The following is a 72,089-nucleotide window of genomic DNA, read 5'->3' on the forward strand; positions in this document are numbered from 1 at the left end:
TTTCCTGCCTGTCTCTCCCTCACACACACACACACACACACACACACACACACACACACACACACACACACACACACACACACACACACACACACACACACACACACACACACACACACACACACACACACACACACACACACACACACACACACACACACACACACACACATATGCACATGATGCAAGCCATAACACACACATGCATGTACCTGCCAACCCGTGTGTGCATTATGTATACACACACATGCACACTCACTCACTCACACACACACACACACACACACACACACACACACACACACACACACACACACACACACACACACACACACACACACACACACACACACACACACACACACACACACACACACACACACACACACACACACACACACACACGGAGGGGATCGACAGAGAGAGCGATGGAGAGAAGCCAATACACACCACATGGGGGCGACAGAGAGGGGCAGGAGATCCATGACGCTGTAGTGTGACTAACAGATGTGTGTGTGCCACTGCCAGAGGCTCCAACACTGATGCATTCCTGTCATGGATCTACTGGTTGGGGCTCCAGCCCTGTCAAATAGCTCTCTGGTAATCCTTATGTTATGGACAGTTATTTAATTGAAGACCTTGTTTGATCATACAGCAAGTCATTAAAATCATAAATCTCTCTAGAAATGATGGACAGAGCAATTTGTGTTCTGGTAGAATAGGCTTATTTGTCACCAACCTTTTCTTCTGTTAGAGAAGAGCATTCTGTAGAGCATTTAGTATTACTGTGTATTTCACACTAAATTACACACTAAATAATAGGCCCCATTGTGACAAGTATATAGCACCAAAATACTGTACCATTCCCTCATCTGATATTATCCAGGTGAGGTGAATTGGGTTAAGGTTAGAATAAGGGTTAGGGGAAGGGTTCAACTAAAATGCAACGTTTGGGAGTAACTGATTACGTAGTCAGTTACATGCCATTTGATTACAAACAAACTGTAATCAGTTACGTTACCAGCGAAAATATTCTAATCAATAATATGATTCCAGATACTTTGAAAGTCAGAGACTATGATGACACACCAACTGCATTTGATGGATCCTTTTTGTCTTCTTCTAATGCTTCTTAAGGGGAAAGTCATCCAAAAGAAACTGAAAGTAGTCAGATTATTTGACTGAGTTTGGGTAATCCAAAAGTTACATTACTATTCACAATTTTGGACTGGTAACTAGTAACTAACGGATTACATTTAGAAAGTAACATACCCAATACTGCTAAAATGCTACAGTTGTCCCCGACGTCACTTGAACATTCAACCTTTTGCTAGACAGTCGCGGTTTAAATCCACCTTTCCTCCCCGACCAACCTCCATACTTTCTGTCTGAAATAACTAGACCATTAGTATATATAATATGTCTTAGAGGTGCTCAGAAATAGATGTGTTGGCTGATAATGTCACAAAAATGATGCACGCACATTGATGTGGTCGGAAGTCGTGCTTTGTTATGATTCTGAACGATCAGAAAGCTAGCAAAAATGACAAGCTGCCATGTGGGGAATCATAGGTGGCTCGTTTCACGAGGTTTAATCTTGTTCTTGATTCCACGTCTTGTTTTGAGGTGTTTTGACTGATTTCATGTCAATGCCAATATGGTTGAAATTCACTAGCTAGCTAACCAACAACTCTAACAACGTATTTAAGAGACAACAAGTGCTCATTGTGCAAATGTACTTGTTTTCAAAAAACATTTGGAGACTAAATATAGTTGACATGTTGTCAACAATCTAATTTTGCCCCAAAGTTGCGCATGCGCTGCTTTTGTTGCTAAACAACCAACTCGCCTATATGTATAGTATGTTTCCTGTGGCTCTGAGGCTGAGCGCACGTGATTTTAATCCAGGTTTGAAAATACGTTGACCAGTTGGGAGAACTCACAGAGAGGTTTGGGAAACACTGCTGTATAAATATCTCCCTGTCAATATGCAATATGTGTATTGTCTGGGATCTCAGTGTGTGTAAGTGACCCAAATCTGCAAGGAATCATGGAGGCTTTACAGACCTATCTTACACCATGAATGATATCATTACTATCACAGTAAATATACTATACTTTCCTACGTTTTTTTTGTTAAAGAGTCAAGGGTGCAAACTTGTTTTAAAGTGTCTATCTTTGTTGTTAACACAACCTTCCAATAGTTCATAGGTCCAGGGTATGCTGCCTGTTGCGAGGTCCAGGGCATGCTGCATGTTGCGAGGTCCAGGGCATGCTGCATGTTGTGAGGTCCAGGGCATGCTGCATGTTGTGAGGTCCAGGGCATGCTGCATGTTGTGAGGTCCAGGGAATGCTGCATGTTGCGAGGTCCAAGGCATGCTGCCTGTTGCGAGGTCCAGGGCATGCTGCATGTTGTGAGGTCCAGGGAATGCTGCATGTTGCGAGGTCCAGGGCATGCTGCATGTTGCGAGGTCCAGGGCATGCTGCATGTTGCGAGGTCCAGGGCATGCTGCCTGTTGCGAGGTCCAGGGCATGCTGCCTGTTGCGAGGTCCAGGGCATGCTGCATGTTGCGAGGTCCAGGGCATGCTGCATGTTGCGAGGTCCAGGGCATGCTGCCTGTTGCGAGGTCCAGGGCATGCTGCCTGTTGCGAGGTCCAGGGCATGCTGCCTGTTGCGAGGTCCAAGGCATGCTACATGTTGCGGGGTCCAGGGCATGCTGCCTGTTGCGAGGTCCAAGGCATGCTACATGTTGCGAGGTCCAAGGCATGCTGCCTGTTGCGAGGTCCAGGGCATGCTGCCTGTTGCGAGGTCCAGGGCATGCTGCCTGTTGCGAGGTCCAAGGCATGCTGCCTGTTGCGGGGTCCAGGGCATGCTGCCTGTTGCGAGGTCCAAGGCATGCTGCCTGTTGCGGGGTCCAGGGCATGCTGCCTGTTGCGAGGTCCAAGGCATGCTGCATGTTGCGAGGTCCAAGGCATGCTGCATGTTGCGAGGTCCAAGGCATGCTGCATGTTGCGAGGTCCAAGGCATGCTGCATGTTGCGAGGTCCAAGGCATGCTGCATGTTGCGAGGTCCAAGGCATGCTGCATGCTGCGAGGTCCAGGGCATGCTGCATGTTGCGAGGTCCAAGGCATGCTGCATGTTGCGAGGTCCAAGGCATGCTGCATGTTGCGAGGTCCAGGGCATGCTGCCTGTTGCGAGGTCCAGGGCATGCTGCCTGTTGCGAGGTCCAGGGCATGCTGCCTGTTGCGAGGTCCAGGGCATGCTGCCTGTTGCGAGGTCCAGGGCATGCTGCCTGTTGCGAGGTCCAGGGCATGCTGCCTGTTGCGAGGTCCAGGGCATGCTGCCTGTTGCGGGGTCCAGGGCATGCTGCATGTTGCGGGGTCCAGGGCATGCTGCATGTTGCGGGAGTATAATAATAATAATATGATTCATGAAAAAGACTGAAGATATCCCCTATAGAGCAGTCATGTTTTTGGGGATAAATCTTTTTTTTACCACAGTTATCTGGGTGTCACTTGCCTCGTATAAAATCTGTCAGCTATTAAACAATATACAGTATTTACAATGCATCTTGATACCCAAGACTATTCAACCACGACCATAGGCAATTTACATTTTACTTGATTAGTTGTCGCATTTAAATATTTAATATAAAATCCATAAATGTAGCTCATATTCACTGAAGCGATGTGAGTTTTAACACTACAGTTGCCTTCAGCTTGTTGTTGATATAATATTATTCTGTATATCTACATTACACCACTCTTACTCTTTACCTTGGATCCTGTTTGTTTCAGATCTCCAGTCCCCTCCCTGAACTTCTCAACAGAGAGCCAGCACAACAATAGTTCTGGCAACTACAGAAAACATTGATATTTCTCATTGATATTTCACCTTATGTATATAGTTGTTGTTTTGCATAAAATCACGTATGCTTACTTGTTATGAGGGCCTTTCAACTTTTAAGGGTCTTCTAAGAGTCTCTCCAGTACTCTGTGTTTGGTGTGTGACTGTAGAATATTACAGTGTGAATACTTTCTCACCTGCTTTCTCCGGTGTCTCACCTGTTCCTCCTCATGACCTTGTTCACCTGGAAACTCTGTCCATCACTGTGAAGTCTACACTCGTTGGACTGTTCCATAGATATTACAGCTAGCGACAGGGCAAGTAGTGCCCTCCACACACCGACCATAGAGTTGGCAAGTAGCGCCCTCCACACACCGATCATAGAGTTGGCAAGTAGCGCCCTCCACACACCGACCATAGAGTTGGCAAGTAGCGCCCTCCACACACCGATCATAGAGTTGGTTAGAGGCCGCACTTTCCACAAAACCTATGCTATCACAGAAGCAATAATGTAAAAGATAGGAGGTGGGCCCTCTTTCCAACTCTATGACAATGACACACACAACCAAGGGTTATGAACTCTGATGGCGACACCCCCAGAAAAATGCTGCTTTTTAATTGGTATTTTTTATTTGGTTCAGGAAGCCTTAGGCGGAGCCCCTGCTCAGAAAAAAAGAGAGGAACATCTTTATTGTTGATATATTAAGTCTGAACTACTGTAAGTGCTTGTGCTTTTAAGCAATGAGAGTTTTTCTTATACAGCATTTATATACAGCGTCTATGCATACAAACATTCACACTAACATGGGCACTGAAGGCATGACAGTCCGCCTGCAAGCCTCCAATTCTCTGCAGACTTATAAAAAGAAGAAGAAGAAGAAAAGAAGAGAAACATAACAGGCATTAACATGGCATTCCAGAAACCACAACCTTGCTTCAAGTCAAAAGAAGAAAAGCATGCGTATAGATCTTTGGGCATGGCTTCTGTTTCGGAACGTATATATTGTTTATTCTACATCTTTAAGAGCTATTTTCATCTTGGTTGTATGAGCTGATGTTACATGACAGATGGGGGAATGGAATGTGTAGAAGAAGAAATAAATGCTTTCCGGAAAATCTGAAATCTTTAAACTGTCGGGAACATTTCGTAAAAACAACAAAACTTGACATCAACAGTGAAGCAAGCAGGAGACATGGCAATCGACTACAATGTGACAGGAAGAAAATCGGGAATCTTTCAAATAGTACGACATATTGTAAAGGTACACTTTGAACGCTAGCTACTACACAGGTAATATACTCTAGTACATTCTAGTATCCTAGCTGGTGTTAATGATATTAAGACAGGACTTAACCCTTGGCAGCCCGCTCCGCAGGTCAGCTCACCTTCTGTAATTGTCACAGACTTATGCACGTAAAGGCTTGTTGCACACAACATGTCTACACCGGTCAAATTCAGATTTTTCAGCCAATCTCAACCAGCTGACATGTGTGAGGTATTAAAGGGTTAATCGTTACATATTCTCAAAGTGGTCATAGATATTTTTTGTTGTTGTTGAAAATATTTAGTTGTCTTTCATAATGTTTCTTTCACACACAAAATAACATTTCAGTCATGCAATCTGAGGGCACACACTTCCAAACCATTGCACAGACTTCTGTTAAAGGGCAATTCCGCCACTTTTCAACCTCATATTCATTATCTCCAGCACCATATCAGTGTCTACATGTGTGAAAACGACACGTTTAGTCTATGATCCGTGGGTAAAAAGACAAGATAAGGTCCTAAAAAAATGCTCCTCTGTGACATCACAGGGTAGGAGTAAACGTTTTTTTAAAAACAGTGATTTTCAAAACCTGCAACGAGTTTCTAGCCAGAGGGATAGTATTTTCTTGATGATGTAATTGGGTATATCTTTTTAACTTGATATTTGTTTTCTACAAAACATAGAAATGGGACGTTTTCACATATGTAGACAATGGTATTGTAATGGAGATAATGAAAATGAGGTTGAAAAGTGGGTGACATCCCCTTTAAGTTGAGCTTTTTGACAGATAACTACCATGAGGTGGTGTTACAGTATTTCATGAGTTGACGGTTTATTGTGTATGGAGAACCTGTTACAGGATAATGCCAGTGATTACTGTTGAAGAATATGAATATGAAATGTACAAATGACACATGGACTGTTATAAATCAACTGTTTGCACACAGAGCTGGTTTGAGTTATTACTAAGCCATCTATGGAAGGTTTGGTACTGAGTTTTGTAAATGTTCTGTCTTTGCTCATGAAAACATGAAGTACTGTAACTGTTAAAACTGTATTGGATGTTCGTTATGGTTTTAAAATGGGGATAAAGTTGCTGATCAGTGTTGTGGATGGGGGGCTGCGGTTCACACACACACACACACACACACACACACACACACACACACACACACACACACACACACACACACACACACACACACACACACACACACACACACACACACACACACACACACACACACACACACACACACACACACACTCTCTCTCTCTGGGGTGGTCTACTTTTTCTCTACTTCTTCCTGTAGTTGCCCAGCTGGATGGCAGAGCGGTCGAACACACAGCGGAAGGTGATGGGCTGCACCTCCCAGTAAGGGACGGGGTTGGAGAACAGGCTGATGCCAGAGTACATGGCCTTCTTGGTATTGTAGCCCGGTGGGCAGAAGTCCTGGGTGCCCACCACCCCTATCTTGTTGCTGTGGAGGTAGATCACCTGGGAACATATCAACCACAATGAGTGGTTAGAGGGAGGGATGTCTGGAAATGAACATTGCATATGTAGAAAGGTCATGTATGAAGCTAACACAATTCCTTTTGTTGAATGGCAGAAAATCATTTCTGTGTTAATCAACTTATTAATATTTATTTCATCATCATCATCATGAGATTGATCTGTAATGGTTACACCCTCCTGAGAAAACCCTGTGTGAGGTGGAACATCCATGGACATGAAGCCTCTACCCATTCTCTCAGGTGTGGCGGGACACCTGTGTCCGGTGGAACATCCATGGACATGAAGCCTCTACACATTCTTCCAGGTGTGGCGGGACACCTGTGTGTCCGGTGGAACCCACCTGGATGTACTTGTGGTCAGGCAGGCCTGCAGGCACGGTGGTCAGGGCATTGTTGTCCAGGTGAAGCTCTCTGAGGTGAGGAACCATGGCCAGAGAACCGTTCTCCACCTGGCTGATCTCATTGTAGCTTAGACCCAGCCTAGGAGACAAACCAGCCAATGGGGAGAGACACAGAATGTGTCAGAGCCAATGGGAAAGAGACATGGTGTGTAAAAGAGCCAATGAGACAGAGGTACAGAAGAAGAGAGATAAAAGAGGGCACAAAGCCCTGAGCTGTCCCTACAAGTCCCAACGTACAGAATGTATAAAAACCAATGGGAGAAAGAAAACATCCAATGGGAAAGACACAAACTGGTTTTCTGCCAATGAAAACCATGGGCAGAATGTAGACTAGCAAATGAGAAAGAGGCTTTACTTTTGCCAAGGATCAACGAACGTGTTGCCGATCCAGAAAATGGAAAATAATATTTTCAGTGAATCCTGTAGCTCTTCCAAAATAAACTGCCTTGTACTGCATGAAAGGATATTTCTGTTGTTTAGTCTACCTACTTTGGCATGAGTCTTTTCCTGTCCTCCAAGCGGTGATCTTATAAACCAAGCTGTTGATTTTCAGAAACATTGCTTTCATATGCATTTTGTCAAAACTCTCAAACACATAATGATAAATCAACACCCCCAATGTCTCAATGAGAGCCAGAGAGTGAGAGACAGAGAGAGAGTGACAGAGTGAGAGAGCTTTGACAGGCACAGCCACAAGGAGTGAGAGAGAACCAGAGGTTGGGTTCTCTGAGTGAGTCTGTCTGGTTGGTTTAGATCTGGTACTGATGTATACCTCTTTCTCAAGCCCTGGCGTCTTTCCACAAATACAGCAGTGGACTCCAATTGCAGAACGCACTCAGCGTTGAGCAGAGTGGACAACTGAGTGATGACAAAGGAAGAGAGAGAGAGGGGGGGGAGCGAGAGCGATAGCAAGAGAGAGAGACAGAGAGAGAGACACAGAGAGGGACACAGGACACACATAGAGGGACACACAGAGAGGGACACACACACAGAGAGAGAGAGTGAGATAGAGAGACAGAGAGAGAGACACAGAGAGAGGGACACAGAGAGAGGGACACAGAGTGAGAGAGAGAGAGAGAGAGAGAGAGAGAGAGAGAGAGAGAGAGAGAGAGAGAGAGAGAGAGAGACAGAGGAACAGAGAGAGAGAGAGAGACAGAGACACAGAGAGAGAGAGAGTGAGAGCGAGAGAGACAGAGACACACAGTTAGACACAGAGAAAGACACAGAGACACACAGAGAGAGAGAGAGAGAGAGAGAGAGAGAGAGAGAGAGAGAGAGAGAGAGAGAGAGAGAGAGAGAGAGAGAGAGAGAGAGAGAGAGAGAGAGACAGAGACAGAGACAGAGACAGAGACAGAGACAGAGACAGAGACAGAGACAGAGAGTGAGAGCGAGAGAGACAGAGACAGAGACAGAGACAGAGAAAGACACAGAGAGACACAGAGAGACACAGAGAGAGACAGTACTAGCAGCAGAGTACAGGGCGGACAAGGATTTTTGGACATGCTGCTCCAGTCAAACCTCCCCAGTGAATGAGGCGATGTGGTACAAAAAACACTAGTGGCATTAATGCCAAGAAGCACCGCATCAATTCAAATACCCCTTATATAACTGAATTGGTGACTACCCAGGATTGTTGCTGAGGTTTGAAATACATACTAGGGTGTGTGTGTGTGTGTGTGTGTGTGTGTGTGTGTGTGTGTGTGTGTGTGTGTGTGTGTGTGTGTGTGTGTGTGTGTGTGTGTGTGTGTGTGTGTGTGTGTGTGTGTGTGTGTGTGTGTGTGTGTGTGTGTGTGGGGCACTGTTGTCTAGAGATGACCCAATATCCCACTACAAGACTACTTATGAAGTGTTGACCCACTCATCAAATACAGTGAAGAAGAATACTGTACGCATGCTTTGTCCTCGTCAAGAGCATTTATCAACCGTTTAAAAAAAAAACGTTTTTGAAACATTGAGTAGAAACATCTTTACTTAGCCAGGTTCTTGAGGCCCTTCAGGTTGTCCGCCTGCACCTTGGTGATCTTGTTGCTGTCCAGGTGGAGCTCGGAGAGGGAGGAGGGCAGACCTGGCAACCCACAGGAGAGAGACAGTGACGAGAGGACAAACAACCGGGGAAACCACAGCACTTATGGTGAGGGGAAGGTAAGTGGTTAATGTCTACATACAGTATGCCAGTAGGACTCTGAATCCATACTAAGTCTAATGCATCTGAAATGGCACCCTAATCCCTAGTGCACTACTTTTGACTAGGTAATAGTGCACGATTTGGAATAGGATGCAAACTCAGACGCAGCCTCTAACATCCAGAGGCCTATCCTTCATCCCTTCTATTCCTATTAAAGCATTAGATTAGAGGATCTCTCTCTGAGTACTATTCGATCTGAACTGGTTGCCAGATTCCCACAATAGACCAGATAACATTCATCTTACACACCTTTGAATGAATATGCTGTTTTAGTTTTCCTGTCTAGGTTCCACACTGTAACCATTGTTCAGTGGAGCCTATGAATCCACATGTGCATTCTTGCAGTGCAAGATGATTGATGATTTTGTCTGTGGTCGATTGAGTAAGAGATCCTCGCTGTTAACTTGAATTCCTTTGTTTTAGCTGGAGCTATTGAGCTGTGAAGTATTCAAACCAGTCCTGGTTGAAAATAGAGATTCAGGCCCTGCACTGTAAAAAATAATAAGATGTTGATTCAACGTACAATTGAAAGGCATTAATTTGCAACAAAAATGTTCACACACCAACTATTGTTGTGAGTTTGCTCAACAAACATTTTCACAATCCCATTGCAGCTGGTTGCCTTAGAATTATACAGTATGTTGAATACATCTTTTGTTGTTGTAGTGTGGTCAAAATCCTTACAGCCATCCTTTTTGAAATGACATGTTATTTTCCATATTCTTTAGTTGGATCCTCACAGTGAAATGATCTGACATGGCTGGATAGGTGAAAGCTATGTAATGGATCTCATACCTAGCCTTGTGTTAGATTTCCTATGATCCCTTCAAGGGACTGGAGGGAAGGATGATTTGTGATGGGGTGACCAGAGAGGCCAGTACCTTTGGGGATCTCTGTCAGGTTGGTGTCTGCAATGCGGATGTATGAGACCTTCTTCAGGGCCCCGAAAGCCCCAGCCTCAACCCCTGCACTCTTCAGGGGGTTGGAGCCGAGCTCTGGAAAGAGAAGGAGGGAGAGAGAGACAGACAGAGAGACAGAGGGAGCAGAAATAAAGAGAGGGCAAGAGATAGATAGACAGAGAGGAAGATAAATAGAGGTAGACAATCAGGGGAGGAGACAGAAAAGAAAACAGAGAAAAAAAGGTCAATTAACCACATTTCAGTCCTGGTGTGTTACGGGAATCTCAACCTGACTCATGTATAAACATGGTTTGCGGCCGGCGTGGGATATTGTCCATAAACCCTGTCTCCCTTGTCCTTTAGCCCCGTTGGATTGGCCGATTTGTCACACTGGGGATATAATCTGAGGATCAGTGTGTTTTAGGGCATACCGCTCCAGTCCTTCAGCTATGCTGTAATGAGACACTTTACACTCTGAGAGGGAATGTAACACACACCAGAATAGACACATTATAAATAAATGTATACATGTACACACACACACACACACACACACACACACACACACACACACACACACACACACACACACACACACACACACACACACACACACACACACACACACACACACACACACACACACACACACACACACACACACACACACACACACACACACACACACACACACACACACACACACACACACACACACACACACACACACACACACTCTGTCACTATCTCTGCTGCTGGTACCCTCAAATTCCACTCTCCACTCTGCAAGCAATGAACCAACCCTTCCTCTCTGTAGGCGAATGCTGGCACTCTCTAAACACTGACACGTTGTAATTCATGGTTACACAACACTTTGATCATCAGCCTCTGACTGTAATGTTTTAGTGTACTTTTTAGCTGAAAACTTGTTAACTTGCTCCTGTCATATTGCTACTATACAGTCAATTAAGGAAACATGTTCAAGTGACTGTGTGTACGGTATATGTGTGTAAAGGATTAGACTAGTTCTATCGTATGAGTACAGGGATGGGTTGAGTTCACCATGCACCCATGGTGCAAAGCAAGGGCACAAAATATCTGAAAGATTTCTAATAGTATTTGAACCCAGGTCTGGTTCATACCCATGACGATGACCTGGGCCATGCCCTCGAAGGAGGCCTTCTTGATCTTAGTGATCTCGTTCTCATGGATGCGAAGCTCCTGCAGGCTCTTGGGCATGTTGGCGGGCATTTCCTTGAGGTGGTTCTTGGAGAGGTAGAGGCGCTGCAGCTTGCCCAGGGGAAGGAAGGCCTTGGGGTGGATTGTGGTGATCTGGTTGTTCACCAGGATCAGGGTCTGGGGAGATTGGAAAGAGAACGATCCCTGTTATATTTAAGCTAACGCTAATGTGTATGTTTTGCTAATTATAATTTATATGTTTATCCTAATTATAATTAGTATGTTTGTGGTAATGCTAATTACTATGTTGATATTTATGCTAATGTACAATTGGGCAACTGCTTTTCTATTTGAGATTGCTTTTGAGATAGCTTTTTCTATTTGAGATTGCTTTTGAGATAGCTTTTTCTATTTGAGATTGCTTTTTCTATTTGAGATAGCTTTTTAGATAGCTTTTTCTATTTGAGATTGCTTTTTCTATTTGAGATAGCTTTTTCTATTTGAGATTGCTTTTTCTATTTGAGATAGCTTTTTCTATTTGAGATTGCTTTTTCTATTTGAGATTGCTTTTGAGATAGCTTTTTCTATTTGAGATAGCTTTTTCTATTTGAGATTGCTTTTGAGATAGCTTTTTCTATTTGAGATTGCTTTTGAGATAGCTTTTTCTATTTGAGATAGCTTTTTCTATTTGAGATTGCTTTTGAGATAGATTTTTCTATTTGAGATAGATTTTTCTATTTGAGATAGCTTTTTCTATTTGAGATAGCTTTTTCTATTTGAGATTGCTTTTTCTATTTGAGATAGCTTTTTCTATTTGAGATTGCTTTTTCTATTTGAGATAGCTTTTTCTATTTGAGATTGCTTTTGAGATAGCTTTTTCTATTTGAGATTGCTTTTGAGATAACTTTTTCTATTTGAGATAGCTTTTTCTATTTGAGATTGCTATTGAGATAGCTTTTTCTATTTGAGATTGCTTTTGAGATAGCTTTTTCTATTTGAGATTGCTTTTGAGATAGCTTTTTCTATTTGAGATAGCTTTTTCTATTTGAGATAGCTTTTTCTATTTGAGATTGCTTTTTCTATTTGAGATAGCTTTTTCTATTTGAGATTGCTTTTTCTATTTGAGATAGCTTTTTCTATTTGAGATTGCTTTTGAGATAGCTTTTTCTATTTGAGATAGCCTTTTCTATTTGAGATTGCTTTTGAGATAGCTTTTTCTATTTGAGATTGCTTTTGAGATAGCTTTTTCTATTTGAGATTGCTTTTGAGATAGCTTTTTCTATTTGAGATTGCCTTTTCTATTTGAGATAGCTTTTTCTATTTGAAATTGCTTTTGAGATAGCTTTTTCTATTTGAGATTGCTTTTGAGATAGATTTTTCTATTTGAGATTGCTTTTGAGATAGCTTTTTCTATTTGAGATAGCTTTTTCTATTTGAGATTGCTTTTGAGATAGATTTTTCTATTTGAGATAGATTTTTCTATTTGAGATAGCTTTTTCTATTTGAGATAGCTTTTTCTATTTGAGATTGCTTTTTCTATTTGAGATAGCTTTTTCTATTTGAGATTGCTTTTTCTATTTGAGATAGCTTTTTCTATTTGAGATTGCTTTTGAGATAGCTTTTTCTATTTGAGATTGCCTTTTCTATTTGAGATAGCTTTTTCTATTTGAAATTGCTTTTGAGATAGCTTTTTCTATTTGAGATAGCTTTTTCTATTTGATATAGCTTTTTCTATTTGAGATAGCTTTTTCTATTTGAGATAGCTTTTTCTATTTGAGATAGCTTTTTCTATTTGAGATAGCTTTTTCTATTTGAGATTGCTTTTGAGATAGCTTTTTCTATTTGAGATTGCTTTTGAGATAGCTTTTTCTATTTGAGATAGCTTTTTCTATTTGAGATTGCTTTTGAGATAGCTTTTTCTATTTGAGATAGCCTTTTCTATTTGAGATTGCTTTTGAGATAGCTTTTTCTATTTGAGATTGCTTTTGAGATAGCTTTTTCTATTTGAGATTGCCTTTTCTATTTGATATAGCTTTTTCTATTTGAGATTGCGTTTTCTATTTGAGACAGCTTTTTCTATTTGAGATAGCTTTTTCTATTTGAGATAGCTTTTTCTATTTGAGATTGCTTTTGAGATAGCTTTTTCTATTTGAGATAGCTTTTTCTATTTGAGATTGCTTTTGAGATAGCTTTTTCTATTTGAGATAGCCTTTTCTATTTGAGATTGCTTTTGAGATAGCTTTTTCTATTTGAAATTGCTTTTGAGATAGCTTTTTCTATTTGAGATAGCTTTTTCTATTTGATATAGCTTTTTCTATTTGAGATAGCGTTTTCTATTTGAGATAGCTTTTTCTATTTGAGATAGCTTTTTCTATTTGAGATAGCTTTTTCTATTTGAGATTGCTTTTGAGATAGCTTTTTCTATTTGAGATTGCTTTTGAGATAACTTTTTCTATTTGAGATAGCTTTTTCTATTTGAGATTGCTTTTGAGATAGCTTTTTCTATTTGAGATTGCTTTTTCTATTTGAGATTGCTTTTGAGATAGCTTTTTCTATTTGAGATTGCTTTTTCTATTTGAGATAGCTTTTTCTATTTGAGATAGCTTTTGCTATTTGAGATAGCTTTTTCTATTTGAGATAGCTTTTTCTATTTGAGATAGCTTTTTCTATTTGAGATTGCTTTTTCTATTTGAGATTGCTTTTTCTATTTGAGATAGCTTTTTCTATTTGAGATTGCTTTTTCTATTTGAGATAGCTTTTTCTATTTGAGATTGCTTTTGAGATAGCTTTTTCTATTTGAGATTGCTTTTTCTATTTGAGATAGCTTTTTCTATTTGAGATAGCTTTTTCTATTTGAGATTGCTTTTGAGATAGCTTTTTCTATTTGAGATAGCTTTTTCTATTTGAGATTGCTTTTGAGATAGCTTTTTCTATTTGAGATTGCTTTTGAGATAGCTTTTTCTATTTGAGATTGCTTTTGAGATAGCTTTTTCTATTTGAGATAGCTTTTTCTATTTGAGATTGCTTTTGAGATAGCTTTTTCTATTTGAGATAGCCTTTTCTATTTGAGATTGCTTTTGAGATAGCTTTTTCTATTTGAGATTGCTTTTGAGATAGCTTTTTCTATTTGAGATTGCCTTTTCTATTTGAGATAGCTTTTTCTATTTGAAATTGCTTTTGAGATAGCTTTTTCTATTTGAGATAGCTTTTTCTATTTGATATAGCTTTTTCTATTTGAGATAGCTTTTTCTATTTGAGATAGCTTTTTCTATTTGAGATAGCTTTTTCTATTTGAGATTGCTTTTGAGATAGCTTTTTCTATTTGAGATTGCTTTTGAGATAACTTTTTCTATTTGAGATAGCTTTTTCTATTTGAGATTGCTTTTGAGATAGCTTTTTCTATTTGAGATTGCTTTTGAGATAGCTTTTTCTATTTGAGATTGCTTTTGATAGATTTGAGATAGCTTTTTCTATTTGAGATTCCTTTTGAGATAGCTTTTTCTATTTTGCTTTTTTATTTGAGATTGATTTGAGATAGCTTTTGCTATTTGAGATAGCTTTTTCTATTTGAGATAGCTTTTTCTATTTGAGATAGCTTTTTCTATTTGAGATTACTTTTTCTATTTGAGATTGCTTTTTCTATTTGAGATAGCTTTTTCTATTTGAGATTGCTTTTTCTATTTGAGATAGCTTTTTCTATTTGAGATTGCTTTTTCTATTTGAGATAGCTTTTTCTATTTGAGATTGCTTTTGAGATAGCTTTTTCTATTTGAGATAGCCTTTTCTATTTGAGATTGCTTTTGAGATAGCTTTTTCGATTTGAGATTGCTTTTGAGATAGCTTTTTCTATTTGAGATAGCTTTTTCTATTTGTGATTGCTTTTGAGATAGCTTTTTCTATTTGAGATTGCCTTTTCTATTTGAGATAGCTTTTTCTATTTGAAATTGCTTTTTCTATTTGAGATAGCTTTTTCTATTTGAGATAGCTTTTTCTATTTGAGATAGCTTTTTCTATTTGAGATTGCTTTTGAGATAGCTTTTTCTATTTGAGATAGCTTTTTCTATTTGAGATTGCTTTTGAGATAGCTTTTTCTATTTGAGATAGCCTTTTCTATTTGAGATTGCTTTTGAGATAGCTTTTTCTATTTGAGATTGCTTTTGAGATAGCTTTTTCTATTTGAGATTGCCTTTTCTATTTGAGATAGCTTTTTCTATTTGAAATTGCTTTTTCTATTTGAGATAGCTTTTTCTATTTGAGATTGCTTTTGAGATAGCTTTTTTTTTGAGATAACTTTTTCTATTTGAGATAGCTTTTTCTATTTGAGATTTGAGATAGCTTTTTCTATTTGAGATTGCTTTTGAGATAGCTTTTTCTATTTGAGATTGCTTTTGAGATAGCTTTTTCTATTTGAGATAGCTTTTTCTATTTGAGATTCCTTTTGAGATAGCTTTTTCTATTTGAGATTGCTTTTTCTATTTGAGATAGCTTTTTCTATTTGAGATAGCTTTTGCTATTTGAGATAGCTTTTTCTATTTGAGATAGCTTTTTCTATTTGAGATAGCTTTTTCTATTTGAGATTACTTTTTCTATTTGAGATTGCTTTTTCTATTTGAGATAGCTTTTTCTATTTGAGATTGCTTTTTCTATTTGAGATAGCTTTTTCTATTTGAGATTGCTTTTTCTATTTGAGATAGCTTTTTCTATTTGAGATTGCTTTTGAGATAGCTTTTTCTATTTGAGATAGCCTTTTCTTTTTCTTTGAGATAGCTTTTTCGATTTGAGATTGCTTTTGAGATAGCTTTTTCTATTTGAGATAGCTTTTTCTGATTGCTTTTGAGATAGCTTTTTCTATTTGAGATTGCTTTTGAGATAGCTTTTTCTATTTGAGATTTTTCTATTTGAGATAGCTTTTTCTATTTGAGATTAGCTTTTTCTATTTGAGATAGCTTTTTCTATTTGAGATAGCTTTTTCTATTTGAGATAGCTTTTTCTATTTGATAGATTTGAGATTGCTTTTTTGAGATAGCTTTTTCTATTTGAGATTGCTTTTGAGATAGCTTTTTCTATTTGAGATAGCTTTTTCTATTTGAGATTGCTTTTGAGATAGCTTTTTCTATTTGAGATAGCCTTTTCTATTTGAGATTGCTTTTGAGATAGCTTTTTCTATTTGAGATTGCTTTTGAGATAGCTTTTTCTATTTGAGATTGCCTTTTCTATTTGAGATAGCTTTTTCTATTTGAGATTGTTTTCTATTTGAGATAGCTTTTTCTATTTGAGATAGCTTTTTCTATTTGAGATAGCTTTTTCTATTTGAGATTGCTTTTGAGATAGCTTTTTCTATTTGAGATAACTTTTTCTATTTGAGATAGCTTTTTCTATTTGAGATAGCTTTTTCTATTTGAGATAGCTTTTTCTATTTGAGATTGCTTTTGAGATAGCTTTTTCTTGCTTTTTCTTTTCTTTTGAGATAGCTTTTTCTAGCTTTTTCTATTTGAGATAGCCTTTTCTATTTTTGCTATTTGAGATAGCTTTTTCTATTTGAGATAGCTTTTTCTATTTGAGATAGCTTTTTCTTTTGAGATAGCTTTTTCTATTTGAGATTGCTTTTGAGATAGCTTTTTCTATTTGAGATAGCTTTTTCTATTTGAGATTGCTTTTGAGATAGCTTTTTCTATTTTTCTTTTGAGATAGCTTTTTCTATTTGAGATAGCTTTTTCTATTTGAGATTGCTTTTGAGATAGCTTTTTCTATTTGAGATTCTTTTTCTATTTGAGATAGCTTTTTCTATTTGAGATTGCTTTTGAGATAGCTTTTTCTATTTGAGATAGCTTTTTCTATTTGAGATAGCTTTTTCTATTTGAGATTGCTTTTTCTATTTGAGATAGCTTTTTCTATTTGAGATTGCTTTTTCTATTTGAGATAGCTTTTTCTATTTGAGATTGCTTTTTCTTTTGAGATGCTTTTTCTATTTGAGATAGCTTTTTCTATTTGAGATTGCTTTTTCTATTTGAGATAGCTTTTTCTATTTGAGATTTGAGATAGCTTTTTTTTGAGATAGCTTTTTCTATTTGAGATTGCTTTTTTTTGAGATAGCTTTTTCTATTTGAGATTGCTTTTTCTATTTGAGATAGCTTTTTTTTTGAGATCTATTTGAGATTGCTTTTGAGATAGCTTTTTCTATTTGAGATAGCTTTTTCTATTTGAGATTGCTTTTGAGATAGCTTTTTCTATTTGAGATTGCTTTTGAGATAGCTTTTTCTATTTTTCTTTTTGAGATTGCTTTTGAGATAGCTTTTTCTATTTGAGATAGCTTTTTCTATTTGAGATTGCTTTTGAGATAGCTTTTTCTATTTGAGATTGCTTTTGAGATAGCTTTTTCTATTTGAGATTGCCTTTTCTATTTGAGATAGCTTTTTCTATTTGAAATTGCTTTTGAGATAGCTTTTTCTATTTGAGATAGCTTTTTCTATTTGATATAGCTTTTTCTATTTGAGATAGCTTTTTCTATTTGAGATAGCTTTTTCTATTTGAGATAGCTTTTTCTATTTGAGATAGCTTTTTCTATTTGAGATTGCTTTTGAGATAGCTTTTTCTATTTGAGATTGCTTTTGAGATAACTTTTTCTATTTGAGATAGCTTTTTCTATTTGAGATTGCTTTTGCGATAGCTTTTTCTATTTGAGATTGCTTTTGAGATAGCTTTTTCTATTTGAGATTGCTTTTGAGATAGCTTTTTCTATTTGAGATAGCTTTTTCTATTTGAGATTCCTTTTGAGATAGCTTTTTCTATTTGAGATTGCTTTTTCTATTTGAGATAGCTTTTTCTATTTGAGATAGCTTTTGCTATTTGAGATAGCTTTTTCTATTTGAGATAGCTTTTTCTATTTGAGATAGCTTTTTCTATTTGAGATTACTTTTTCTATTTGAGATTGCTTTTTCTATTTGAGATAGCTTTTTCTATTTGAGATTGCTTTTTCTATTTGAGATTGCTTTTTCTATTTGAGATAGCTTTTTCTATTTGAGATAGCTTTTTCTATTTGAGATTGCTTTTGAGATAGCTTTTTCTATTTGAGATAGCTTTTTCTATTTGAGATTGCTTTTGAGATAGCTTTTTCTATTTGAGATAGCTCGCTACATTATAATGCAATATATCACATTAGCAATGTGTTAATCTGAAATTTGTTTCGTCACTGGCTACTTTAATGTGGCTACAACTCCCCGTCGGTGTATGTGATCATTGTTATGTGTAAAATGAAGTAATTGAAGGCAGACTTTTTGTTATATCATAGTGAGGTTGCAAAAATTGCTTCACAAACAGACTGGACTATTTTAGGCTATTTTGTACTAGTCGACGAGCATCTTAAACACTTGACATCAACAAAATACGGTGTTTTAGCCCTATTGCAGACTGGTTGATTACATTTCCCAAGTATAGACTGACTCAATTGAACGTATCCAAGGTAACTGAAATGTGAGATTGTTTTTTAACATCTGTTCAGTAATCCCAACACACCCTTGGACCTAGTCTGAAAGAGCACAGGCGCCAGGGTTGTTGTGATTGGAGGCAATTTCGGAGAAATTTCGCAAGAGAAATTGCTGTGTCTCTAGTGGACCGTTCCTTACTCAAGGCTGCAGACGGGGGTGGAAGAATGGAGAATGCAGAGAATACAGCAAATTCCCCCTGGAGAGAACAACTAATGTACAGGGGTGGAAATAGTGTGGGCCATTTCACAGAGGTAGGCTATTTATTACAGGTCAGAAAGCTATACACGTGTAGAGAGGTCACGCGATGGCCCAGAGGAGAATAGTTTCCATGGCACATTGGTACCTGGATTCCTGTGGTTAAAACAAAAGTTTACAGTGCTGTTTCCTTTGGTAGACTATTTTTAGGATCTTTGATCCGAGTTAAACATGTTAGTTAAACATGTTAGTTAAACATGTTAGTGGTTTGGAATGTGATCAGGAAATCAGCACTCCAAAAAAGAGTATACACACACACACACACACACACACACACACACACACACACACACACACACACACACACACACACACACACACACACACACACACACACACACACACACACACACACACACACACACACACACACACACACACACACACACACACACACACACACACACACACACACACACACACACATTAAATGTTTAGTGGCCATATTGAGTGTTTAGTGGACATATTGAGTATTTAGTGTACATATTGAGTGTTTAGTGGAAATATCGAGTGTTTAGTGGACATATTAAGTGTTTAGTGGACATGTTGAGTATTTAATGGATATACATTTACATTAGATTTAAGTCATTTAGCAGACGCTCTTATCCAGAGCGACTTAAGTGTTTAGTGGACATATTGAGTGTCTAGTGGACATATTAAGTGTTTAGTGGACATATTAAGTGTTTAGTGGACATATTGAATATTTTGTGGATATACAGTATTAAGTGTTTAGTGGACATATTGAGTGTTTAGTGGACATACAGTATTAAGTGTTTAGTGGACATTTTGAGTGTTTAGTGGACATATTGAGTGTTTAGTGGACACATTGAGTTTTTAGTGGACAAATTGAGTGTTTAGTGGACATATTATGTGTTTAGTGGACATGTTGAGTGTTTAGTGGATATTTTGAGTGTTTAGTGGACAAATTGAGTGTTTAGTGGACATATTGAGTTTTTAGTGGATATATTGAGTGTTTAGTGGACATGTTGAGTGTTTTGTGGACATTTTGAGTGTTTAGTGGAGATATTTGAGTGTTTATTGGACATATTTGAGTGTTTAGTGGACATATTGAGTTTTTAGTGGACATATTGAGTGTTTAGGGGACATGTAAGTCGCTCTGGATAAGAGCGTCTGCTAAATGACTTAAATGTAAATGTAAATGTAAATGTTGAGTGTTTTGTGGACATTTTGAGTGTTTAGTGGACATATTTGAGTGTTTAGTGGACATATTGAGTTTTTAGTGGACATATTGAGTGTTTAGTGGACATGTTGAGTGTTTTGTGGACATTTTGAGTGTTTAGTGTACATATTTGAGTGTTTAGTGGACATATTGAGGGTTTAGTGGGCATACAGCATTAACTGTTTAGTGGACATATTGAGTGTTTGTGGACATATTGAGTGTTTAGTGGGCATACATCATTAAGTGTTTAGTGGACATATTGAGCGTTTAGTGGGCATACAGCATTAAGTGTTTAGTGGACATATTGCGTGTTTAGTGGAGATATTGAGTGTTTAGTGGACATATTGAGTGTTTAGTGGGCATACAGTATTAAGTGTTTAGTGGACATATTGAGTGTTTAGTGGACATATTGAGTGTTTGTGGACATATTGCGTGTTTAGTGGAGATATTGAGTGTTTAGTGGGCATACAGTATTAAGTGTTTAGTGGACATATTGAGTGTTTATTGGACATATTGAGTGTTTAGTGGGCATTTCAGTATTAAGTGTTTAGTGGACATATTGAGTGTTTAGTGGGCATACAGTATCAAGTGTTTAGTGGACATATTGAGTGTTTAGTGGACATATTGAGTGTTTAGTGGAGGGGACATATTGAGTGTTTAGTGGGCATACAGTATCAAGTGTTTAGTGGACATATTGAGTGTTTAGTGGACATATTGAGTGTTTAGTGGAGGGGACATATTGAGTTTTTGGTGGAGGGGACATGTTTAGAGGACATATTGAGTGTTTAGTGGAGGGGACAGTGTTTATTGAGTGTTTTGGACATATTGTGAGTGGGGACATGTTTAGTGGAGGGGACATATTGAGTTTTTGGTGGAGGGGACATGTTTAGAGGACATATTGAGTGTTTAGTGGAGGGGACATATTGAGTGGTAAACTCTTACTTGGAGTCCCTTGAGAGTCTTGAAGTCATTCTCCTTGATCTCAGTGATCTTGTTGTTCTGCAGGTCCAGCAGGGTGCTGTCTGCAGGGATCTCATCTGGAACACTCTTCAGCCCTGCAGAAGAAGAGGAAGGAGAGTAGAGATACTCACAGACCGAGACAAAACAGGAAGGAGAGGAGAGATACTTCTAGGCCAGTCCGTTGAAGCTAGTTTCATAGCTCCATGTGATTTTACCCTGCCATAAGCATTTGTGTGCATGATGAGGCACGACAAGGAGTGTGTGTGTATGTGTGTGAGAGATAGTGTGCACACTTGGCCGTGTGTATGGTATGTTTGTCCAGGTGATAGGAGATTTCCTGAGCTATGCAGCTGTGCCTTCACGTGCCAGTCGGAACAAGGAAACTAGGACATTTCAGACTTGCTAACTGGTTGTAGTTATACACGTGCCGCGTTCAACCAGTTAGCAAGTCAGAAATGTCAAAATGTTTAGCATGTCAACAGTGAATAACCCCAAAGAACCAATGATGATGATGTGTTTCATGGTAATAGTCCAGACATGAGTGATACCAGATACCCCATGAGTTAGCATTGAAACAATCTATGGCACACAGTGTGGAAATGGGACTCAAAATGAATTTCCGTCAATTTCAAGTGTCCACATACCTGGACACTGACCTCATTGCATTCAGTTTGGGTTGGAGAGTACATTGCATTATTTGGCACTGAGACAGTAAATGTCACCTGTCTATATGACTGGTAAACCAGAACCATATGTTCTGAGGGAGAACACTGAGGGAATTATGATGATGTATACACTATGTAGATGTATTGGGGTAAATTATGTATTTTTGTGTAATATGATTCTGTTCTATTCTGTTCTATTCTAACTTTTCTATTATATTCTGTTCTGTTCTGTTATATTCTATTCTATTGTGTTCTATTCTATTCTGTTTTATTCTATTACTTTCTATTCTATTGTGTTCTATTCCATTCTATTCTATTCTGTTGTGTTCTATTCCATTCCATTCTATTCTATTATTGCATATTCTACTCTATTCTATTCTATTCTATTCTATTCTATTCTATTCTGTTCTGTTCTATTCTATTCTATTCTATTCTATTCTATTAAATTCTATTGGTATTGTTTTAAATAGAGGGCGAACACAGAGAGCTACCACAAGTCATCAACACAATGTCTAAGGGTCAAGGTTCACATTGCTGGTTTCCATTCTAGAGGACGGCGGTTGTCTCTGGAATAAACTGTTTAGTTATTCAGGGCTTAAATGCTGTGTCTTTTAAACTCCACATATGCAGACACACTTTGGCTTAAAAGCTTTGAGCACGCCCCACTTACACAAACATTCTCTTCAGCTCAAACATTCTCTTCAGCTCAGATGGCTTTTCAGGGTAGTGGGTTATCAGTTTCTCCTACCCATATATTTTTTTTTTGTTTTTTTTTTTGCCCAAGCCCCACAATTCTCTACACAGCTGTCTGTAGGCTCTCACTGTGCGGCATATCACCACTGTGCTCCCTCTCTCCATCTCCCACTTAATATCTTCTCTCACTCCTCATGTCCTTCTCTCATATCCCTTCACCCTTTCATCACGTCTCTTGCTCATCTACTTGCTCCCTTTTCCATCCATCACCTTCTCTCTCTCTCCTCTCATTACATCTCCATCTCCTCCCTCCACCTCAATCCATTGTTGTTATTCTCTCTCTCTCTCTCTCTCTCTCTAGCAGCGTGAGGTGAACCACATGGTGTTCTGTCAGTCAGAGGACCCTGGGACTATACCCCTCCCTCTGCAACTGGATCCTGGACTTCCTGACGGGCCGCCCCCAGGTGGTAAGGGTAGGTAACAACACATACGCCACGCTGATCTTCAACACAGGGACCCCTCAGGGGTGCGTGCTCAGCCCCCTCCTGTACTCCCTGTTCACTCATGACTGCATGGCCAGGCACGACTTCAACACCATCATGACATTTTCCAGTGATACAACAGTGTTGTAGGCCTTATCACTGACAACAATGAGACAGCGTATAGGGAGGAGGCTAGAGACCTGGCCGTGTGGTGCCAGGACAACAACCTCTCCTTCAACGTGATCACGACAAAGGAGATGATTGTGGACTACAGGAAAAAGAGGACCGAGCACACTCCCATTCTCATCGATGGGGCTGCAGTGAAGCAGATTGAGAGGTTCCTTGGTGTCCACATCACCAACAAACTAACATGGTCCAAACACACCATGACAGTCGTGAAGCGGGCACAACAAAGCCTATTCCCCCTCAGGAGACTGAAAAGATTTGTCATGAGTCCTCAGATCCTCAAAAGGTTCTACAGCTGCACCATCGAGAGCATCCTGACTGGTTGCATCACTGCCTGGTATGGCAACTGCTCGGCCTCCGACCGCAAGGCACTACAGAGGGTAGTGCTGAACGGCCCAGTACATCACTGGGGCCAAGCTTCCTGCCATCCAGGACCACTATACCAGGCAGTGTCAGAGGAAGGCCCTAAAAATTGTCAAAGACTCCAGCCACCCTAGTCATAGACTATTCTCTCTGCTACCACATGGCAAGCGGTACCGGAGCGCCAAGTCTAGGTCCAAGAGGCTTCTAAACAGCTTCTACCCCCAAGCCATAAGACTCCTGAACATCTAGTCAAATGGCTACCCAGACTATTCACGTTGCCTCCCCCCTACCCTACCCTCCCGTCTCCACACCACTGCCACTCTGTTGTCATCTATGCATAGTCACTTTAATTAACTCTACGTACATGTACATACTACCTCAACTAACTGGTGCTCCCGCACATTGACCGGCACTCACATTGCTTGTTACTTTTATCTGTTATTCTTATCCGTATTTCTTTAAACTGCACTGTCGGTTAGGTGCTCGATAGTAAGCATTTCACTGTAAGGTTGTATTCGGCACATGTGACTCATACAATTTGATTTGATTTGATTGGAATCTTCCCCAAAAATATATGAAGTGAATTAGTTTGTTCAAACTTGGGAGCATTTCCATAGCAATGTCACGGGTAAAATGGCTGGTCAGATCGTCTCAGTGCTCTGCAGATTATTCATTTAAGAAAGTCGGCTTGGCTGATACATACAGTAAGTCAGTGCGAGAAACCAGAGGTTGAGATAGTACGCTCTGTTCTTGTTGAGATACTGGCACGGTAACATGACCTCTTGACAAGTGGCAGATTAGAAAAATAGGAGCTGAATGCCAACATAGTCCCTTTATTGTAGCAATTTCAAAGCCAAATGAATGTGATATCAAGCATATGATTTCACTGGCCTCTCGCCCTCATGCTTTCAGCACATCCAAGAATTAATTGCAACGTTTATACAATTTCCAGCCCTGCAATCCTTTATTTGGGGGGTGTACTGTAACTTTCTCTCCTTGTGAGGGGAAGGTCTGTTCAGTCATTATGGGTCTGATTGTCCCTTAGTTGAGCGTGAGTTTTCCATTATGTTGTCCATTCACAGCAGCACAGTGTAGCTACGTCTGTCAGCAACACTAGTAATGACTCAGTTCAGTTAGAGCATTGGGAAAAAGAAGGGCTTCTGTCATCCACAGCACCTGTTGACACATAGGGATCCATTAAATCAAACTCTCCTAGATAGGATAGTTCAAGGGAACTGGGAACATTATATCCCTGTCGGATGAAGGTCTTTGACAACTGTAACATCAGCCTGTTTTTAATCTAAACCTTAATGAAACTGAGCATTTTTTTATGAAGAGCCTGGTGTTCATTAAACCTAATTTCCTAACTCAGAAAGAAAGGAAGATGTTTTCATGGTACACCACCAGGGTTGGGGAGTAGCAGATTACATGTAATCCATTATGTTACCAGCAAAAATATAGTAATTAGATTATATATACTTTTGAAAAACTAGATGATTACTTTAAGGATTACTTTTGAATTCAGAAAGGATATTTGAAAAAAAACATCTTTGACATTTCTCTGTTTTCTCAATGACATTTAAATCAGCATTGAAAAAAGGATAAAGTTTAAGTTTGTTCCACCTGAGTGAGTCAGAGACCGCTATGACGACACACCAAATGTGTTTGATGGATCGTGGGAAAAGAGCAGGAAAAGGTTTGTAGGCAACATCCCAAGATATGTCTTCCAATGGTGCGACTGCTGTCGGCATCCAAAGATTATCTAACTTGAATAAACGCCTGGAGGTAAGGATGACAGCAGTGGTTTAGTCCACGGCGATACGGATATCACTTATTATTGATATCTACACAGCGCATTGATGTGAATCACACTGCTGCTCTCTCATTTAGCTATTTGCACCATACGGATTGTGGCTGTTGTGGATGGCTGTTCACAAATCTAAATGTGTATTTGAACTCAATAATGTTTGAATTCAAGAAGTTTAAACTGTCTATCAATCATTGTTTTTGAAACCAGTGGACAGCCAGTGAAAAATGTGTTCTTGCAAACAGCTGCATAGTGTGGATCCAAGACTGAGGAATAAATGTGGGTGCATTTATTTCTCAATCTAATTCATGCTGAATTGTTTAAATAAATCCATAGGCCTAATCGACACATGCTCAAACTTGCACACGTATGATATACTTAAAGGGGCAGTCTATAGTTGCTACATCCATTTTTGGACTTATAAATTATATATACAGTTATGTCCATTGATTTTTGAAGAATATAACTTGTAAATGCCTCATGAGCTTAGTTCAACTGTCACACTCCATCAGAACCAAGAATATAAGCTTGTTTAACTCCAATGTTTGTAAACATTATACCATGGATAAAACATTTTTTTAAATATTAATCTGAGAGTGGTTATATCACTCCAGGCCCATCTCTCAGCTTTTAACCAAAACAGAGGCGGGGCAGCCGTTTTGTTATTGTTTCATCAGTGGATTTACCCTTTAAACAGCTGCATATTATCAAGATATCAAAGTGTCACCAACAATAAGGTAAACATATTTAAACATTTGCCTATTGCAAATGCAGCATATGACATTCATTTTTTACATGTAAATAGCACTTTTCAGTAGTGCTCAAAGCATGACATTCCATGAGTGCAGCATTTATTTTTCAACTCTAATCTATGAGCCCAATTAGTCCTCCATAACAACAAAATGATAAACAACAGAGTAGGGCTGGCTAATAAGTCCTTAGTTTAGGGGTTATGCTCAGGTAAAACTATTTGGCTCATCTATAATTCCATATTTCCAAGTCCTATTCTTAACGATCAAGGGGTATAACATTTATTGGAATGACTGGAATTCTGATAGACTTTGGTTTTTAATATAAAGATATAATTTAATCATATTATTATTTTTTGTAGGAGAAAGCAATGGGTTAGAAGAAGCCAACATAACCAACCCATAAAGTAAAAATTAAGATCCATCTATGGCCCGTTATGTAAACTTTAACACTGATTTATCCTGCAATAGATGATGTTCAATTGGTAACATACATTTTTACATTATTCTAATGCCTCTTAAGGGGAAAGTAATCTAAAAGTAACATAATGTAATCAGATTACGTTACTGAGTTTGGGTAATTCAAAAGTTACGTTACTGATTATAATTTTGGAGAAGTAATTAGTAATTGTAATGGATTACATTTAGAATGTAACCTGCCCAACCCTGTACACCTCAATGCCTGTCGAGTAATTGCCAAAAGTATTTTTTAAATAAATGTACTGTAACTACGTCAGGTGAACGTCTAGACTACTAGCCTCTGCCCTACTTCCCGCTTCATCTCTGCACATACACATTTGATAACTGTAGCACACACTGCCAGCTGGACACCTGCAACTGTAAAAGGGGGTGACATTGGATGGAAAGCAAACCAATCCAATCCAGCCCCCTCCCCTCCCAGGCCTGTATGTGTGCCAGCAGGTCTGGGGAACAGATGCAGACTCCAGGCCAGAGGGGCCGGTGCCAGAGATGACGATCCAACTCTGGGGCTCCTGGGAGACGTTCAGCGCTAACAGGACCCAGTGAGGTAATGGAACCAGCCCTTTCCTGATCATCAGTCTCTCCATCTGTCTGTCGGAGTTGTTCTGTCTGTCTGTCTGGCTGCGTGGGTCAGTCTGTGTCTTTCTCTGTCCCTCTATCTCCTTCTCTTTCACAGGTCTCTGTCTCTTTCTGTCTGTCTTTCTCTTCCTCCACGGGAACTCACAGTTTCCTTGATTTCCCTCCTCTCTTTCTCTGTCCCTCTCCCTCCTTCTCTTTCACAGGTCTCTGTCTCTTTCTCTTTCTCTGTCTCTTTCTTTCTTCTCTCTCTCCTCTCTGTGCATACATCCCAGTCCATCTGTATCTCTCACTCTGTCTTTGTCTGTCTCTTTCTTTCTTCTCTCTCTCCTCTCTGTGCATACATCCCAGTCCATCTGTATCTCTCACTCTGTCTTTGTCCGTCTCTTACTGCAGAGCAGTAGTCCTAGAGATGAGTCAGGCCAAAGCATAAGGGTGAATGAAGCAAATAAACAGGATCATCTAACAAACAATTAAGAGGATCAAGTAAATCATTTTAACTGCGTGGAAACAGAGCGCCAGGCTAATTCGTGGCAGAGTTCATTTGCCTCCGGAGGGGATGGAGAAAGGAGCGATCTGACGGAGAAAAAAAACACGCTTTAGAACATTGGGCTCGTTAAACCGGGGTGAGTTCAAGACTTTCCCAAGCCCCGCTAACCTTTTATATCCCTGCGTCTGCAAAAACAATTAGGAAAATTAGACAAAGGCCAAAGTCACGGCAAAACTATGTCATCGTCGCAGAAGAGCGTGAAATTCACTGCATCTGAGAGCGTTTAAAGTGGTCAGGCTGGGGCGATATTCTTTTAGGCCAATTAACGAGCTGATGATGGGTAGATCAAACGCCAGACACTCTTTGAACATTTCTCTGAGGTCCCCAGATGGAGGGAACATCTCTTTGGGAACCAGGAAGATGTATCTTGTAAACTAAGGGACTGCCTCAGTTAGACGAGAGAGGGAGAGAAGAGCTGATGAAACAGGTTGTCTGTATTACAAATTGACCTCAGCTCATGAAAGCACATTGAATCACAGAAGTACATACTGTTATGATATTAAATATAATTTATTGGGAGAGTGTCTCACCTAAGTCGGAGCACTGCACCACGCGCAGGTGGCACTGGCAGCGGAAGGGGCACTTGGGTCCTTCGGGCATGGTGGGGATGTCCACGCTGGGCTCGATGGGCACCTCTGGCAAGCCAGAGCCCGCCTCATCCTCCATCATGAAGTCCAGGAAGCCCGACTGGCGGAAGGGAAGTGACCAGCACGCTGTGACCAGGAGCAGGGAGAGACAGGCTGACCTCATGGTGCCTTTGTCCGGGAGCCTAGGAGGGAGGGAAAAGGTCATGGCTTAGAGGTTAGAACTACTGTAGAGGGGTGCATGGGTATTGGTGGGTGATAAAGGATGGGGGCAGAGGTGAGAGGTTAAGGTGTTCTACTGTATTCCATTGTCCTCCAAGCGTTGCTGACTCTCCTCTCTCCTTCAGTTTGCTCATCAACTCAAGCACCTGGGTTCCAAAGCGAGGATAGAAAGAGGCCAACCTTTCATTCAAGTAAAGGGTTGTGAGGTGATGTGTGGGGGTGACAGGGTGAGAGGGCAAAGGAGAAAGGGTAAAGGTCAGAGGTAGGAGGCTATAGGCTAGAAGGCCAAGCACCTGGATTTGTTTAGGTTTGTAACAGGTCAGCAGGGGGAGAATGGCCTATTTACCTAAGAAAGGTTATAGAGGAGAGGTCAGGGCAAAGCCAAGAACATTGGGAAATGTATCAATCTGTAAAATGGAGGACCACCAAGGCTGTACCAAGTGTATGTGCACTTCACAGGGCAGAAACAGAAACATACATATGAACAATATATGGTAACCATTTCTGAAAAACATCTTGTCAAACCAATGACTGATATCTGTATAATTGTACAGGAAAGTCATTTGTACTTATAGTGTTTTCCTTGTTTATCTCTCTCCATTTCATGGCCCTCTAAGATTATAGGTAACCTGCCATATGCTGTTAGAAGTCTTCCAGTCTTCTTCTCTGACCAATAAGTCATGACCGCAATGGTCATCCATTCCAGTTCATTTTTGACCCACTCAAGCATTCTGGCCAGTCCATTCACACAAAACACACACTGTCCAGTCAAACTGACCCTGTACTCCAAGCCCAGACAAACACAGCCCGATTACTGTACTGTACTTTCAGTTCTCTCCAACTGGTTCAGGGTCAGTGTTATTATTCAGCTCATGATGTTTGTGGTTACACACCGCCCCTTCAATTACTTTGGGACCAAAGAGAGAGGCGGGTCTGCTGGACCTTTGCATGACAGACAGATTGCTGGGTAGGTGACTGTGTGTGTGTGTGTGTGTGTGTGTGTGTGTGTGTGTGTGTGTGTGTGTGTGTGTGTGTGTGTGTGTGTGTGTGTGTGTGTGTGTGTGTGTGTGTGTGTGTGTGTGTGTGTGTGTGTGTGTGTGTGTGTGTGTGTGTGTGTGTGTGTGTGTGTGTGTCCGGTTCTTAGGGTGGCGTCAGGTCAATGGGAACAGGATCAGGCCTTACGGCGGCTCTATCTGAACATCCAGGGTAATTATAGGTCTAACCCACACCACAGCCATCACACAGACAGACAGAGCTACATTACAGCACTCAATGGATGGATTGAAATGGAATGGATTCCAACCGTGTGGCATTTGCCTCTGCTCATTGTAATATGGGTAGACAAAGGATTCAATTGGATTTTACTTGTAATGCTGTGACTTTGACTTCTATTTTCCATGGAGGACTGAGCCGTAGCCTATGGAAACATGTTATTAAGTAGCCTTGCACGAGCCTTGGCTTATTCGAGCTGGAACAACTCATAGGGCAGGAGCCCTTCTCCTGTTTCTGTAACATGAGGCAGCTTGATGTACAAGTACACCCCCTGGACAGGATGCTAGTCTATCACAGGGCCGTACCTCCAATCAATCTCCTTAACGCTGAGTGTCAAGCGAGACAAATCATGTCCCGTTTTTAGTCTTTGTTATGACTCAGCCAGGGATTGAACTCACAACCTTCCAATCTCAGGGTGGACACTCTAACCACAAGGCCACTGAGTTGGAAACATGTGCCATGCGGAAATGTGTTCAAACTCTGAGATAAAACAGATCCAATCTTAGCTTAACAGTATGGAGGACCACACATGTTGGTCCAATCTTTTTGAACAGGGCAAATCTTGGCTCTAGGTTTAACTTATCTATAAGTCAATATGTAGGGGAATCCATAATGAAAACCCTGTTAGTTAAACCTTCATTGGTCTGACAGCAGGAAACCAAATAGAGATAGCAGGAAGGAATGCTGTACTAATTTGCACAAGGGTCATTCCACAAAAATAGGGCATTTTAAAAGCCTGTTATATTAAATTAAAAAATTCAATAAATCCGATTTTCTATATGGATAAAGACTTGCTGAAGTGCAGAAATTCTGCATTTTGACATGTCGACCCTGTTACCCATAGATAGACAGGCTAGAAATGTTACAACAATTGATTTTGTTTTATGATAGCCACTCCCTGTTGCACACGACACACTTCCATTCCCCCTGTCACAAGGGGATTTATGATTAAATCACATGTTTGTTTTTTAAAAGTTACACTTCTCAAAAGGCACTGAGTTGGTGGAACGACCCGTATAGTCCCTGACCACTAAGCATTGATCCTGATCTCCTCAGTGTTTGGACATTGAGCCATTACTGGAGGTACACGCAGGCAGGCACACACACGTACACACGCACACACAGAGGAATTCATATTAAAAGCAGCCTCCTGTGTGTCCTCCCATTTCTAGGTGATAATAAACATTCCTGAGGCGTATTAAAACAAAGCAGGGCAGGAGGGAAGAGATACCAATCTCCTTGAAGAGGGAGATCTGTTAGTCATGGTTTTATTAAACACTATAAGACCGCTAATGAACTCCTATACTGGCACATTAGCAACAACTATATAATACTACCTGCTGATTGGTTGGTAATATGCTAACCCAACAACGCCACATCCAATGTGGTGCTAGTAATGATCAAAACTGACATACATGTCTAGGTTAGCTTATTTCATGTGCACAGGCATAGTACGATAAGGATTTGACACAATTGTGAGAAAAATGTGAATAAGGAAACGTTTGAAGTTTGCAAACCATGCAAACCTTGCAAACCATGCAAATCAAGATCTTGATTCCAGTCCATTTAATAGTAAGGTGCAGTAGCCTAACTGCAGTGAATGCATTTCCTTTCTCTAACTAATCTGTATTCTAGAGAGGCTGAGCGATGTCACGAGACCCAACAATGCAGAAGGGAGTTCGTCACAGTTTGGTTGAACCTGTGCAGGCAGACACATTCCATGAGACGTCCCACTGAGCCCCAGGCATAGGCTCTTTCATCAGTAGTTTCCTGAAAGATATCCAGGAGAGAGGAGGGGAGAGGAGAGAGGGTGGAGGTACAGCTTAAAGAACTGATCTGGCGAGGCCCCCATGGTGCATCTGGAGCATCCATTAGTTAGATCACAGACGGCCCTAAAAAACATGCTTCGAAGTGCAAGTGTGTGTGTGAACCTAGAGGGCTTTGTCCACGGCACGCCACGACACGACAGACACAATCCTCTGCTAAACCACTTTGAAGAAACCTGCCACCGTCAGCCCTTTGACTGGTCCTCAAGCTCCCAACTGCTTGGCAATGTCTATTGGGCCAGCAAGGCCTCTCTCTCTCTCTCTCTCTCTCTCTCTCTCTCTCTCTCTCTCTCTCTCTCTCTCTCTCTCTCTCTCTCTCTCTCTCTCTCTAATTGATGTTTTGTTTAGGTGGATCTTTTGAATGAGTTCTCAGTGTACTTCTAACGACTAATTCCAAAGGGCTTTACACTGTTTGTTGACAGCTGTATATGAAAGGCTTTGAGAGGGCTGAGGTGTGTGAGTGAAGGCCTTACATGGGTTCAGTCCGTGTCTAGGTATCTAGACCACACAGCGTTGTAGTTGACCCTGCTGTAGGGTAACGTCTCCGGGAAGCAGTTGTCGGGGATCTAAGGACCATTGGATATAGTTGGTTAAATAGCTAACAAAATAGCTACCCGAACTGTCTGCGTTGACCCTTTTTGCAGTTACTTTTTTGTCTCTGCTACTGTTCATTATCTGTCACTTTATTCCTAGTCTTATGTACATATCTACGTGAATCATCTCGTACCCCTGCACATCCACTTGGTAATGGTACCTCGTACCCTTGCACATCCACTTGGTAATGGTACCTCGTACCCCTGCACATCCACTTGCACATCCCCTGCACATGGTAATGGTACCTCGTACCCCTGCACATCCACTTGGTAATGGTACCTCGCACCCCTGCACATCCACTTGGTAATGGTACCTCGTACCCCTGCACATCCACTTGGTAATGGTACCTCGTACCCCTGCACATCCACTTGGTAATGGTACCTCGTACCCCTGCACATCCACTTGGTAATGGTACCTCGTACCCCTGCACATCCACTTGGTAATGGTACTCGTACCCCTGCACATCCACTTGGTAATGGTACCCCTGCACATCCACTCGTAACCCCTGCACATCCACTTGGTAATGGTACCTCGTACCCCTGCACATCCACTTGGTAATGGTACCTCGTACCCCTGCACATCCACTTGGTAATGGTACCTCGTACCCCTGCACATCCACTTGGTAATGGTACCTCGTACCCCTGCACATCCACTTGGTAATGGTACCTGGTACCCCTGCACATCCACTTGGTAATGGTACCTCGTACCCCTGCACATCCACTTGGTAATGGTACCTCGTACCCCTGCACATCCACTTGGTAATGGTGCACATCCCTGGTAATGGTACCTCCCCTGCACATCCACTTGGTAATGGTACCTCGTACCCCTGCACATCCACTTGGTAATGGTACCTCGTACCCCTGCACATCCACTTGGTAATGGTACCTCGTACCCCTGCACATCCACTTGGTAATGGTACCTCGTACCCCTGCACATCCACTTGGTAATGGTACCTCGTACCCCTGCACATCCACTTGGTAATGGCACATCCACCTAATGGTACCCCTGCACATCCACTTGGTAATGGTACCTCGTACCCCTGCACATCCACTTGGTAATGGTACCTCGTACCCCTGCACATCCACTTGGTAATGGTACCTCGTACCCTGCACATCCACTTGGTAATGGTACCTCGTACCCCTGCACATCCACTTGGTAATGGTACCTCGTACCCCTGCACATCCACTTGGTAATGGTATCCCTGGTAATGGTACCCCTGCACATCCACTTGGTAATGGTACCTCGTACCCCTGCACATCCACTTGGTAATGGTACCTCGTACCCCTGCACATCCACTTGGTAATGGTACCTCGTACCCCTGCACATCCACTTGGTAATGGTACCTCGTACCCCTGCACATCCACTTGGTAATGGTACCTCGTACCCCTGCACATCCACTTGGTAATGGTACCTCGCACCCCTGCACATCCACTTGGTAATGGTACCTCGTACCCCTGCACATCCACTTGGTAATGGTACTGCCTGCACATCCTTGGTAATGGTACCCCTGCACATCCACTTGGTAATGGTACCTCGTACCCCTGCACATCCACTTGGTAATGCACCCTGCACATCCACTTGGTACCCACCCCTGCACATCCACTTGGTAATGGTACCTCGTACCCCTGCACATCCACTTGGTAATGGTACCTCGCACCCTGCACATCCACTTGGTAATGGTACCTCGTACCCCTGCACATCCACTTGGTAATGGTACCTCGCACCCCTGCACATCCACTTGGTAATGGTACCTCGTACCCCTGCACATCCACTTGGTAATGGTACCTCGTACCCCTGCACATCCACTTGGTAATGGTACCTCGTACCCCTGCACATCCACTTGGTAATGGTACCTCGTACCCCTGCACATCCACTTGGTAATGGTACCTCGTACCCCTGCACATCCACTTGGTAATGGTACCTCCACTTGGTAATGGTACCCTGCACATCCACTTGGTAATGGTACCTCGTACCCCTGCACATCCACTTGGTAATGGTACCTCGTACCCCTGCACATCCACTTGTAATGGTAATGGTGCACATCCACTTGGTAATGGTACCCCTGCACATCCACTTGGTAATGGTACCCCTGCCTCCACGTAACCCCTGCACATCCACTTGGTAATGGTACCTCGTACCCCTGCACATCCACTTGGTAATGGTACCTCGTACCCTGCACATCCACTTGGTAATGGTACCTCGTACCCCTGCACATCCACTTGGTAATGGTACCTCGTACCCCTGCACATCCACTTGGTAATGGTACCTCGTACCCCTGCACATCCACTTGGTAATGGTACCTCGTACCCCTGCACATCCACTTGGTAATGGTACCTCGTGTATGTAGCCAAGTTATCCTTACTCATTGTGTATTTATTACTTTTATTAATACATGTAATTACTTTTCAATCATTTCTCTATTTTCTCTCCCTCTGCATTGTTGGGAAGGGCCCGCATGTAAGCATTTCACTGTTAGTTTACACCTGTTGTTTACGAAGCATGTGATTAATCAAATTTGATTTGATTTGATATGATCGTGGTTATTTTGCTAGTGTATACTGCAGAGTAAAACATGTATTTGACATCGATACAAATGATTGTTCTGGATATTGTTTGATGGCTTAGGGAACTTGAATGGGCGGTATAGTGTGGTACATTACAGTGTGGTGTACCACTCAAGTTGAGTTAGTCTCATTGATGTACTGGGCAATGCCCACCCATATGCTTTTGCACATTGGCATGTTTGTTGAATTCTCTCACCATTCGTGCTGTTCCTCTGATGCCCCCCCAAATCACGTCAGAGCCATCTTTTTGTCTGCCTGTTACAGTAGCAAAGGCAACAGGGCCAGATACTGTTCATATGCACTCTAGTGGACCTAACCTAGCAATTATTTGTCTTTTAATGAGGTGACAATTAGTGTACGTTAGTCAACTTGTGTCATCTGGTCAACATCACCGTGATTACTAGAACCAGATTGATTAGAGATAGTGACAACAAACACGTAAATAGCGACACAATGACGTCTGACGGGGTCCGTATTTGGATCGTACAGGAGGAGGGCTGTAACTAGCTGTAGTGCTAGCTGTGAGCGATGTCTTTAATGTTGCGGATGCGTAATGTGAGATGTTATTTACTTCCTGGATCAGTAGGGAACACGGTGCAATGAGGGCCTAGAGAGTTTTAACAGTTCTGAGATCAGTGGATATTTTCCAGCCTTCAAAGTTTGTGTCCTCGATAAAATGTGTAAAAGGAGGTGTGTCTTCATACTGTGTGTGTGTGTGTGTCTTCATACTATGTGTATGTGTGTGTGTGTGTGTGTGTGTGTGTGTGTGTGTGTGTGTGTGTGTGTGTGTGTGTGTGTGTGTGTGTGTGTGTGTGTGTGTGTGTGTGTGTGTGTGTGTGTGTGTGTGTGTGTGTGTGTGTGTGTGTGTGTGTGTGTGTGTGTGTGTGTATGTGTGCGTCTGACTACCTGTGTTCAATAATCGAAAGGTGGAAAGGTAGGAGCAGTCAAAAGACACCCTCTCCCTTTCATCCTCCTCCTCCTCATCCTCTCATTCTCTGTAAGGCCTGAGGGCTGTGTTTTGTCAGAGCAAGTCTGATCTTTCTCTCTGAGTGGAGGGGTGGGGGTTGACACTTCCTTTCGTTGCAGCAGCCTTGTCAACCCCCCTCCCTCCCTCTCATCTTCCCTCCCTCGCCACTTTCTGTAAAAATCTGGACAAACTTCTGACAAGTCTCAGGCAGGAAGCAGATTACAGTAGAGACACTATGTAACATATCAGTCTCATTATTCTCTCTCTCTCTCTCTCTCTCTCTCTCTCTCTCTCTCTCTCTCTCTCTCTCTCTCTCTCTCTCTCTCTCTCTGTGTCTCTCTGTCTCTGTCTCTCTCTCTCTCTCTCTCTCTCTCTCTCTGTCTCTGTCTCTGTCTCTGTCTCTGTCTCTCTCTCTCTCTCTCTCTCTCTCTCTCTCTCTCTCTCTCTCTCTCTCTCTCTCTCTCTCTCTCTCTCTCTCTCTCTCTCTCTCTCTCTGTCTCTGTCTCTCTCTCTCTCTCTGTCTCTCTGTCTCTCTGTCTCTCTGTCTCTCTGTCTCTCTCTCTCTCGAACACCATGCCACATGCCACATACAGTATGTAGGTCATCAACCCATACTCATACCTTTCCAAACTTGTGTAGCATTTGCGAGAGGATGACAGAGACGGGTTATTGTGTTTACAGTAACGAATCCATGGGGCCTGTCAGTTAACGAATCCATGGGGCCTGTCAGTTAACGAATCCATGGGGCCTGTCAGTTAACGAATCCATGGGGCCTGTCAGTTAACGAATCCATGGGACCTGTCAGTAATGAATCCATGGGGCCTGTCAGTAACAAATCCATGGGGCCTGTCAGTAACGAATCCATGGGGCCTATCAGTAACGAATCCATGGGGCCTGTCAGTTAACGAATCCATGGGGCCTGTCAGTAACGAATCCATGGGGCCTGTCAGTAACGAATCCATGGGGCCTGTCAGTAACGAATCCATGGGGCCTGTCAGTAACGAATCCATGGGGCCTGTCAGTAACGAATCCATGGGGCCTGTCAGTAACGAATCCATGGGGCCTGTCAGGAAAGAATCCATGGGGCCTGTCAGTAACGAATCCATGGGGCCTGTCAGTAACGAATCCATGGGGCCTGTCAGTAACGAATCCATGGGGCCTGTCAGTAACGAATCCATGGGGCCTGTCAGTAACGAATCCATGGGGCCTGTCAGTAACAAATCCATGGGGCCTATCAGTAACGAATCCATGGGGCCTGTCAGTTAACGAATCCATGGGGCCTGTCAGTAACGAATCCATGGGGCCTGTCAGTAACGAATCCATGGGGCCTATCAGTAACGAATCCATGGGGCCTGTCAGTTAACGAATCCATGGGGTCTGTATTATCTACAGCCTGTATCATCTACCGCTTGTATTATCTACAGCCTGTATTATCTACAGCCTGTATTATTTACTGCTTGTATTATCTACAGCCTGTATTATCTACTGCTTGTATTATCTACAGCTTTTATTATATACAGCCTGTATTATCTACTGCTTGTATTATCTACAGCCTGTATTATCTACTGCTTGTATTATCTACATCCTGTATTTTCTACAGCCTGTATCATCTACAGCCTGTATCATCTACTGCTTGTATTATCTACAGCTTGTATTATCTACAGCCTGTATTATCTACAACCTGTATTATCTACTGCTTGTATTATCTACAGATTGTATTATCTACAGCTTGTGTTATCTACAGCATGTATTATCTACAGCCTGTATTATCTACAGCCTGTATTATCTACTGTGTGTATTATCTACAGCTTGTATTATCTACAGCCTGTATTATCTACAGCCTGTATTATCTGCAACCTGTATTATCTACAGCTTGTATTATCTACAGCCTGTATTATCTACAACCTGTATAATCTACTGCTTGTATTATCTACAGCTTGTATTATCTACAGCTTGTATTATCTACTGCTTGTATTATCTACAGCCTGTATTATCTACAGCTTGTATTATCTACTGCTTGTATTATCTACTGCTTGTATTATCTACAGCCTGTATTATCTACAGCCTGTATCATCTACAGCCTGTATTATCTACTGCTTGTATTATCTACAGCCTGTATTATCTACAGCCTGTATTATCTACAGCCTGTATTATCTGCAATCTGTATTATCTACAGCTTGTATTATCTACAGCCTGTATCATCTACAGCCTGTATTATCTACTGCTTGTATTATCTACAGCCTGTATTATCTACTGCTTGTATTATTTACAGCCTGTATTTTCTACTGCTTCTATTATCTACAGCCTGTATTATCTACAGCCTGTATCATCTACAGCCTGTATTATCTACTGCTTGTATTATCTACAGTCTGTATTATCTACAGCCTGTATTATCTACTGATTGTATTATCTACAGCTTGTATTATATACAGCCTGTATTATCTACTGCTTGTATTATCTACAGCCTGTATTATCTACTGCTTGTATTATCTACAGCCTGTATTATCTACAGCCTGTATCATCTACAGCCTGTATTATCTACTGCTTGTATTATCTACAGCCTGTATTATCTACAGCCTGTATTATCTACTGCTTGTATTATCTACAGCCTGTATTATCTACAGCCTGTATTATCTACAGCCTGTATCATCTACAGCCTGTATTATCTACAGCCTGTATCATCTACTGCTTGTATTATCTACAGCCTGTATTATCTACAGCCTGTATTATCTACTGCTTTTATTATCTACAGCCTGTATCATCTACAGCCTGTATTATCTACAGCCTGTATTATCTACAGCCTGTATTATCTACTGCGTGTATTATCTACAGCTTGTATTATCTACAACTTGTATTATCTACTGCTTGTATTATCTACAGCCTGTATTATCTACAGCTTGTATTATCTACAGCCTGTATCATCTACAGCCTGTATTACCTACAGCCTGTATTATCTACAGCCTGTATTATCTACAGCTTGTATTATCTACAGCCTGTATCATCTACAGCCTGTATTATCTACAGCCTGTATTATCTACAGCTTGTATTATATACTGCTTGTATTATCTACTGCTTGTATTATCTACAGCCTGTATTATCTACAGCCTGTTTCATCTACAGCCTGTATTATCTACTGCTTGTATTATCTACAGCCTGTATTATCTACAGCCTGTATTATCTACAGCCTGTATTATCTGCAACCTGTATTATCTACAGCTTGTATTATCTACAGCTTGTATTATCTACAACTTGTATTATATACAGCCTGTATTATCTACTGCTTGTATTATCTACAGCCTGTATTATCTACTGCTTGTATTATCTACAGCTTGTATTATATACAGCCTGTATTATCTACAGCCTGTATCATCTACAGCCTGTATTATCTACTGCTTGTATTATCTACAGCCTGTATCATCTACAGCCTGTATTATCTGCAATCTGTATTATCTACAGCTTGTATTATCTACAGCCTGTATTATCTGCAAACTGTATTATCTACAGCTTGTATTATCTACAGCCTGTATCATCTACAGCCTGTATTATCTACCGCTTGTATTATCTACAGCCTGTATTATCTACTGCTTGTATTATCTACAGCCTGTATTATCTACAGCCTGTATCATCTACAGCCTGTATTATATACAGCATGTATTATCTACACCCTGTATTATCTAAAGCCTGTATTGAACAGAAGTGAACATCTACTCCTTTTCTCTCTCTTTTCCCTCTCCCTTCATCTCCCAAAGATTACAACATTTCTTCTTTGACCCTTTGGCAGTACCATTTGCTTTTTGGAAAGAGCACTACTGGAGAATGGAACTTTATATTATTCCAATGAGGGAAAAAAAACATTTGTGGCTAACGTCCATCTTTCAGTTTATTGTTCTCTCTCGGCCTGGACAGTTACAGTGAGTCCAGACGGGAAAATGTGGCCCTGGGCCTCGCCTCTAAAGACCCATAACTTACTTTTCTAATACAGAGCTAACCAAACTATATTGTACATATTAGTCCAAACAAACGAGATTTAAACATCAACGACTCCATCAACATCAACATGTTTATCCTCCAACTCATAATCCCTTCCTCTCCACTCTGTTCTCCAACTCATAATCCCTCCGTCTCCACTCTGTTCTCCAACTCATAATCCCTTTCTCTCCACTCTGTTCTCCAAATCATAATCCCTTCATCTCCACTCTGTTCTCCAACTCATAATCCCTTTCTCCCCACTCTGTTCTCCAACTCATAATCCCTTCCTCTCCACTCTGTTCTCCATCTCATAATCCCTTTCTCTCCACTCTGTTCTCCAACTCATAATCCCTTCCTCTTCACTCTGTTCTCCAATTTATAATCCCTTCGTCTCCACTCTGTTCTCCATCTCATAATCCCTTTCTCTCCACTCTGTTCTCCAACTCATAATCCCTTCCTCTCCACTCTGTTCTCCAACTCATAATCCCTTCCTCTCCACTCTGTTCTCCAACTCATAATCCCTTCCTCTCCACTCTGTACTCCAACTCATAATCCCTTTCTCTCCACTCTGTTCTCCAACTCATAATCCCTTCCTCTCCACTCTATTCTCCAACTCATAATCCCTTTCCCTCCACTCTGTTCTCCAACTCATAATCCCTTCCTCTCCACTCTATTCTCCAACTCATAATCCCTTCCTCTCCACTCTGTTCTCCAACTCATAATCCCTTCCTCTCCACTCTATTCTCCAACTCATAATCCCTTCCTCTCCACTCTGTACTCCAACTCATAATCCCTTCCTCTCCACTCTGTTCTCCAACTCATAATCCCTTCCTCTCCACTCTATTCTCCAACTCATAATCCCTTTCTCTCCACTCTGTTCTCCAACTCATAATCCCTTCCTCTCCACTCTGTTCTCCAACTCATAATCCCTTCCTCTCCACTCTGTACTCCAACTCATAATCCCTTCCTCTCCACTCTGTTCTCCAACTCATAATCCCTTTCTCTCCACTCTGTTCTCCAACTCATAATCCCTTCCTCTCCACTCTCTCATAATCCCTTCCTTTCCACTCTGTACTCCAACTCATAATCCCTTCCTCTCCACTCTGTTCTCCAACTCATAATCCCTTCCTCTCCATTCTGTTCTCCAACTCTTAATCCCTTCCTCTCCACTCTGTTCTCCAACTCTTAATCCCTTCCTCTCCACTCTGTACTCCAACTCATAATCCCTTCCTCTCCACTCTGTTCTCCAACTCTAGTTCAGCCCTGTAAAAAAACTCCCTCTGTGTTGGAGGATGTTGGCTATTAGCTGGGAGTTTTGCGGTGTCTTGCAGGGAAGCCATCAGTCAGATCTCTCTGTGATAGAGGAAGCTGTACTGTTAGTAGATTAATAAGGCCTCGGGTTGCCAGGTACTGCTTTTTCTTTGCCTCTTTCTTTGACTTCAAAGCAGGTCCTCACTTTAATTTTGGTTGCCCCGGGCGATTTGGGTCTGCAGCGCTTCCATCAAAGCAGAGTGGTCACGAGGTGGATGGAAACGGTGCCTTAACGTTGATGTGAAACAGAACAGCAGTACAACAAGTCAAATAAACCATTTCAGATCGATTTGTTTTCGTCTAAAATGCCCTGGATGGGTTCATTCAGGCTTGAACTGCTGCGAGTGAACTGTCATGGCTTGAGGCAATACAAAGAAATCCTTGTTGTTGTTGTGTTTTTATTTCACTTGTAGGATCTCCAAGTGCCAGAGGGAGAGTACAAAAGAGAGAAAGCAATGCATTAAAGTGCTACAACTGAAGAAAAGGACACTGGTAAACTTAATGGGTTTTCCACCAGGGCCAGTTACTGACAAGAGAGGAGAGAAAACTCTCCAGGGACTTCACATCAAAGAAACCTCTTCTCTTTCGCTCTATTCCTCTGCCCACAACACCTCTGAATGCATGTAAAGCCATAAACGAACACACTGGACAGTTTGATGTAAGGGAAAACCACATGTACAACCACAAGCCAACTAACTGACAAAACAGCTCACTTGCTCAAGTGCCTTGAGGGGTAAAAACCTAAAATCCGCTATCCAAAGATAAACCAATAAAGTCAAGGAAAGATAACATGGTATCCTCTGTTGGATAAACAGGGTTTTATCATACATTGGCATGTTAGTGAAGTGCTAGCATCAACAGTAGCACCACACCCCCTCCCTATAGCTGGTGCCGTCTTCATCATTCTGCAGACTATCACATGGTCTGGTATGGGAATGATTAGCTATAGTCTCTCCTCCCTAAGCCAGTCCTGTTGTGAGACTAAGACCTGGCCACGCATCTAGTTTAGAGGGAGCGTGCGCACACACACACACACACCACTTTCATGATATGCCTGGCATGACTCATGTCGTACATTCTAATTGAATGTATGTGCAACAGCATTGAAAAGAACAACCGTTCATGACCAGTTCAACCACAAAACCACTGAACACAGAGTCTGGCGACAGAGTTAAGGAATGAAGGAACATCAAAAGAGCATCCACATCCCAGAACCTACCAAGCCATTAGAAAACCTCAAACCACAAGCACAGCATCACCATTTTACTAACCAAGTCTGCACGTTTGGGACCCCCGAAACACAATAGCCCCAATTCCAAATCCCTTTTAACAACTCCCCTCACAATCCCCCTCTCTTCCCACACTCCCCAGGCCTATAACCCAGTCTTACGCAAGTTTCCCCCAAAGATCCATCCCCTCTATCTACCAGTGTGTTATCCTACCTGTGCTCTTTAGAACCGTGGGAGAGAGAGCGAGAGAGTTAGAGTGCGCTGAGGTCAGATGGTCTTCCTTTCAAATATCCAGTTGGAGCTATAGGCTGAATCACTGTGAGCCTTCTGCACTGTGCTGCAAGGGGCCGAGCGATAATTGCACTGAGAGCGCGCGCAGCCAAGACCAAGCAGGTGTGCTCTGTCACGGCCGAAGGGGAGGAGGAAGGGGCTGAGAGAGGAAGAGAGAGAGGGAGGGAGCTCTGTTAAATTGAGACACTTGGTGGAGAGATCTACCCACAGCAAAAGAAGAGAGAGAGAGAGAGAGAGAGAGAGAGAGAGAGAGAGAGAGAGAGAGAGAGAGAGAGAGAGAGAGAGAGAGAGAGAGAGAGCGTTCCAAAAACAGCTGGAAATAGAGGGAGAGAAAATAGAGGAAAATTAAAAAATGAACAGCCACAGAGCGATGGAGACAAGAAGAGGAGAGTGGAGGGAAGAAAGGAGGGAGAGAGAGAAATGCAGGGAGAGAGAGAGGCAGAGTTAAGGCAATAAGCAGTGACTAGGCTGGCAGGCTCCCATTCAGTACCATCTGGTAATGATAGGTCCTCCAGAGCTCAGTTCAAAAACGCCAGCTACTCTCTGCCTTTCTCTCACTAACGTTCTTTCTTCCATTTTTCTCTCTCTCCCTCTCTTTCTCTCTTTACTTTGGTAAAATTCAAAATCATTTAACACAGCCAACTACCTCTCTGCCTTTGTTTAATCCCACATAAACATTCAGTCCCCCCTCCCCCTTCACCCCCAATCTCTTGATTGGGTCGGTTTACCTATTTACACTTAACCAAAAGGGACAAGGGGACCGTTCCAAATAGGAGGAAGAGGAGGGGGATCTTAGTTCTCCCCACCCCCTGGTTTACCGTCCATGTGTCACATCTACTTTAGGTCTATAATTTCCCCCTCCGGCTGGGCTCAGGGTTGGTCTGTCTGACGAACATGTCACCCTAACCACTCTGGTGTGTGTGTTATTCTAGTCCAAAGGCTAATGTGAAGGATGTAATACTCTTTAAATAGTTCAGATTACTGCCCCAGACCTGTGAGGTGCAGTCGGAGCTGAGCACTTTAGAGCTCTGTGTCACTTGAGCTCGGCTTAGTTACACTTGGGTTTCACGTACAACAAAGACTGCAAGACAGCGGGAGAGCTTTCAAGAATACTTTCTACAGTACAGAGATGAGACAGAGACATATGACTAAGACATAATGAATGCATGTGAAGACATGCAGGTTGTTGTAACCAGCCTACAGCTGTTATGAATGCGTTATGGGTGTGATAGATAAGGCACTACAAATCCATAATGCTGTATACAACTTTATTTTATAGAACGTTTTCACAAGCATCATTACAGAAATGATGGACATGGATCAGTTAAAGCTAATTGGAGGAAACATTGCTTCCACCCATCCAGTCCTTTCATTGGTCGCTGTGTGGCGGCGAAAAGCTAGAAGGATGCATTGAAGGAGGCATACTGTAAATGTAACAAGGACTTATAAATGAATGACATGTACCTATTGATTCTTGAGGAACATAACTTAGAAATGCCTCATGACCTTATTTCAACTGGCGCACCTCATCAGAACCCAAATCATACGCTTGTTTAACTCAAATGTTTGTAAACAAAGTAAATGTAAACAAACACTAATTTGCCTTAATGTAGATAAAACGACCATGACCAGAGTCAATGCATTCTACTAGCTCCGTAAAGCATACATGAATGGTGACGTATCCAGACTCCCACTCTGAGAAGGACACTGTATCAACAGCCATGAATTATCTCAACAACGTTGAATTATCTCAACAACACATGCTGCAGAGATCTCAGAGTTTGGGCATATGGTCGTTGATTGTGTGGAGGGTAGAAACAGAGAGCAGATCTGATGAATGATAGAACAAGGAACATCTACAAAGGACTGCTGTGCCCTTCCTGCATTCAGCCTCCACCCAATGTATGCTAGCATACCAGATTCTCTCTCTCTCTCTCTCTCTCTCTCTCTCTCTCTCTCTCTCTCTCTCTCTCTCTCTCTCTCTCTCTCTCTCTCTCTCTCTCTCTCTCTCTCTCTCTCTCTCTCTCTCTCTCTCTCTCTCTCTCTCTCTCTCTCTCTCTCTCTCTCTCTCTCTCTCTCTCCCTCTCTCTCTCCCACTCAGCCTATCATGCACGGCTCAGATCAAAGGGATCTGGTAAAATGGCTGAACTTTAGCTAGTATGACTTCGTCTCTAATGGGAAGTACAGCATTCCAGCCGCATCCCATCTCAGTTATCCTTCTCCAAGCTAAGGAAAGAAGGACCACCCACATAGACATTGGTCATGACCAAGGTATCAGTACGACTGTCTTAAATCACTCAGAAACCAACCCAACAAACTGAACCCTAAAAACACCCATTCTCAAAATACAAAAGCAGTTAACATTGAAAAGGTATTTTTACTTGTTGAGTTAAACGACTTGTTAAATGGTTGTCATTGTACTGTATTTGATTCAGCTTCTGGTCGAGATTCTTACTTTTTTGTAGGGTCAGGAAAGGTTCAACTGTAATACAGGGACAGTTTTTCAAAAGTGATCTTTCTGGATTTCGCCTATCGGATAGGATTAAATGCATAGAAATAGAATCAATAGAACAGAGGGATCATTGACTTGAATGGAGACTCCAGTTCTATTAATTCTTTCTCTATGCATGTAATCATATCTAGGGGGAGGAGGGGACAAGGGAGTCAGACAGAGAAAAAGAAGGGTGGGTCATGGTCTTTGGCACTGTGTGGTGGTCTTGGATGAAGCCTCGGGGTAGAGGGCCACGAATACAAACACTGAGATCATACCTTGTGTGAAAAGGGGTGTGGAGGGGAGAGGAATGGAGGGGAGGGGGTGATGGAGGGAAGGAGAGGGGAGTGGGGATGGAAAGGAAAGGTGGACGGGAAAGAGGAGTGGTGGATGGTGAGAGAGGGAGGAGGGGCAGAGAGATATGGGAAGAGGAAAGAAGAGGAGAGAACTGTAAACATGTCATTATGTTTGACCTTCAGTGAAACAGCTCAGTTCACATGTCCTCCAGACGGTCTGAAAGACAGGCCTTTAAAAATGACTGAGTGGATCAAGGAAGGTTCAATACCTGTAATCACTAATACAGGTGTTGTACTGGGATCATCAGGGGTTGTCACAAATGTCTCTGTTTTTTATCAACCTACAGCTTCTCACTATCAAACCCCAGGGATAACGTTTGGTTGGACAGTAGAGACCCCTAATCCTCTGAGGCGTCAACTTCAATGTTCCATTATCTACTTTTTTTGTATGTGTTTGTGTGTGTGTGTGTGACCAGGCAGGTAAGGTTTTTCCTGAGGTCGGCTAGTCCTCGCTCCACAGCACACAGATATGCCTAAACATAGCTCTAAATTATTTAGAAATTGCACTCTTTGCTAAACGAACACAGTCTCCACCTCTCTTTCCATTACTCAGCATTCTCCCTCCATCTCTCACATTTCTCCCTCCCCCTTCCTTTTATCTTTCTGTCTCTCAATCTCTCCTTCGTTACCCCTGCCCTTACTTGCTCATTCCCTCCCTCCCTCCCTCCCTCCCTCCCTCTCCCTCCCTCCCTCCCTCCCTCCCTCCCTCCCTCCCTCCCTCCCTCCCTCCCTCCCTCCCTCCCTCCCTCCCTCCCTCCCTCCCTCCCTCTCTCTCTCCCCCGCTTCTTCCCTTCTTTGTCCCTGTCCCACCCTCTTCCCGTATAAAATAACACTGTTTCCACGCCAGCTTGCCATGACACTGCAAGGCTGTTGCCTCCGTCAAGCCCAGACTCCCTTCAGCCTCAACCCTCATCTCAGTCCTCTTGATTAGAACAGAGCAGGGCTGGAAACTGACTCACTGCAACATGGTTACCCTCTCTGGGTCAAATCATTTACCACAGCAGAAATATGACAAGATATTATTTTAATAGTATCTATTAAAGATGATTGGGATGTCTCTTGAGAGGCTACTGTTTGACGGTGAGAAACAACCTTAGGCAAGAAGGAGGTGGGGTTCAAAATGGAGGCTGGATGGGGTATCAAAACAGGGTAGGAGGATTGGCTTTGTGAAGACTACCTGTTGAAACAGGTTCATGTAACTTTTTCTCTGTAACAATTGTTTTAATTAATCGCTTTGATTTTTAAGTGAATCATTTTAATTAATACTTGTCAATGACACCCACCATCACTCTAAACCTGACAGTAGTCTGGATCTTTGTGAATACATCTACTTTAGCCCATCAGTAAGCGTGACAGTTCCAAGATTTGGTGGTTGCGTACATTAGTCCTGGATGGCATGCTTTCTGAGTCTGGCGTGTCTTCAAATCAAGTTATGAATCATTCGTTATTAATTCAGGTATGTGAGGACATGTGTGAAGCATACCAACCCAGCCTCTTTTGGGCGTCAATTAGGTAATTTAGACCCAGTTAGCTTGATATCCTAACACCTGCGTGCCCTGAAGACCTGCTGTGAAACACAGACCCATATCACACCTCAAAAATCACTAAATGGGTGTGATATAACTGTGATAAGGGATAAACATCACACAGGAAGTAAGAGATGTCCTCTTTCAGCAGAACTTTATAGGGTGTTTGGGGTATGATGAATGTGGATGCTGTGTTTCTCAGATGGTATGGTTACAGCACTGACAGAGCAACGATGATTAACTGACATTACGACAATCCGTTGCACGTCTTTACAGAACAAGGGCCCTTCCGGGGATTGGCTGAGGCAATACATCTTGGTGAGATCATTGTGTCCCTATGAAGGTGGTTTAGTGACCTCTGACATTTCGTGGTCAACTACGCAACAGGCTCTCAGTAGCTAACGGGAGTGACATGACGTTTCATTCAGAGTGAATAAAGGAAACGCCTGATGTGGCCAGGTTTACACTGCCAGTAAAGAGTGGTGGTCTTTGAATGACTGCATCTGGGTGACACATTTACATTTGACACTTTAGTCATTCAGCAAAAGCTCTTATGCAGAGCGACTTACAATGGTGAGTGGATACATTTTCAGACTTAAAAAAAAATACAAAGACAAATTATTTCTAATGGACTCCACAGAGCAAGGGCTTCAAACTGGTTTCTCTACTAGTCCCATCATTTCAAGGTGACTGGGAGCTTTTGGTTGAAAAACTCAACAGTGGATTGATTTAGGTCTTTATGCATCCTTGTTCATGTGAATAATCGCTATAGATACCAACAATCATCCTGTATTAGAATGAGGTGTTTTCAGTAGACATGCTACAGTACTAATTGACTAACAATGGGACCCAAGCAGAGTTTTCAGAATTGCAACAGAAGCTCCTTTCATAAATCCCATCTTGGACTTGTTAAGCATTATAACAGGAGTAGAGCAGAGGAGCTCTGTCAGACTCATCTCTAGACCCAGAGAAAGTCTACTGTGACGGGCTAAACAGACTTCAGAATCTCACCAAGGAAGAGAGGGACAAAAGACGGACTCTGCAAGCCAATGGCAGGAGCTGTAACAGCATTGGCAGTCCATCAAATAAGCAGAACAATCAAGTTCCGAGCCAAAAGTACTGTGGGAAGTGACCTTTTTTGGGCCAATCGGAGTGGCGCTGCGCGGCACAGCATTCGTATGCTAATCACCCCGGAGGAATCCCGTCCCATTGGGTTCGTAACTAGAGTAAACCTCCTGAGTCGTGTACACACACACACAAGCATAAGCACACACACACTGTCCCTGTCAGTGCACTAACTGCTGGCATCGATGGCTACTTTTCACGGACGAGGAGGCGAGAGTGCCGAATTCACAGTCTGATAAACCATTATGGTGAAATAAAACGCACCAGCTATGTCATTAGTGGCCTAGTGAAAGCTGTTCACTGGAATGTCTGGGTTTTGAAGGCCACGCCGTTCTCATTAAAACGCTTTAATTGTCCTGGATCTTCATACACACATAACGACATGCCCGGGAACTTGACCCAGAGAAAGTTTCATCGATGAATATCCTTGTAAAATGGATGGTGTTGTTATCTTGGTGAGAGTTGAATTGTATTGACAACTAAGTAACAAGAGAGAATGGAAGACATGCTGACGTCGTCTACAGTACAGTATTTAAATATTCTTGTATGTTCACATACATGAATATAGAACGATGGACTTGACCACAAAAAGGTTTCAATAATAAATATCACTGTGAAATGGAGGCCACTGTTCCCTTGACTTACTAGCCACTTAACTTCTCAAGTATAGATTCACAATCTGTATTCATACGCAAGGAAAGCGTTTGTCAGTTGTGCATTAGGTTTTTACACAAAGGGCCTTTCAGAGAGACCAAGCCTGGCATTCTGCCTCTCCTCTCTCAATCTCTGGCCCCACACAGCGTTGAAACACGCAGGCAAGGAAACACTCGCTTGGAGCAAGTGCTGTTGTGGTATTAACTTGTCCATTCAATGTACGACGGAACTTCTCCTCGCCATGGCAACAGGCGTTCGAGGTGAACGAGGGGGGGGGGGGGGGGGACACTACTTCTCGATTGGCCAAGCTTTCCTCACACCCTCTAATAACGAGGAGAAAAACGAGGAGGATAACACAGCTGCTTAGCTAGAGAGGTGCTAGCTGAGGCATTGTTTGTGAGGGAATGAGTTTGGTGGAGTATTACTTTAAATGCACCTCTCCTTGAGCTAGCTTACAAATAGCTCATCATCCCTCAATTAAAGGTGTTACATAGGATTTATTAGAATTGTTGCATTGTAATTTCAGAAAATGTCAATAATATATCTGGCGCTAACAGTGCAATGATAGTGTTTCACAGTATTACAGTATTACAGTATTAAGGTGCTACTCACAGGATATTTTCTTGTTGAATTTTAGCATTGTCATTTCAGACAACGTCCATAATACATCTGGAACTAATAGTAGGAGGATAGTGTTTCACATTATCACTTACCCACCAGTGTTGTGATTGGCTGTGATATTCGCCTGTTGATTTCTCCCTCCAAAGCAGCATCTGTTGTCAAACTGGGAAAGCCGTTCTGACTTTGTGGCTGCGTTATCTAGTGGACTGTTCGGTCAATTTGAATAGTGTAGGGAATCATTGTAACATCTAAATCACTGTGAAATATCTTTTCAATAACAAAAAATATAGTTTTTTCAGCTGTTTGAAGCTGGTGGACCATCAACTTCAAACAGCAGTTTTGGTAGACCAGAGAGGGCAGAAAGATATTTCACAGTGATTCAGATGGTACAATGATTCCTTACACAGTTCAGTGATTCTTTTCTCACAAAAACTGAAATTGAGCGAATAATGTAGAATTTTAGCAACCAGGAAATGAAAGATTTCTACTAAATAACACAACCACAAAGTCGGAAAAGTTTTCTCAGTTTGACAACAGATGCCGCTGCGGTGGGAGAAATAAGTAGGTGAATATCACAGCCAATCACAACACGGGCAGGTAAGTGATAATGTGAAACACTATCCTCCTACTATTAGTTCCAGATGTATTATGGACGTTGTCTGAAATTACAATGCTAAAATTCAACAAGAAAATATCCTGTGAGTAGCACCTTAAAGTTGAAGGTTCTTAACTTGACCATAAAGATTTTCATTGCAAAATCCACAAAAGCTCCTCTCCTCGAGGTAGCTTATAATGCCTCATCATGTCAGGACTCCTGCCTTCGACATGAACTGTCTTGACTTATCGGCAAAATACACAAACTCTTTGTACACTTCTATTCATACATTTATGTGACATCTGCTGTGTTTCAATGGTAGGAGTTTTTTATGTAGGGACAAAACACCCATTAAAACTCACAATGGATCTCATTAAAGCACTCGCTCAAAGAAACATCTCAGAAGAAAGCAATCAATCAATTCCCAGATCTCTCAGCTTCCTACAAACCTCTTGGGACATACTACTGGCAACTTCCGACCACTGTAAACAAGTTTGTTTTCTAATCAGCCCTTCTTTTACAGGCAATCTGTAAAAAACAATCATGGGTATTAATATGGAGTTGGTCCCCCCTTTGCTGCTATAACATCATCAACTCTTCTGGGAAGGCTTTCCGCTCGATGTTGGAACATTGCTGCGGGGACTTGCTTCCATTCAGCCACTAGAGCATTGGTGAGGTTGCACACGGATGTTGGGTGATTAGGCCTGGCTCGCAGTCTGCGTTACAATTCATCCCAAAGGCGTTCGATTGGGTTTGTGCAGGCCAGTCATGTTCTTCCACACCGATCTCATCAAACCATTTCTGGATGGACCTTGCTTTGTGCACAGGGGCATGGGCCTTCCCCTAACTGTTGCCTCAAAGTTGGAAGCACAGAATCGTCTAGAATGTCATTGTATGCCGTAGCATTAAGATTTCCCTTCACTGGAACTATGAGCCCCAGAACATTATTTCTCCTACACCAAACTTTCAAGTTGGCACTATGCATTCGGGCAGGTAGCGTTCTCCTGGCATCTGCCAAACCTAGATTTGTCTGTCGGACTGCCAGAGGGTGAAGCGTAATTCATCACTCCAGAGAAGGTTTTTCCACTGCTCAGTAGTGAGTGTTGCAACTGAGGACCCGTTCTGTGAGCTTGTGACCTACCACTTTGTGGCTGAGCAGTTGTTGCTCCTAGACGTTTCCACTTCATAATAACAGCACTTGCAGTTGACCGGGGCAGTTCTAGCAGGGCAGAAATTTTGACAAACTGACTTGTTGGCATCCTATGACGGTGCCACATTGAAAGTCATCGAGCTCTTCAGTAAGGCCGTTCTACTGCCAATGTTTGTCTATGGAGATTGCAGGAAATTTGCTTTAAAACTGATTTTTTTTCTCTCGTCCATCAGCCCCATGACATAATGTGTTGAATTGCAGGAAAATAGCTTTAAAATGGTCAAATGTTCTCTCTGCCCCATGGCAAAATGTGTAGAATTGCTGGAAATTTGCTTTAAAACATCAACATTTTGTCTTTGCGGCCAATAGGAAGGCCTCTAAAAGTGTTGATCGGAGATGGCACTGTTGGCCATTCCCTCTACCAATAACCCCCCACCCCCACGCTAACTTTCTATGGGAACCACTGCTAAGCTCCCAGTCTTGCAGATATTACACAGGCCTTGTACCTCTCTAACTGCAGTGGAATAACATATGTAATAACAGATTAATAAGCCAGTATGTACAGTAAGCTTTATTGGATATCTTGTTGCTTTATGCTTGGAAAGCAGCATTAACGCTTGTTAATACTGTAACTGTGTATATGTGTGACTGATACAATGTTGTTCCATAATTCTATGGACACTTCACTTTGTCTCGAAATATGCCACACTATAAGGCAAATAAAAATGTGCTTTCTCCTCATCTTAAGTAGTCATTACCCTGTAACACTCCTTTACTATAGTATGAGTACAAATGTGTTGGGTGCACAATCTGCTCTCAAGTCGAGTCTGTTTTTGATTTGCTGGGTCGAAACAGAGCCAGTAGCCAGACAGCAGTCTCTCTGCCAGAGAGGCAGACTCAACACTCCCAGAACCATTTGGAATTATAAAATGAGTTTATAGTATCGCCAGAGCTTCAGAGTGCCAAACTCTGTAACAAAAAGAGCTTTCAGACACATCGATATTTTCCTTGTGTCTCACAATGAGATGTCACGGTTACCAAAATGAAGCCTTAAGTTCACACAATGGGCGAGCTACACAAATAAATATGACTTGTATCAATGTTTGCTCAACCTATAGCCTACAGCATGTGATCATGACCTTACACTATAGATCTACAGAAGAACACATTTCTGCCTGTTATCCATTTACAGTAGTCATTACTGGTCCTCATCACATTTATCCAATTATAGGCCAAAACCAGATAGGAGACTGGAATGAATAGAAGACCTCGCCTCCCAGACCGTGCTCGACAGTAACAAGCATCACTGTGGTCCACGCTCCAACAACAAGACATTAATCAGTGGCCTATTTCCTCTTCAGGATGGACAGGAAGAGGAATGCGGGTTGTTTTGAGGGATTCACAACATCTGGGTTGGAGGTAGTAGGAGAGGTGTAACCATAGGAGGACGGATTTGGTGAACCAGAGAGACAAGAGAGTGCTTTGGCGCTGTACAGCGAAGCGTCCTGCGGGCTTTTGGGAACTCGGGCCACGTGTGATAAATATTAGTTTGTGCTCCTACTACAGAACATTGGTTGGCCATGTTTTATGCATTCCTCTTGGCTAGTCATCCAGAGGCCATTGCTCTGCATGAACCGCACACTTTTACGTTTACATTGAATCACGTTCAAGGAATGCCTGCGTATTTATTAACGCAAGTTGTATTCTATCTAATCATGGTCTTTGAAAGAGAATCCACATTTTAATTAAATCGTTTTGCTTTTCCACTTATTGCATTTTGCATTTTACGACGATTTCTAACATACATTTTGTCTTAAACCTCGCTAATACATTTTGTATCATGAAGACAACAGAGACATATTCCACAGTTATACTTATTTGTTACGTCTACATTAATTCTGCCTATTGAACCAGTGATTTCCCCAATGTCAGCAGAAACCAGACTCGGAACAGACGGTATCATTCATATGGGAGTTGCATTAATCCCTTATGAAGCCGTACGTGCTGTGAGATGCTGTGACCCATAGTCAGCACATTCTGGGGGGTGTGGAATCTGCCTGGGCTGCTCTAATCATGACCAGGCTTGAAGAGCAGGCAAGGATGAAGGCTATGAGCCGTGTCAGTCAAAATGTGCTTAAATGGAATGCAATGCACAAGCTAGCCCACAACCCCATGCACTGAGCTAAAGGAGCATCTGTTTCAAATCTGTTCATTGATGGTATCAGGTACCGAGCCTTTATCATCAATCTGGTATCTGATATTTAATGCTCGTAGATAAGGGGTCCAATATGGTACAACACTGGCTTGGTGTCGCAAGTATTTCGCTACACCACAAGCATTTCGCTACACCCACATTAACATCTGCTAAATATGTGTATGCGACCAACACATTTGATTTGATTTGAGATGTAGGCTTGGTTGGGGATTGGATGACCATTTCCAGAGGCTGATAAATACAACATGCTACTTCAGACTGGGTTAGGGGGAAAGGGTTTGGCAAATGCATTCCCAGGTGTGTCTTCAGAACTTGTGCTCCTACCTTTAGCTACGAGAAAGAGGCAGGAGGGGTCTGGGGTGAAGGATCAGGGGTGTGGATAGAGAGGGGTTCTTTGGACCAGTCTTTAAACACCCAGCCATCAGAACACACTGGATGGGTAAATAAACAAACAGGTTATGCAGTGGATTCAATAGTGGTGATTTAAGTCATGTAGTGGTAAATATAATGGACACGGAGCTGAAACTACTGGAGTCACTGTTAATTCCATATCATGGCCATTGAGTTTATAAACTGGACATAATGGACACGGAGCTGAAACTACTGGAGTCACTGTTAATTCCATATCATGGCCATTGAGTTTATAAACTGGACATAATGGACAAGGAGCTGAAACTACTGGAGTCACTGTTAATTCCATATCATGGCCATTGAGTTTATAAACTGGACATAATGGACAAGGAGCTGAAACTACTGGAGTCACTGTTAATTCCATATCATGGCCATTGAGTTTATAAACTGGACATAATGGACAAGGAGCTGAAACTACTGGAGTCACTGTTAATTCCATATCATGGCCATTGAGTTTATAAACTGGACATAATGGACACGGAGCTGAAACTACTGGAGTCACTGTTAATTCCATATCATGGCCATTGAGTTTATAAACTGGACATAATGGACAAGGAGCTGAAACTACTGGAGTCACTGTTAATTCCATATCATGGCCATTGAGTTTATAAACTGGACATAATGGACACGGAGCTGAAACTACTGGAGTCACTGTTAATTCCATATCATGGCCATTGAGTTTATAAACTGGACATAATGGACAAGGAGCTGAAACTACTGGAGTCACTGTTAATTCCATATCATGGCCATTGAGTTTATAAACTGGACATAATGGACACGGAGCTGAAACTACTGGAGTCACTGTTAATTCCATATCATGGCCATTGAGTTTATAAACTGGACATAATGGACAAGGAGCTGAAACTACTGGAGTCACTGTTAATTCCATATCATGGCCATTGAGTTTATAAACTGGACATAATGGACACGGAGCTGAAACTACTGGAGTCACTGTTAATTCCATATCATGGCCATTGAGTTTATAAACTGGACATAATGGACACGGAGCTGAAACTACTGGAGTCACTGTTAATTCCATATCATGGCCATTGAGTTTATAAACTGGACATAATGGACAAGGAGCTGAAACTACTGGAGTCACTGTTAATTCCATATCATGGCCATTGAGTTTATAAACTGGACATAATGGACACGGAGCTGAAACTACTGGAGTCACTGTTAATTCCATATCATGGGCATTGAGTTTATAAACTGGACATAATGGACAAGGAGCTGAAACTACTGGAGTCACTGTTAATTCCATATCATGGCCATTGAGTTTATAAACTGGACATAATGGACAAGGAGCTGAAACTACTGGAGTCACTGTTAATTCCATATCATGGCCATTGAGTTTATAAACTGGACATAATGGACAAGGAGCTGAAACTACTGGAGTCACTGTTAATTCCATATCATGGCCATTGAGTTTATAAACTGGACATAATGGACAAGGAGCTGAAACTACTGGAGTCACTGTTAATTCCATATCACGGCCATTGAGTTTATAAACTGGACATAATGGACAAGGAGCTGAAACTACTGGAGTCACTGTTAATTCCATATCATGGCCATTGAGTTTATAAACTGGACATAATGGACAAGGAGCTGAAACTACTGGAGTCACTGTTAATTCCATATCATGGCCATTGAGTTTATAAACTGGACATAATGGACACGGAGCTGAAACTACTGGAGTCACTGTTAATTCCATATCATGGGCATTGAGTTTATAAACTGGACATAATGGACAAGGAGCTGAAACTACTGGAGTCACTGTTAATTCCATATCATGGCCATTGAGTTTATAAACTGGACATAATGGACAAGGAGCTGAAACTACTGGAGTCACTGTTAATTCCATATCATGGCCATTGAGTTTATAAACTGGACATAATGGACACGGAGCTGAAACTACTGGAGTCACTGTTAATTCCATATCATGGCCATTGAGTTTATAAACTGGACATAATGGTCAAGTACCTGAAACTACTGGAGTCACTGTTAATTCCATATCATGGCCATTGAGTTTATAAACCGGACATAATGGACAAGGAACTGAAACTACTGGAGTCACTGTTAATTCCATATCATGGCCATTGAGTTTATAAACTGGACATAATGGACACGGAGCTGAAACGACTGGAGTCACTGTTAATTCCATATCATGGCCATTAAGTTTATTCCCGAGAGAGCCTGTCTGTAATATTGTTTAGCAGGGCTCTAAGTTAGCCTTCAACAAGTGGTAAGCCAGGTATTTCCTCAATGTGTAATGATATTCGTCTGCTGTTTGAAGAGAGTCAGACCGAAAAGCAGCGTGTAGGTTACTCATGACTTTTAATGAAGCTAATGCAGTACATGAAATAACTGAAAAAATGAAAACAACAAACGAGTGAAACTAAATACAGCCTATCTGGTGACTAACACAGAGACAGGTACAATCACCCACGAAATACAACGCGCACTCAGGCTGCCTAAATACGGTTCCCAATCCGAGACAACGAGAATCAGCTGACTCCAATTAGGAATCGCCTCAGGCAGCCAAGCCTAACTAGACACACCCCTACTAATACACACTCCTAATTAATACAAACCCCAATACGAAATACAACATATAAACCCATGTCACACCCTGGCCTACCCAAACATATAACAAAAACACAAGATACAATGACCAAGGCGTGACACAATGGTGGTCGGTCCTATGTAAGAAGCAAAGGGTCACTTGCCACATCATCATGAAGTGACACTTCGCTTCTTGAAAGTCCAATATCTTGAAAACTTGACTGCTGACATGCAAAACATTTTGGGATTATATTATTATAGGGCTACATATTATTATTATATTATTATATTATTATATTATTATAGGGCTACATTCTGTATCCCACCCCTTCCTTGTCACAACACAACTGTTTGGCTCAAATGCATTAAGACGTGAAAGAAACCCAGAAATGCACTTTTAACAAGGCAAACCTGATAATTGAAATGCATTCCAGGTGACTACCACATGAAGCTCATTGAGAGAATGCCAAGAGTGTGCAAAGCTGTCATCAAGGAAAAGGGTGGTTACAAATATAAAATATATTTTGATTTGTTTAACACGTTTTTGGTTACTACATAATTCCATAATTTCATAATGTTATTTTATCATTCTGATGTCTTCACAATTATTCTACAAAGTAGAAAATAGTAAAAAATAAAGTGTCCAAACCTTTGGCTGGTACTGTATATAGTTTGAGTGGATTTTTCCTTTAAGTGTTAACTAAAACTCACAGGTCTCTCCCAGGAGGGATGGGGTAACTACAAAATAACCCAGTCTCTACTCACCTTGGCTCCCTAATCAACCACAGCTGTGCTTTGTTAGTTTCACCAATAACACCAGGTGCTCTACTCCCAACACAACACAAAATGGCAGACCACCATCCTCCATGGAGAATCCTTCACAGGAAGTGGGGGGAGCAGTCAGGGAGATTGTGAAAATGGGACAATAACACAAGGGATTGATAGTGGTACTGTAGGTTTGAGGTCAGTTACCAAACTAAGGTATTTGTTTCTCCCAGTCACAATATCTCCCCTTGAACTGATCGGAGTCTCTTTGTCATTGTGCTTTTATGCAACTTCATGATATTCTCACCAAAGAGAGTTGATGAAGTATGGAAAGAAAAGAGATACAAAGACAAGCAACATATTCTGAGGATTTGGATTGTACTATCCTCCAAACTAAACAGTGGTGAAATGTACTTCAGTATAATGATTCCACAGAAATATGACAGAGAATAACATTACTTGGAAAGCACTACTAAATTCCTGACAGTGCCAGAAGTCTTCAGGAAGAATATAAATTCTAGCAAATCACCACGGAAAGGCTCATGTTACAATTTCAGTCAACCGTGTTAAAAAAAGGATACAGATATTTATTTAACCATTTAACAACAGTGAGTACAGATTCACATTAATGGAAATAAGAGGGAAAGAGAAGAGTTATTTGGTGGAAAAAACAGGCAGACAGTTAAAGTGTGATGTCTTTAGCAGGCCATCCAGGCTCTCGGGTGGCTTTTGGTACGTCTGGGGAGGAATGTGTGTGAAAGACGTTAATGGTGGAGAGCCCCACCGTGCCATCAGCTATAGTCCTGGAGAGGAGTTGACTCATCACTAACAAGAAGTGGTGTGTGTGTGTGTGTGTGAAAGACGTTAATGGTGGAGAGCCCCACCGTGCAATCAGCTATAGTCCTGGAGAGGAGTTGACTCATCACTAACAAGAAGTGGTGTGTGTGTGTGTGTGTGTGTGTGTGTGTGTGTGTGTGTGTGTGTGTGTGTGTGTGTGTGTGTGTGTGTGTGTGTGTGTGTGTGTGTGTGTGTGTGTGTGTGTGTGTGTGTGTGTGTGTGTGTGTGTGTGTGTGTGTGAAAGACGTTAATGGTGGAGAGCCCCACCGTGCCATCAGCTATAGTCCTGGAGAGGAGTTGACTCATCACTAACAAGAAGTGTGTGTGTGTGTGTGTGTGTGTGTGTGTGTGTGTGTGTGTGTGTGTGTGTGTGTGTGTGTGTGTGTGTGTGTGTGTGTGTGTGTGTGTGTGTGTGTGTGTGTGTGTGTGTGTGTGAAAGACGTTAATGGTGGAGAGCCCCACCGTGCCATCAGCTATAGTCCTGGAGAGGAGTTGACTCATCACTAACAAGAAGTGGTGTGTGTGTGTGTGAAAGACGTTAATGGTGGAGAGCCCCACCGTGCCATCAGCTATAGTCCTGGAGAGGAGTTGACTCATCACTAACAAGAAGTGGTGTGTGTGTGTGTGTGTGTGTGTGTGAAAGACGTTAATGGTGGAGAGCCCCACCGTGCCATCAGCTATAGTCCTGGAGAGGAGTTGACTCATCACTAACAAGAAGTGGTGTGTGTGTGTGTGTGTGAAAGACGTTAATGGTGGAGAGCCCCACCGTGCCATCAGCTATAGTCCTGGAGAGGAGTTGACTCATCACTAACAAGAAGTGGTGTGTGTGTGTGTGAAAGACGTTAATGGTGGAGAGCCCCACCGTGCCATCAGCTATAGTCCTGGAGAGGAGTTGACTCATCACTAACAAGAAGTGGTGTGTGTGTGTGTGTGTGTGTGTGTGAAAGACGTTAATGGTGGAGAGCCCCACAATGCCATCAGCTATAGTCCTGGAGAGGAGTTGACTCATCACTAACAAGAAGTGGTGTGTGTGTGTGTGAAAGACGTTAATGGTGGAGAGCCCCACCGTGCCATCAGCTATAGTCCTGGAGAGGAGTTGACTCATCACTAACAAGAAGTGGTGTGTGTGTGTGTGTGTGAAAGACGTTAATGGTGGAGAGCCTCACCGTGCCATCAGCTATAGTCCTGGAGAGGAGTTGACTCATCACTAACAAGAAGTGGTGTGTGTGTGTGTGTGAAAGACGTTAATGGTGGAGAGCCCCACCGTGCCATCAGCTATAGTCCTGGAGAGGAGTTGACTCATCACTAACAAGAAGTGGTGTGTGTGTGTGTGTGTGAAAGACGTTAATGGTGGAGAGCCCCACCGTGCCATCAGCTATAGTCCTGGAGAGGAGTTGACTCATCACTAACAAGAAGTGGTGTGTGTGTGAAAGACGTTAATGGTGGAGAGCCCCACCGTGCCATCAGCTATAGTCCTGGAGAGGAGTTGACTCATCACTAACAAGAAGTGGTGTGTGTGTGTGTGTGTGTGAAAGACGTTAATGGTGGAGAGCCCCACCGTGCCATCAGCTATAGTCCTGGAGAGGAGTTGACTCATCACTAACAAGAAGTGGTGTGTGTGTGTGTGTGTGTGAAAGACGTTAATGGCGGAGAGCCCCACCGTGCCATCAGCTATAGTCCTGGAGAGGAGTTGACTCATCACTAACAAGAAGTGGTGTGTGTGTGTGTGTGAAAGAGGTTAATGGTGGAGAGCCCCACCGTGCCATCAGCTATAGTCCTGGAGAGGAGTTGACTCATCACTAACAAGAAGTGGTGTGTGTGTGTGTGTGTGAAAGACGTTAATGGTGGAGAGCCCCACCGTGCCATCAGCTATAGTCCTGGAGAGGAGTTGACTCATCACTAACAAGAAGTGGTGTGTGTGTGTGTGTGTGTGAAAGACGTTAATGGTGGAGAGCCCCACCGTGCCATCAGCTATAGTCCTGGAGAGGAGTTGACTCATCACTAACAAGAAGTGGTGTGTGTGTGAAAGACGTTAATGGTGGAGAGCCCCACCGTGCCATCAGCTATAGTCCTGGAGAGGAGTTGACTCATCACTAACAAGAAGTGGTGTGTGTGTGTGTGTGTGTGAAAGACGTTAATGGTGGAGAGCCCCACCGTGCCATCAGCTATAGTCCTGGAGAGGAGTTGACTCATCACTAACAAGAAGTGGTGTGTGTGTGTGTGTGAAAGACGTTAATGGTGGAGAGCCCCACCGTGCCATCAGCTATAGTCCTGGAGAGGAGTTGACTCATCACTAACAAGTGGTGTGTGTGTGTGTGTGTGTGTGTGTGTGTGTGTGTGTGTGTGTGTGTGTGTGTGTGTGTGTGTGTGTGTGTGTGTGTGTGTGTGTGTGTGTGTGTGTGTGTGTGTGTGTGTGTGTGTGTGTGTGTGTGTGTGTGTGTGTGTGTGTGTGTGTGAAAGACGTTAATGGTGGAGAGCCCCACCGTGCCATCAGCTATAGTCCTGGAGAGGAGTTGACTCATCACTAACAAGAAGTGGTGTGTGTGTGTGTGTGTGAAAGACGTTAATGGTGGAGAGCCCCACCGTGCCATCAGCTATAGTCCTGGAGAGGAGTTGACTCATCACTAACAAGAAGTGGTGTGTGTGTGTGTGTGTGTGTGTGTGTGTGTGTGTGTGTGTGTGTGTGTGTGTGTGTGTGTGTGTGTGTGTGTGTGTGTGTGTGTGTGTGTGTGTGTGTGTGTGTGTGTGTGAAAGACGTTAATGGTGGAGAGCCCCACCGTGCCATCAGCTATAGTCCTGGAGAGGAGTTGACTCATCACTAACAAGAAGTGGTGTGTGTGTGTGTGTGTGTGAAAGACGTTAATGGTGGAGAGCCCCACCGTGCCATCAGCTATAGTCCTGGAGAGGAGTTGACTCATCACTAACAAGAAGTGGTGTGTGTGTGTGTGTGTGTGTGTGTGTGTGTGTGTGTGTGTGTGTGTGTGTGTGTGTGTGTGTGTGTGTGTGTGTGTGTGTGTGTGTGTGTGTGTGTGTGTGTGTGTGGTGCGTGCGTGTGTGCGTGCGTGAGAAAGAGTGTGTCAATGAGTTTTAATAAATGCTCATATGAGAGAGAGTGAGAGATGTAAAGAAAGAGAGAGATAGAGAGACAGTGAGTAAGTGTACATATTAGTGTTTACAATGTGTCTGAGTCAGTGTCAGTGTTTGGAGACATTGAGTGCTCCACATGGAATCGGTTGATATGTTTCTGAATGAGGTGAGAATAACAGAAGCATACTAGAGGAAGACCCGTTTTCCCCGTAATGGCAGTGAGTCATTAGTGAGACAGCACTGTTTCTTTACAGGAAAGACTAACCTAAATAACAAGATAAACAGATGTCCCCCCTACACACACATGTCCCATTACAGAACAGTTGAGTATTGTAAATGTATCCACACAAGCACAACACACACACACACACACACACACACACACACACACACACACACACACACACACACACACACACACACACACACACACACACACACACACACACACACACACACACACACACACACACACACACACACACACACACACACACACACACACACACACACACGTCTCAGGCCGACCCCCACCACCATACACATGCCAAAAATCCCAATCTCACTCTCCCTCAAGACACACAACCCAGATGAGGAAATGCATTAGGCAACGTCTGAGGAATGCACCAATCCAGAGGAGAGATAAACTCTGGCTGGTCATTTGAGGGACAGAGGGGGGGAGACAACAGCAGTAAGAAACGCTATGGGACTTTGGTCTTTGTTCTACCTTGTAATTTATCATAGCGCAGAGATCTCACATAAATAATCCTAGCTTGTTAGAGAGGCGAGGACAATGTGTACACAGGAAGTAACGACTGCCAGAGCAACTCTTGTTAATACAACAGCAAATCCTCTCCATTCACAACGTTTTCTAATTGTTTGGAGAAGGATCTCTGTGTAATGAAGCCTAGTATGACAGGAATCAGACTGGAGTTGAGTCTAAAACCTTTATTCTACATGTTTGACATTCAAAGTAATCCATTTTTGTAGTAAATATCCCTAGTCCTATATACATTTTTGTCCAGGCTCCATCGCAGACGATCTCTGTCTCCATGGCGATAGAGTTTCCTGTTCACTGAGGTCCTTGGCCTCGGCTGTCTTCCGTTTGTGCCACGTATCTGCATTCCGGTCTGCTTATTGCTACCAGAACACTGTGACGCTATCGATTTTATCACTGACTTGGCTGGATTCTTGCCTCTTAGGTCTGAAATCCCATCTATCCTTGGAGAAAAATCATGCACTTCAGCAAACATCTTGCACCATTAGGGTATGATGTGCAAACCCAACCTGATTGTGCTTTTTTTCAAAGATATGTCTTATCATTCAGTTGGAGTTCAAGTTATCTTTATTGCCCCAAATGTGAAATGTGTTGTGCAGTCAGGGTTCATCAATAAAAACAACATTAAAAACATTGGCAACCATACAACAGATATACACATAAGATAAATAATAACAAATGAGATCGGTTTAAAATGCCAACCACGTGGCTTTGCTACAATTCTCTATGAAACTGTACTACTCAGCTGTTGCAATGATATCCATCTATGCTATTGTAAGTAGCTTTCATTTATCTTTTTTTTATTGCTTGGGGAGAGTCATATGTTGGTTGTTTAAGGAGATTCATATGTTGGTTGTTTAGTTAGAATCATTTTTGGGTTGTTTAGGGAAAATATTTTTTGGGTTATTTAGTTAGAATCATATTTGGGTTGTTTAGGTAGAATCATTTTTGGGTTGTTCAGGGAGAACAATTTTTGGGTTTTTAGGAGAACCATATTTGGGTTGTTTAGGGAGAACCATATTTGGGTTGTTTAGGGAGAACCATATTTGGGTTTTTTAGGGAGAACCATATTTGGGTTGTTTAGGGAGAACCATATTTGGGTTGTTTAGGGAGAACCATATTTGTTTTTTTTAGGGAGAACCATATTTGGGTTTTTTAGGGAGAACCATATTTGGGTTGTTTAGGGAGAACCATATTTGGGTTGTTTAGGGAGAACCATATTTGGGTTGTTTAGGGAGAACCATATTTGGGTTTTTTAGGTAGAATCATTTTGTTTTAGGGAGAACAATTTTTGGGTTGTTTGGGTTTTTAGGGAGAACCATATTTGTTTTTTAGGGAGAACCATTTGGGTTATTTGGAGTTGTTTAGGGAGAACCATATTTGGGTTGTTTAGGGAGAACCATATTTGTTTTTTAGGGAGAACCATATTTGGGTTGTTTAGGGAGAACCATATTTGGGTTGTTTAGGGAGAACCATATTTGGGTTGTTTAGGGAGAACCATATTTGGGTTGTTTAGGGAGAACCATATTTGGGTTGTTTAGGGAGAACCATATTTGGGTTGTTTATATTTGGGGTTGGGAGAACCATATTTGTGTTTGAACCATATTTTTTTTAGGGAGAACCATATTTGGGTTGTTTAGGGAGAACCATATTTGGGTTGTTTAGGGAGAACCATATTTGGGTTGTTTAGGGAGAACCATATTTGGGTTGTTTAGGGAGAACCATATTTGGGTTGTTTAGGGAGACTCATTTTGGGGTTGTTTAGGGAGAACCATTTTTGTGTTTAGGGAGAACCATATTTGGGTTGTTTAGGGAGAACCATATTTGGGTTGTTTAGGGAGAACCATATTTGGGTTGTTTAGGGAGAACCATATTTGGGTTGTTTAGGGAGAACCATATTTGGGTTGTTTAGGGAGAACCATATTTGGGTTGTTTAGGGAGAACCATTTTGGGGTTGTTTTGGGAGAACCATTTTGGGGTTGTTTAGGGAGAACCATATTTGGGTTGTTTTGGGAGAACCATATTTGGGTTGTTTTGGGAGAACCATATTTGGGTTGTTTTGGGAGAACCATATTTGGGTTGTTTTGGGAGAACCATATTTGGGTTGTTTTGGGAGAACCATATTTGGGTTGTTTAGGTAGACTCATTTTGGGGTTGTTTTGGGAGAACCATATTTGTGTTTAGGGAGAACCATTTTAATGTTGTTTAGGGAGAATCACCAGTCTATCTCTTTCCTCTGTACTCTCTGACAGGATCCCATTGTCTCTTCAACAGTTTTTCTTAACACTTCTCCTTGATGACTAGTGATCTGCAATTGCATGTGGGATAAAAAGAACCCTGTCAGATTGAAGGGCATTGAGTGAAGGAGTCAAGTAAATCATGTTATTATTACATAGCCTGTGTCTCTTGTTGATGAGTTGAAGGGACGAGGGGAAGCTGCTGATCATTCCGTCGGTAATGTAGCAGGCGTAAAACTGACGCCTGAGTAGAGTCGCCTCATCCATTTTTAAGGGGAAACGGAGGTTAGGTTGAAAATACTGTATCCCTGAAAACTGGAAACACATGTTTTCTTCCGACCCCGCGGACAGTGTTCCATCAGGGTACAGAGATAACCTGCTCATCATTAGCTTGTCTTAGCGTAGCTCTGGTGTCAGTGGCTGTAATGAATAGAAAGTCAGCCATCTTTCTTCACCTTGCATTGAAACAAGCCCAGTCTTGAGCTCCAATGGGTGCCCTGACTGAGCCCAGAGTGGCTGGTAATTCGTACAGCCAGACAAAACACTTCCCTTTGTGTATGTTAGTAACAGAACGTTGTGTGACTGACCAGTACATTGTGCAATTATGACGTTTAACCAGTCACCAGACAGACAGCGATGGGGACTGTTTTCGTCTTCTTCCTCTGAGAGGTTTATGAGTCTCCTGTTCCGTCCACATCCATCATTGTGACTGCCAATGGGATTACTCCAACTTTTTCCCTTTTAGTTTCCCCTATGACTTTGTAACAGAATGTTTCTTTAGAGAGTTAGTGTGGTACAGTACGGTGCAGTTATGACGTTTGTAACAGAACGTTGTGTGACTGACCAGTACGGTGCAGTTATGACGTTTGTAACAGAACGTTGTGTGACTGACCAGTACGGTGCAGTTATGACATTTGTAACAGAACGTTGTGTGACTGACCAGTACGGTGCAATTATGACGTTTGTAACAGAACGTTGTGTGACTGACCAGTACGGTGCAATGACATTTTATGACTGACCAGCGTTTGTAACAGAACGTTGTGTGACTGACCAGTACGGTGCGGTTTGTAACAGAACGTTGTGTGACTGACGTTTGTAACAGAACGTTGTGTGACTGACCAGTACGGTGCAGTTATGACGTTTGTAACAGAACGTTGTGTGACGGTGCAGTTATGACGTTTGTAACTGACCAGTACGGTGCAGTTATGACGTTTGTAACAGAACGTTGTGTGACTGACCAGTACGGTGCAATTATGACGTTTGTAACAGAACGTTGTGTGACTGACCAGTACGGTGCAGTTATGATGTTTGTAACAGAACGTTGTGTGACTGACCAGTACGGTGCAATTATGACGTTTGTAACAGAACGTTGTGTGACTGACCAGTACGGTGCAATTATGACGTTTGTAACAGAACGTTGTGTGACTGACCAGTACGGTGCAGTTATGACGTTTGTAACAGAACGTTGTGTGACTGACCAGTACGGTGCAGTTATGACATTTGTAACAGAACGTTGTGTGACTGACCAGTACGGTGCAATTATGACGTTTGTAACAGAACGTTGTGTGACTGACCAGTACGGGAACAGGAACCAAATGAAAACACACTCGAGGGAATTCCGGTTAGTTGTCGTTCCTCCCCGTCTTTGCCAAATCGCTAATTAAACAAAGAGTAGAAACGTTCACTCTGCACGCTTCATCCCATCCCGTTCCACAGAGAGTATAAGACAATGTTTGTGTGTTTTGATATAAGCCCAAGGATTTTCCATTTCCCATTTTATTATCTAATATGTAATGCACATTTTTTATGCCTGTTTAATTCCTCAATGACATCAGCCATAACTATTGAAGCATATCGGATCTCCACCAGTGCTTGGAGTGCAGCCATGTGGTAGGAACTCCAGAAGGCAACGGGGAAAAGACCTGGGGATGGAGATGGGATTAGAACCACCGGCTGGCTGTAGGAACACTTTGAGCAGGACCACAATAAGTACAGCGGTCGAAAGAGAGAACACTTCTCGGCTTATGAACACCTGTGACGTGCAGAGGTGAATGTTGGGAAAACTAGACCACAGGGAGAAAAACCATCTAACAACAACTTGAAAATCTAACACACTGTTCCCTTTTGCATACTGAAGAGACAGAGAAACATTTATTAATGGTAGGAGAGAGGGAGCGAGAGAGGGAGTGAGCGAAAGAAAGGAAGAGAGAGAGAGAGTTTGTGTTGAGCCAGAGAGTAGGCGTTGTTCACATCTGTTTAATCTTTATAATGGATCTGTGGTTAATGGCAACCCTGGAACTATTCAAAAATGGTTTATTAACCATTCACTGGCTTTCTTGTTCAACAGTCCAAAAAGGCAAAAAACCTTTTAGGGCTCTCTGCGGTTTTTCCAATGAAATCTAAGTCTTGGTGAAAATAAGTGAATTATTTTCAGTGATTAACTGTAAAGAATAGCATTGGTCACAGGGAAACCAAAGCGGTGTCCGAATACTCATACTAACTACACTAACCATACTATTTGTGATGTGAATTGAGTATATAGTATGTTTATTGACCATAGTATGGATATAGTTAGTATGCCAAAAGTTCCTGGATGACGTGCAAAATTCGCCAAAATATGAAGTATACAAGCAGTGGACACTGTTTCTGTCCTTTTAGGGCCCACAATGCAATTCTTCAGAAAATGGGTGTAGCTTCATAACTCTTCAGATTTGAAGAAAATGTCGGAAAATATGCAGCCGAAGTCTGACTAGAGTGGATACAAATTCATTTCTTTAACTAACTATGACAAATGTTTTTTTTAAAGAAAGATAAATGTAATAAAGTAATGCCTTTTCAAATAAGCTACGTTACACATTATGTTGGCTGACAATTTGTTAGCACACGCTACACCTAATGAACCACATAGCATTTCAGCAGTATGTACCAGTATGTTAGCTAGTTGCTTAGCGTTGGCTCCTAATACATTGAACTTGCCAGGCAGTATATGAACTATCTGCTATCTAACTAACTACCAAACATTTATTGACTTGATTAATTACATAATTCTTAGCTAAGTGTTGTAGTCTTGTATTTCAATGGCTATCTACTCTGATTTCAGAGCACTCTTGTACAGAATAACTGAAGTTAAGGATGCTCAACACCCATTGAATATGGCCGGTGTCAGTAAACGTCGGCAAAAAAAGCGTAATTAAATTGTTGCCAGCAGCACAGTTACAATCACCAATGCTCTGGATAACATGAAAACAGCCTAACCAGGTCTGCTAGGGCGAGTAAAATGGTCAGAATGAGGTGTTCTCCCATTTTTGTCTGGAAGTAACTAGCCAATGTTAGCCAGTTAGCTTGGGTGCTTGACTGCTGTTGAACGCTTGGATCAACCCTACTCCTCGCCAGAGCGTCCAGTGTGCGCTATGAACCATCCGAGAGCGAAATGCCCTGAATTTGCGAAAGGACAATCTGACAACACTCTGGATTTACAAACGCCCAGAGCACACCCTGGCACTCCAGATTGAATTTACGAAAACACTGAAATCGTAAAATGTTTAGCTAGTCATTTGTTATGCTAGCAAGAGGTTGGATAGCGACAGCGTCAACTTCCGGTAGACAGGCGAAGCTCTAGTAAGCTCAACTGAAATGATAGCATTCATTTACAGTATACTAAAACAAACTAATAGTATATAGTATGTAGTATACAGTATGTTAGTATGGGTATTCAAACACAGCTAAAGTCTTTCTCAAAGCACAGATATCAACCCGAAACTGTATGACACTCCTAACCCAAAGCTCTGTTGTCCTGCCCACCCGTCTCTCCCTGCTAGATACTTGTCTTCACAAGAGAGACTGGCGGGCCAGGGGAACCAGTCGGTTTCTTTGGGAGCCTTCTCAGTTTACCCAAGAGTCGCCTCTAATTCTTTCCACATATTTCACATTTTCATATCCAGGATCCTGTGAAGTTGTGAGAAGGTCCTCTATGAACAAAGAGAGGGTGGGAAAGATGACCAGACATAACTGGACAGACGGACGGTCAGTGTGTTTCCATCACCTCATCACCTCTGTTGTGGCCATCAAAATTCCAATATTACTGACAGAAACTGACCAACACCTCATAGACTGACCACTAGGCATTGTGGTTGAATCAACATTGTATTGTTGAATCAATGAAATTACGTTGAACCAACATGGAATAGATGTTGAATTGACGTCAGACATTTGCCGTACAGGTGAAAACTTCAACTGTTTGACCACGTCAAACTCATCGGTGTGGAAGACAAAAAGATCTTTGGCATAACATTCAGATGGTTGTGTTGCATGAGTATACCTACTAGCAAGGTCGTGAACTATTGTGGCTCCTCATCCAATTCACTTCCATAGGGATGTTACACTGAAGCTTTACAGCCTCACACTAGCAAAGGGTAGGTCCCCTCACAGCAGTAGACCAGTTAGAACTTGTTAGCGGTAGCGCTAACTCCTCTGAAGTTAGCCCCAGCTCAGGGACTGTACAGTTTTAAAGGCCCTTGACCACAGAGGGAACTGGAGAGCTAATGAGCAGTAATAGAGGCCAGGGCTAGCATAGCGCTGACTCAGAGAACATCTTGGTTTCATTGGAGCTCAAAGAACACAGGAAGGGAACAGTGAGCGGTTACACAGAGAGACACGCACGGAGGAGGAGGGGAGGGGAGGACAGGACAGTAAAAGAAAAGAGAGCGAGAGATTTAAAGAGGAGGGAGATGCAACAGAACAGAAAAGAGAGACTAAAAGACCCACAAAATGTAAGTAAGACCAGCAAGTAAGTAAGACCAGGAAGTAAGACTGATGGAGTGAACAAGGAGAGAGGGCTTACATCTTCAACCTTCTCCTGATCTGAGTCAGAGTTTCCAGATCAAAGAGAACAAGCAGGCAGAGGCCCAGAGGCTGAAACAGCAAACAGGAGACCTAGCCAACACACACCACAGCAGGGCTACACCATTGAAGAGAGGCCAGTAAGCCTTAGCACAGGATTAGGCTGTGTGTCCTACATTCAATCAATGTCCCTGGAGTTACACTATAAACCATTCTGCTTGAGCTGGGAGAATGTACTGTACATTTGGATATTTAGTTGATTAAATCATGATAACTGAGCTGGTGGGAAAGCAAATGAACTTATCTCAGGGGAAGTGTCTGTAAGATATTTTGACTGGATGGTGTCCAAGAACACACTCCAACTCCCACACGCTCACCCATATGAGGCCTACTGCAGGGGAGACTTAGAGAGAACCCAGCTGGAGCTCAGGCCTGGTGTGCTGTGGACCTCTGGACTACAGTGAAGGTCAATGATTCAATGGCTCATAGGCCACTATCTACAGGCACAAAAGACAAGTTGTCCAGGTTTTGGCCTCCATGTTCCGGCGCACAATAGGGATGAGATGGCTGATTAAAATCACATTTCAGAGCTGAAAGATTCCTTGATTCCCCTCATTCCTGTAAGACATTAGTCAAGGTTTTCTGCTTAGCCAGCTTTTAAAGTCATAACCTGTAATTGCATTGTATCTCAGGTCATGAGCGAAGCTGTTCACCATCTTATAATGGTAGTCTTCTAACTGGCCGTTTGACTGTTAGCCTTGAATGCTAATATTAAGTGATTTACAGTAATGCTACAGTAGATAGGTGAGAGGTGGAAGGTGAGGAACATGTTCACTCATTGCTGTGGTGACAGTGAGATACTTATCTAAACAGCATGGCTCCCTGCCCTCTAAAACTTCTCTCCAGCTTGGCAGAGAATCTAAGCAAGTAGCTTTTCAAATATTTTTGTTACTATGCCTCACACATCTGACATCTGCTCTGAGTCTTCTTTTTTGGTGACTAAGATCTCTTTTCATCTATCGAAGACAGACATGTCATTGCACAACTTAAGTGAATGTGCTGATATATACAGTACCAGTCAAAAGTACCAGTCAAAAGTTTGGACACACCTACTCATTCAAGGGTTTTTCTTAATTTGAACTATTTTCTACATTGTATAGTAATAGTGAAGACATCAAAACTATGAAATAACAAATATGGAATCATGAAGTAACCAAAAAAGTGTTAAACAAATCAAAATATATTTTAGATTTTAGATGTATCAAAGTAGCCACCCATTGCCTTGATAACAGCTTTGTACACTCTTGGCATTCTCAAAATCAAATCAAATCGAATTGTATTTGTCACATACACATGGTTAGCAGATGCTAATGCGAGTGTAGCGAAATGATTGTGCTTCTAGTTCCGGCCATGCAGTAATATCTAACAAGAAATCGGACAATTTCACGACAACTACCTTATACACACAAGTGTAAAGGAATGAATAAGAATATGTACATATAAATATATGGATGAGCGATGGCCGAACAGCATAGGCAAGATGCAGTAGATGGTATAGAGTACACTGTTATACATATGAGATGAGTAATGTAGGGTATGTAATCATTATATAAAGTGGCATTGTTTAAAGTGACTTGTGATACATTTATTACATTACATTTTTAATAATTAAAGTAGCTAGAGATTTGAGTCAGTATGTTGGCAGCAGCAACTCAATGCAGCTACTCAGGCAATGGCTCGGGTGGTTGTTGTCCTTGATGATCTTTTTGGCCTTCTTGTGACATCGGGTGGTGTAGGTGTCCTGGAGGGAAGTTTGCCCCTGGTGATGTGTTGTGCAGACCTCACTACTCTCTGGAAAGCCTTACGGTTGTGGGCGGAGCAGTTGACAAACCAGGCGGGGATACAGCCCGACAGCATGCTCTCGATTGTGCATCTGTAAAAGTTTGTGAGTGTTTTTGGTGACAAGCCAAATTTCTTCAGCCTCCTGAGATTGAAGAGGCACTGTTGCGCCTTCTTCACCATGCAGTCTGTGTGGGTGGACCATTTCAGTTTGTCCGTGATGTGTACGCAGAGAAACTTAAAACTTTCCACCTTCTCCACTACTGTCCCGTAGATGTGGATAGGGGGTTGCTCCCTCTGCTGTTTTCTGAAGTCCACGGTGACCTCCTTTGTTTTGTTGACATTGAGTGTGAGGTTATTTTCCTGTCACCACACTCTGAGGGCCCTCTCCCCCTCCCTGTAAGCCGTCTCATTGTTGTTGGTAAGCAAGCCTACCACTGTAGTGTCGTCTGCAAACTTGATGATTGAGTTGGAGGCGTGCATGGCCATGCAGTCATGGGTGAACAGGTAGAGAACTGAGAGCGCACCCTTGTGGGGCCCCAGTGTTGAGGATCAGCGGGGTGGAGTGAGCTATTTCCGGGTTGGAGCGAGCGGTCGCATCGGCACTTCGCTCCGCAGGTAGTATAACTTTTTCATTACATTTCATTATAGTACAACGGTTTGATTTGTCTAATCTTAGCAATTTCTTCTTAGCTAGCTACATAGCCGTCTTTGTATCAAAGATAATTGCGTAATTATCGTATTTTGTCGTCCTAACGTAGTCTTCACTGCTATTTGCCCAGCAGCTAGCCAGCTAGCAAACGTCCACCGATTAGCAGCACTGTAGAAACTATAACACTCAACTGAACGACTTGATTAGTGTAGTGTTAGCTAGCTACATAGCTGTCTTTGCTGTCTTCGTATCCAAGATAATTGTGTAGTTTAGAGTGTGTAGTCTTAGAGTGATTATCTTAATTTACCGAGGTTAGCTAGCCAGCTATTTGTCGTCCTTAACGTAGGAGACTCTGCTAGCTAGCCAACAGCTAGCCAACGTCTTCCGAATAGAACAACCCGGTCGCATTCACAGGTAGTATCACATTTTCATTTCATTTCATTACAGTACAACGGTTTGATTTGTTTGATCGTAGCTAGCTACATAGCCGTCTTTGTATCAAAGATAATTGTGTAGTCTAGAGCGATTTTCTAGGTTAGCTAGCCAGCTATTGTCGTTCTTTTAACGCAACGTAACGTAATCAACACTGCTAGCTAGCCAGCTAGCCCCCGAATAGCAGCACTGTAGAAACTATTACACTCAACGGAATGACTTGATTAGTGTAGTGTCAACAACGCAGCCACTGCCAGCTAGCCTACAAAGTCAACAACGCAGCCACTGCCAGCTAGCCTACTTCAGCAGTACTGTATCATTTTAATCATTTTAGTCAATAAGATTCTTGCTACGTAAG

The 72,089-nt window shown here is 42.0% G+C and overlaps 2 protein-coding genes across 2 annotated transcripts; both read right to left on the minus strand.

Moving 5' to 3' along the window:
• Window positions 1-612: 612 nt before the first annotated feature.
• Window positions 613-4,300, minus strand: LOC123994372. The gene is made up of 2 exons (XM_046296882.1): window positions 3,778-4,300; window positions 613-3,393 (listed from the first exon to the last, which is right to left on the minus strand). Exon 2 carries the CDS (start codon window positions 3,390-3,392, stop codon window positions 2,145-2,147), a length of 1,248 nt encoding a protein of 415 aa, XP_046152838.1. The 5' UTR covers window position 3,393; window positions 3,778-4,300; the 3' UTR covers window positions 613-2,144.
• A 155-nt stretch (window positions 4,301-4,455) lies between these two features.
• Window positions 4,456-42,718, minus strand: LOC123994373 (decorin-like). Its single transcript, XM_046296884.1, has 8 exons — window positions 42,479-42,718; window positions 28,258-28,496; window positions 21,159-21,271; window positions 11,261-11,474; window positions 10,101-10,214; window positions 9,006-9,099; window positions 6,975-7,113; window positions 4,456-6,613 (listed from the first exon to the last, which is right to left on the minus strand). Exons 2-8 carry the CDS (start codon window positions 28,475-28,477, stop codon window positions 6,413-6,415), a joined length of 1,095 nt encoding a protein of 364 aa, XP_046152840.1. The 5' UTR covers window positions 28,478-28,496; window positions 42,479-42,718; the 3' UTR covers window positions 4,456-6,412.
• Window positions 42,719-72,089: the final 29,371 nt, after the last annotated feature.

Source organism: Oncorhynchus gorbuscha, linkage group LG14 (assembly GCF_021184085.1).
Source record: "Oncorhynchus gorbuscha isolate QuinsamMale2020 ecotype Even-year linkage group LG14, OgorEven_v1.0, whole genome shotgun sequence".
NCBI lineage: Eukaryota > Metazoa > Chordata > Actinopteri > Salmoniformes > Salmonidae > Oncorhynchus > Oncorhynchus gorbuscha.

Bases quoted from the DNA above. Each gene is read 5' to 3' on its own strand.
- LOC123994372 (XM_046296882.1), bottom strand. From the start codon at position 3,392: ATGCCCTGGACCCCGCAACATGCAGCATGCCCTGGACCCCGCAACAGG.
- LOC123994373 (XM_046296884.1), bottom strand. From the start codon at position 28,477: ATGAGGTCAGCCTGTCTCTCCCTGCTCCTGGTCACAGCGTGCTGGTCA. The intron at 9,100-10,100 runs GTACTGGCCTCT...GTGGGTTGCCAG, and splicing joins CCTGACAGAGATCCCCAAAG to GTCTGCCCTCCTCCCTCTCC. The intron at 7,114-9,005 runs GTAAAGATGTTT...TTTGTCTCCTAG, and splicing joins GGCCTCAAGAACCTGGCTAA to GCTGGGTCTAAGCTACAATG.